The 70,390-nt window shown below is 48.7% G+C and overlaps 2 protein-coding genes and 1 pseudogene across 3 annotated transcripts; all 3 read left to right on the forward strand.

Moving 5' to 3' along the window:
* The first annotated feature begins 21,757 nt into the window (after positions 1–21,757).
* On the forward strand, positions 21,758–31,608 carry LOC123926208 (b(0,+)-type amino acid transporter 1-like). Of its 2 annotated transcripts, XM_045980052.1 has the most exons (7): positions 21,982–22,002; positions 22,632–22,727; positions 26,649–26,782; positions 26,959–27,088; positions 28,221–28,345; positions 30,193–30,280; positions 30,773–31,608. In XM_045980052.1, exons 1-7 carry the CDS (start codon positions 21,997–21,999, stop codon positions 31,004–31,006), a joined length of 813 nt encoding a protein of 270 aa, XP_045836008.1. In that variant the 5' UTR covers positions 21,982–21,996; the 3' UTR covers positions 31,007–31,608. The 2 variants fall into 2 exon arrangements, with proteins under 2 accessions (XP_045836007.1, XP_045836008.1); XM_045980051.1 differs by having other exon boundaries at positions 21,758–22,727.
* Positions 31,609–55,756: 24,148 nt separating this feature from the next.
* Positions 55,757–55,982, forward strand: LOC123926068 (annotated as a pseudogene).
* Positions 55,983–61,131: 5,149 nt separating this feature from the next.
* Positions 61,132–63,578, forward strand: RHOB (ras homolog family member B). Its single transcript, XM_045979927.1, has one exon. The coding sequence runs from the start codon at positions 61,514–61,516 to the stop codon at positions 62,102–62,104; it is 591 nt and encodes a 196-aa protein (XP_045835883.1). The 5' UTR covers positions 61,132–61,513; the 3' UTR covers positions 62,105–63,578.
* The last annotated feature ends 6,812 nt before the right edge of the window (positions 63,579–70,390 follow it).

The following is a 70,390-nucleotide window of genomic DNA, read 5'->3' on the forward strand; positions in this document are numbered from 1 at the left end:
GCTCCCATGTATCCTGAGGTTCCCACACCTGCCAGAAAGAGACATTCATTACTCGTCTGGTGAGGCTGCTGGGACCTCTGTAAGCAAGGTATCAGGCCAACAGTTCCAAGGGGCTTTACGGCTCCAGGTTTCATAAAGCCAACCTCAATTCCTTAAAGCTGTTTGGGCATATCTGATTCTGCACACGTCTCTCTCAAATATGACATTCCAGTCATAGCCTTAGTAAAATAACCCATGTTTCCAGTGGGTCCTGTTACAAGGAGAACAGAGTCTTATTGAACCTATGCAAATGACTAGGATTGTCTTGGAAGAAAGAATACTTACTGAGACCTTTTGAATTAGAGGGTTCAGGTAGAGAGAAAAGTTAAGTGCTTTAATTTGCTTACAAATGACATTTTCACATTTCTGCAAGTCATGATATCTTAAAAAATTTCCTTAATCTGGAAGAGTAAACATAGAGGACCAACAGTGTCTCAAACAAGGATCACAAACTATAATCGTCTTTTTAGTTCATTTAGTCTCATGTTACTAGTTCTTGCTCAGTTTGAAGGCGGCTTTGGTTAGCTAATCCTCAGCCATTTATTTAGTTTTAGGATTTTAAAGATGTCGAACACCTGTATTTGTCATTAGAGCTCTTTTTATGAACTTCCTTGAAGATGAATCTCATTTTGTAAGAGAATTAGAACAATTATAAATAGCAAACTAAGAATGGCCATGGTTAAAGAGTTGGTGAAAGTTTATGATACAGCTGGCAAGGAAATCAGGTTATTCCTGTGACACATAACACTTCAATAGCCAAAATAGCGAGTGGTGATGACCTTATATTAACACGCTAAAACTTTAGGAATTGCATTATTATCTCTAGAAAAGTTAATAGCATTTACCCAAATGTAACCTAAGGCTTGTCCTTTGCTTAACTACTTCCGGAATAACTTAGCATACCAAAGATAAAGACCTAATGAGTTAAAGAGAATTCATTTATAATTTAAATCTTAGGAAGTTTGTTAAAACCTTAGAAAGTTATAGCACATGCCTGAATAGTATTACAAATCATTACAAAAATTTTTAATTAACCAAGGTGACAATAAGAGATTTGAAAGGCAAATGTTTAATACTGCAAAGTTTTTAAGGATTTTTTAAAACCTTATTTTAAGTTTGACCGGGAGAGACACAGCCAAAGAGGGAACACGAGCAGTGGGAGAGGGAGAGGGAGAAGCAGGCCTCCGTTGTGCAGTGAGCCCAATGCCGGGCCTGATCCCAGGACTCTGGGATCGTGACCCGAGCCGAAGGCAGACGCTCCACCGACTGAGCCACCGAGGCGCCCCAATACTGAGAAGTTTTAACCAAGTAATGGAAGACTGGATAAAAGACCAAACATAGAAGCTGGTTTTCTGGGCAGACAAAAGAGAAACTAAACCTTTGTTTACCATTTTCTTATCCAGAGCTGATGAACAATTTAAGAGAACTTTTTTGAAGATTTATTTGACAGAGAGAGAGAGAGAATCACAAGTAGGCAGAGAGGCAGGCAAAGAGAGAGGGGAAGCAGGCTCCCTGCCGTGCAAAGAGCACAATGGGGGGCTTGATCCCAGGACCCAGAGATCGTGACCCAAGCCAAAGGCAGAGGCCCAACCCACTGAGCCACCCAGCACCCCAAGAAAACCTGTTTTTTTGAGCAGAGAGAATGTCAGTCTTACACCAGTGTACCTTTAAAATCTATTCATTTCAATCTTAGTCTGTCCTGACCACATCTAAAATTCCTTTTTGAAGATTTCCCTTCACAAACCTTCTACAACTTCCCTTTGCATTCAGATTCTGTCCCATGCCATCTTTCCAAACCACCATCTTATTTAGGACAAAATTACCTTCTTTTACCTTCAAAAATGCATTCCCATTCTTTGTATCTTTCTTACGTATCTCCTACTTTTCTGCATACAGACTTGCTGCCCTTATTCCCATCAGTCTTAATTACATTTTTGCATTTTTTAGAAGCCTTCAGGGAAGACTAAGTAGTAACCAATTGTAAACTGTTACACCAGCATTGGTTAGAGAGCAAATCTGTGGATCACTTAAGCACAAGGTATGTTTACCAACAGATTTAAATATCCTTAGTTTATTTGCAAGAAGTCCAAAGCACAAACCTGCATCCAGTCATCAATGACTTAGCACTGTATCCTGTTTGGAGAAGACCTAGATGTCCAATGAATTTAATCCCATTTATTATCCTGTAAGAGGTTTAAAGTTTCAGGTTACCAAAGACTTTGAAAGCTATTTTAACAATTACCCATGAAAACTTTGATGAGACAATTAACCATCATTTTAGTCATCATTTCACTAACAACTTGCAACAGAGGTAACACGAGTTTGACCTTTAGTAAACCTCGATAGAATAAAAACGTGGCTGATAACTTTTAAGACATGTCTATCTTAATTAAACCAACAAACTGAACTTGGTTTAAACACTGAACTATGTTCTACCTGGATCCTCCCCATGGTCAATTTTCACCTGAGACACTGGCGGGGAAATTTGGAGTGGGTGGTGTTAGGTGCAATGGGTTCTTCTTGCTCCCTGACAGTGAAGGGAGAAGGAGCCATGGTGCCCGAGGCCCGGAGGATGGTCTAGAAGGCAGTTATGTAAACTGCACCCAAGATGCTGCAGAAATGGAAGGGGAGGCAGGAGAGACAAAGCACTGCCAAAGGGCAGAGAAAGGGTTCCTGGTTCTAGAGCTCATCAGCTCCAAGAGAAGAGCAGATGCCATGTTTTCCCTCCAACAATGGGGGGGATAAGCAGTCCATGTCAGGCTAGAAAAGACAGGGAATTTCCCCAAAACAAAGGGAGTTTCAGCAGCTGCTTGAGAATAGTCCTTCAAGTCCCCGGCCCTCGGGAGACTACCGCAGTTGGCTCCAATTATAGCCATCCACCTGGGAAATGAGTGAGGGAGAAGCCCCCACATCTATTAGGAGGAACAGTGAGAGTCAGAGTCCTGTGTGCTAGAAATGGCCCGAGTTTCCTCCAGCAACCTGAGTTTGGTCAGAGGAGGCCTAAATAGAGAATTATCATCCAATGTACTAGCCAATATGTTCTGCAAGAGGCCATCGGGGTGTAGCGTAGAGCAACGAAGGCCTAGGTGCGAGCAATGAAGTTACCCGAGGTCCATCTGCTCTGTTCCTGCAGAAGAGATCTAACTTGATAGAGCCTACTGAGGCCGTGCAGTCTTACAGGAGGTCAGTACTCTCCTAGATTTTGTAATCCAAATTGTTTCCAATGGGTTAAAAGGCATCCCAAGGGAGAATCCCTGGGGACTGTAGCATCTTTAAGAACCCGCCTTAAATCCTTGGAAAATACTAGAAAAGTTTACAAGGGGGAAGTTACGGAATTTTGTAATTTAAGTAGTTCATAGAGGACACTGATGTAAAACAGTGAAGATAGAAATCCCATCACGGTCTAAGGGATATTCCAGCACATGTGGTCTTTACGGCCAATTTCCTGGGAAATGGTCCCCGGTTGGGCTTTAATTCAATCAGGTACTGGTTTCGGCCGGCTCCGAGTGGAGGTCCCATGGGCTGAAGTGGCTAGATCAGAGATGGGGAGGGGATCGCATTAGATCAATCAGGAGGAAACCTCACACCGGCGTCTAAGGATTGGCAGGCGCTCTGCTGACTTAGGTGTCTGTGTTGTGCCCGAGACAGATGACTTTGTGTAAGGACAGCAGTAAAAAGAGAGTGTCAAGGTTTTTGGCCTTATTACCATGCCGGCTAGGGTACTAACTTGCAGGCAAAATGCAGACTTTCTCCTCCGCACAGCATAGCCATGGGCTAGAGGACTGCAGCCTGACCAACTGATATGAAGGTGTTCCGATAAGATCATAGTCCCTGAAGAGCCCCAGAAATGAGAGTAAAGGAAGAGGAGAGAAAGTACTCACCGATGTTGTATCAAAGCTCAGAGTCCAGATGGAAAGACTCAAAGACCGCTGTTCGGGCACCACGTGATGTGGTTTGGAATACAGGTGAGGTTCTGTGGGGTGGAGTCCGTAGCTGACGACCAAGAAAGAATTCTTGAGATGTCTTTGGTGCAAAATGGTGGTTTACTAAAGCTCGGAAACAGGACCTGTTGGCAGAAAGAGTTTCTGCCCTGGGGTTGTGAAGGGCGGCTGATTATATACTGTGGGGTAGGGGAGGTAGGAAAAAGGGAGGTTTCAAAAGGATTTTCACATGTTAAAGACTCACAGGTTACCAGAGGCCTCCCCTCCCCATTGTCAAGTTAAGGTTGTTTTCCGTCCAGCAAGGCATTAACATGAAGGTGGTTGAGGACTTCCTGGAGGAACATTACACTCTACGGTGTCAAGTATCTGTCTACGGGCTGCAGATTATAAGGACATTTAATTGTACCTACATTTCCTTCTGGAAGCTCTTGCTAAGGCTTCTGTAAGTAATCTGAGGGAGGCTGGGGTCTTGCAGGGTTGTGGTCTCTACAAGTTAACTATTTCTTTTCCCCCTCGGGCAGCTGGGAGTGCCTGAGGAATGTCACATGTATCCCATGGAGGGAGGCTTTGTAGGCTGTCAGCTTCTGCTTTGTCCTCAACTTTCCTTCTGTTCCCTCATCATACCCATAGAGTTAATTTTTTAAAAAGATTTTATTTATTTATTTGACAGAGAGAGAGAGAGATCACAAGGCAGAGAGGCAGGCAGAGGCAGAGGGGGTGGGGGAAGCAGGCTTCCTGCTGAGCAGAGAGCCGATTGTGGGGCTAGATTCCAGGCCCTGAGATCCTGACCTGAGTCAAAGGCAGAGGCTTAACCCACCCGGCCACCCAGGTGCCCACCCTACCCTAGGAGTTAATTTATGGCGATGACTGAGTGCTGACGTGGAGAGGCCAATGCCATTGAAAGAAGAATGCTTTACTTAACATTTTCCAGGAGAAGGGCCCTGCCGTGCCACTTAGGGCCACAGGAGAAAGGACCAGTTTTGGTCAGGAGGTAGAAAAGAGTGAGGGAAAGGCACAGACCACAGCTTTTCTTGGGGTTTCCCTGGGAAAGGCAAGGCAGGGCAGGGTGAACAGTTTAGGATTGGCTATGTGGAGTAATCCTGGCAGGCTTTGGGCTATGGGGGTGGTGTCTTGTTTGTTGTCTGGTGTCTGGCTCTGGGGTGATTTAGATAAAGGCGCTGGTCACCTTGGTTATGAGGCCTGTTCCTAGTTAAGTTGTTTACTATCGTTAGGAATTAGCTCCTGGAGCAGCAGTCTCTTCCCCAAGTCTGGAAGGCCCTGAAATGCGAGAGCATCAACAATACAGAAGATCCAGTGAATATAGAGACCAGGACTTAAGGTGAACTGTGAGTTCCTGCTTGCCCTCGTGTTCTTCCTCTTAGGCATGTTCTCAGAACGCAGGGGTAGCCCCCTGATCTCTGAAGAGAGAGAGAAGGAGGAGCAGAGCTGTCCCAGCCAATCCCAAATCCTGAAACAGAGCCAAGCCAGGGGCAGAGCGTCTCAACACTAAGTATCTTTAGGTGTACAAGCAAGAACACTTGATCCTTGTTTTAAAACTCATCCTGAGTTTGAGATGATTTGTTACACAGCATTACTGTGGCAATCGCTTACTGATACAATTAATGCATTTTATACAAGGACACTTTCTAACCTGGTTATTAGTGTACTAGAATGTGATTTGTTTCTAAGTTGAACCCTCTTCATTCTAATAATTGTTGATTCTATATACACAGTCATATTGCCTGTGAATGATGACTGTTTTGTGTTTCTACTCTCAATTATCATTATTTTCATTTTTGTTTGGCTACAGTGGTTAGACTTCCAGCACAATGTTTAACAGAAGCAGTGATTGTAGTCATTCTTGTCACATTCCTGATTTTTGAAAGAATTCAGTTATTAAGTACGTTAGTTTTTAAGTACATTGTTTACTGTAGTTTTCAGTAGATTGACATGAAATTACAGCAGATCTCTTCTACTTTCACTTTTTTTCATGTTAGTGTTAAACTAGCAAATATTTTTTCTGCAGCTGTTGAGATGTTTTTCTCCATTCATTTGTTAATATGGTAAATAATTTATATTAGTAGTTTTTCTAAAAGTTAGGCATCTTTGCATTGGTGAGATAAACCAATTTTGCCATGATAAACTAAAAAAAATACATTGTTGGATTCCGTTTTTTAAGACTGTGTTCAGAAATTCTGCATCCATATTCATAAATGGGATTGACTTTTAACTTTTCTCTCTTGTCCTATTGTCTGGTAGTAGTAAGACTATCCTAACTTCATAAAATGATTTGGCCAGTGTTTCCATTTTTCTTTTGAGAAATTTGCACTATATTAGAGTATCTGTTCCTTGTCATTTGGCAGAATGTTCCCATAAAGCCACTTGGACCTGTTTTTTTTTTCCTTGTAAGATTTTTAACGTTTGAATTAATTTATTTAATGGTTATAATAGCATACAAGTTGTCTACTTTTCCCCTAAGTTTTAGATTTGCAGGAAAAGTAGTACATAGTGTTCTCTTACTCTTCTTTTTTGATTTATCTTTATTTGTATTTAATTGTTTAAAATAGATTCTAGTTCTACTCCTTCCCACTCCTTTCTTCTATCCCAGAGGTTACCACTTTCTCTTCTTTCTTCTGGCATTTAGACTTCTTTTTGAGTTTTATTTTGTTTTGTTTTTAAAGATTTATTTAGCTTGAGAGAGAGGGAGAGAAAGTGAATGTGGGCATGTGGGGATAGGGGCAGAGGAAGAGAATTCTGAGCAGACCCCCTCCCCAAACCCCCCACCAGCAGGAAGCCCCAGGCAGGGGCCTCAGGGTTCTGAGACCATGACCTTGAGATCATGACCTGAGCTGAAACCAAGAATCAGATACTTAACCAAGCTGTCACTCAGGCTTGCCCGCATTTAGACTTCTTCTTTCTACATGAGTACAATTCTATCTTTTGGCTCATTCATATTTTTTTACATTCTTTTATAATTTTTTTAATATGATCTCTCATGTAAAAACATCATTTCACTGACATAAGGTAAGGACACTTGTTTTTTCTTCATTGTGTATAGCTAAGTGTACCACTATCATGTACTGAATAGCCCTTTCATCCTCTGAAATCTGTGTCTGCATTTCCACCAAGCCCATGTCACTCCCAGCTGCTCCCAGCCAGTCACTGAATGTGGCAGGGACACCATCCCTGGGAGACTTGGGACTCCTTTGAAGGTGACTTTGGCCTGAGGAGTCCTCAACGTCCTCAGTCCACTTGCCTTCTAGCTTCCTTGGCTTTCTCCTCCACTTAAGGCCAGACTTGGCATGGGCTGACATATCTTCCAGCCTTTCGTGACTCCTTCCCCCCTTTTTTTCCCTGGGGTTCCCCGTAATACATTTCTTGCACATTTTGTCTTGGTGTATGCTCCTTCAAGCACCCACAGTAACATACATATAGTGAGACGTGTGCATGTGTTAGGACAAAAGTCACACAGATGCCAGAGAACCTCCAGACAGGTTTGGGGATCTTCCAAGGGGAAGACCCAAGAAAGCACATCACGTCCTACAGTTCCCCATGGTGCAGGACAGAACCTTGCCACCATGCAAGGCAGCACAGTCTAGCATAGAAAAGTGGAAATGTTGGTGTGGCCTCTTTAGACACTGTGCCTCCAGACATCCTCTCTGGCCTCTTGTGGCTCAGAGTGTCAACACATCCCCCATGCTCCTGCATCTATCCCCAAAGAAAATTGGTTGTTAAGGTGGTATAGACCTCAGCAATGGCCTTGGAGGACCAGTGCATCCCCAAGGTCGATGGACTCTTCAGTCACCAAAGTGGCTCCTTTGAAATGTCATGATTACATGTGCCTTATAATTCCTACTTAGCAGTACTACCCTCTGGATTGGTAACTAATTGTATCTGGCAGCAATCTTAGTTGCAAGCATCAGGGACTGATTTACACAGAAAAAGGAACATATTTGTACGATCATAAGTCGTAACAAAAATAGCTAACATTTATTAAACATTTACACTTTGCCAAGCATTCTTTGAAATTCTTTGTGTATGGAACTCACATAATCCTTTTCACAAACGTCAGAACAACAGAATAGTCCCTCTGAGATTGAGTCGGTGATGAACTGCACATTTGGGGTGGGAAGATGGCTCAGAGAAGTTAAGGAACTTCCTGCAGTCGCACAGCTCACGGCTGATAAAGCCAGGGTTTAAACCCCTGCGGGTGGGCCCCAGAGATTCTCTGCTGCCCATTCTGTGGAACTGGGGGTAGAAGCGTTGTGCGTGTTAGGGAGGGGGAAGGACTGAAAGACAAGGATTGAAGGATATTAAATCAGGAACAATATTCCAGATTAGAACTACAAACGATGTGGTCAAGACACTGGGAGAAGCCATGAGATTTGCCCTGCTTACAGCTCTGATGCTGACATTGGCCCCTGTCCCTAGAACGGCCACCACGGCCACCACTCACTCATTAAACAGGCTTTCTGCTTTTTCACATTGCAGTTTTGTGATTCAGAATGTAAATGCATCTGATCAGCAGAACCGAGTCCATGTGCCCCTACCAAGCTGGAAGGGAGTCTGAGGAATATTCTGGAGTTTCGATAGTGGGATAGAGACTTCTTCATAATGTGAGGGCCTCCTTGTGTGTAAAGAGGAATTCAAATGCTGGGGAGCCAAAACTCATGGCAATGTTATTAGATAGAGGGTTTACTTTTCTTGATCCCTTATCTGAAAGGGACTTTTTTTTTTTTAAGATTTTATTTATTTATTTGACAGAGAGATATCACAAGCAGGCAGAGAGGCAGGCAGAGAGAGAGAGAGGGGAAGCAGGCTCCCAGTTGAGCAGAGAGCCCGATGTGGGGCTCGATCCCAGGACCCTGAGAACATGACCTGAGCGGAAGGCAGAGGCTTAACCCACTGAGCCACCCAGGTGCCCCTGAAAGGGACTTTTTGCCTTGTTCTTACTCCATCATCATTTACCAGGTGTTTTGGAGGTGATCCAATTTCTCCCTCTGCCGGTTGGTGCATGATGAACCACGTCTTAAACTTTCAGGGAAGAACAGAGATCACTAAGAGATCTGGAACTCACTGGAGTGTAGTGACTGGATATAGTCCTTGGCTGCTTCCCTGTGGAGAAGAGGGTAAGTGTATCAGGTCACTTTTGCGTCATAACAAATTACCTTCACATGCAGTGGTGGGGCACAGTCATCACTGATTAGCCAGTGATTCTGTAGGTCAGCAACTTGGGCTGGATGCCGGGGAGAGTTCCTTGGTCTTGGTTGTACTCACTCAAGTTTCCTTGGCCTTCCTCCAGTTTGGGAGCTTTGTGGTCCATGGTGCCTCACATTTCTAGCTGCTGGCTGGGGTCAATGGGGCAAAGTGGTTGTGTGTCTCTCTCCATCCGGCTCATTTACAGGGAGTACGAGAGGGTAAGCTTCAGTATGCAAGCACCTCTACGCGCGCGAGCGCCCACACACACACACGAATATTACTCAGCCATAAAAAATGAAATTTTGCCATTTGCAATGACGTGGATAGAACTAGAGTGTATGATGCTAAGTGATATGTCAGTTAGAGAAAGACAATTATATGATTTCACTCATGTGGAATTTAGGAAACAAAACAGAAGAGCATAGGGGAAGGGAGGGAAAAATAAGATGAAAACAGAGAGGGAGGGAAACTATAAGAGACTCTTAACTATAGAGAACAAACTGAGGGTTTTTGGAGGGGAGGCAGGTGGGGGATGGGTTAAATGGGAGGGAGGATGGGCATTAAGGAGGGCACTTGAAGTAATGCGCACTGGGTATTGTATGCAACTGATGAATCACTGAATTCTACCTCTGAAACTAATAATACACTCTATGGTCATCAATTGAATTTACATAAAAAATACAACAAATAAAAAAATGAAAATGCAAGCACCTTTAAAGTCTCTGCTTGCTCACAGGAAGTGACACGAGGCCACACCCCACACTAGTCTAGGAGGGGACAGTGGTATGACAGCTTGAAAGTTAATTGTTAAATTTCCAGGAACTTTGCAAGCCACTTGTTAAACTGCACTTAGCTTGAAATTGGCCCCACCGTACGAATGATTTTCACATAGAAATTGGCAAATGTTATAAGCCGGGGCTTCGTTCCCTTCTTTTCAGAGAGGTAGTTTACCAGTAAGTCACTAGCACTGTCTGAGGACATGGCCACAAAGAGGAATGACAGCAGCTGGTTTTGAAGAAACTATCGTAGTGAATTTTTAAAAATTTGAGAGTCACAGTTTTTTTTTTTTTAAGATTTTATTTATTTATTTGACAGAGATCACAAGTAGGCAGAGAGAGGCAGGCAGGGAGAGGGGAAAGGAAGCAGGCTCCCCACTGAGCAGAGAGCCCAACGTCCTGGGATCCTGGGTCCAACGTCAGGGTCCTGGGATCGAGGACCCTGAGATCATGACCTGAGCCAAAGACAGAGGCTTTAACCCACTGAGCCACCCAGGCACCCCAAGAATCCCAGTTTTAAGCACAACCATTATTTGAATTGTGTATGTATCTACATACACACTCACGGGTGTGTTGTGTAGGTGTTGAGTGTAGATGGTTCACATTGGGGTGGTTTTTAAAGTCTTGTCTAGTAACAGACCCTGCTCGAATCAAGCTAAGCCATTGTCATGATATGGTGGTTTATCTAAAGGACAAATACATGAACCAAACCAATTTAGTCAGAATTATTCCCCAGGGTTTTTTCACACTGAAGTAAGGGGAGGAAAGTCCCTCTTTTTTCTCTAACAAATTGTGAAGAGCCAAGAGCTGCCAGTCATCATAATCACACTCTTGTGGGGGCAGCTAGTCTAAGAGGGAAAAGCTAACATACAGAAATTTGCATGAAAGAGACAGAGAGAGGGGCACCTGGGTAGCTCAGTTGGTGAAATAAACATCTGCCTTTGGCTCTGGTCATGCTCTCAGAGTCCTGGGATCAAGCCCCACATTGGGCTCTCTGCTCAGTGGGAAGTCTGCTTCTCCTTCTCCTCCCCGCTCATGCTTTCTCAGTTTCTCTCTCTTTCAAATAAGTAAATAAAATCTTAAAAAAAAAAAAAAAGAGTTGAGGGAGAGAGAGGGGAGAAGACAAATTCATCCCAGTCCCTCTTACTCTTTGGTTGTGTCTAATTGTCTAATTTTATATTATATTATTTACATCACTCTTCCTAAAGAAGATGGAATGAACAGTTTCTGTCACTTGCAACCAAATAGTTCTAAGACAGGGACAGAGATAGCTTGTTGAAGAGGCAGAGAAGCCAGGACCAAAAAAGGGTGACTATTGCTGTACAGGATCTGTGTCAGGGGATCGGGTTCCTCCCCAGATGGTGAAACAGACCATGGAGGACATTGGAAATACGATATGAAGAGCTCCTCCGAGATTTGTAATTCTCTCCAGCCCCCCACCCCCATGCCCTGTGCCACTTCAAGGTGGGGTTGCAGACTGTGGAAATGACTCCAGACAACTGAAGTAGAAACAGTCTTAATACAGGGAGTTAGGTGATCACAAAACTGTTGGAAGGCCAGGAGGGGCAGCCTGGAGGCTGAACGTCCAGGAATGGTTCCCCTATAACAGCACCACGCTGCTGGCTTGCCAAGGAAATCATTATCCCAGCTGTTGGCTTGAGGATAAACCACCCAGCTGGGATTCACATGAAATGACCGGATGCCCCATATTTTGTCTCTTTGAAACCACAAAGTTTGCACCAGCCACGGAGATTTCTGTTCTGTAACCACAGGAAAGCCGAACATCTCCTTGACTTTGCTTGCTCGCAGAAAGGTCGGCCCCCATAGAAGCAGGTAAGCACTTCCCAATCTCATGCTTTAAAATAAACAATGGCGACTATTTTCTTCTGTATCCTTCCAGAAAATTTCCAAGCATACACAAATATATATGCTCGTGTATGTGTGTGTGTGTGTGCACGCGGGTGCGAGTAAAACAAAGAGGGTCACACCAAATGTTGGTCTGGTTGCTACTTGATATAAACGACCTCTATTTGGATGCCTTTCCTAAGAATGAAAGAAAGCAACTGGGTTTCTTAAGCAAATCACTCTGGTCCCTAATTTTAACACAGAACCAGGATCCTTAGGAATAAATGTGAAATATTTAGGAGGAACACTAAGAATTAAATGAATAATGGAAGAGGCATTCAATTCTTTGAAAATCACTTCAAAATGAAGTGTTCTTTTGAAAGTTAAGTTTGGGTTTGTATATACACATCTTTTAAATTTCAAAACAAAATCTATGATTTATGAAGGTAAAAACATATATTCATAAATTTTTTAGAGGGCAGAATTTCAGAGGCACCTGGGTGGCTCAGTCGGTTAAACCTCTGCCTTTGGCTCAGGTCATGATCCCAGGGTCCTGGGGTGGAGCCCCGGGCCAGGTTCCCTGCTCAGCGGGGAGTCTGCTTCTTCCCACTCTGCTTGCTTGTGTACTCTCTCTCTCTCTGTGTCAAATAAGTAAATAAAATATTAAAAAAAATAGCAGGCAGAATTTTAGAATTTTGTTTAAATCCTATTTTAAAACTTACAGAGCAAAGATCAAATACACGTTCTTTTAAAAATGCAGTGTGGGGCGCCTGGGTGGCTCAGTGGGTTAAGCCTCTGCCTTCAGCTCAGGTCAGGATCTCAGGGTCCTGGGATGGAGTACCACACCGGGCTCTCTGCTCAGCAGGGAGCCTCTCCCCCGCTACTTGTGATCTCTGTCTGTCAAATAAATAAATAAAATCTTTAAAAAAATTAAAAAAAAAATGCAGTGTGAAGAGCAAAACTAAAAACAAATTTTTAAAAACTCCCCAAAGCTAGAAACTTAGAAAAAAAAATCTAAAAAATATGAAGAGGAAGAAAAACCTCTAAATCTAGGAGTCAATGGCACTCCTGGGCCTGCTTTCACAGGGAGGCTAATGAGGTTAATGTCCATGTCACCGAATCAGACTGTCGTTCAGTGATACAAAACAAAGAAAATTCTAGATGGTGAGACAGGAACCAGCAGAAAGTTAGCACTTGGCAGGGGACCAGCCTTGTCCTCATTGTCCTGGGCCCTCCCTCAGGTCCTGGGGGCTGTGAGAGGGACACAGGAGCCTGGGGGACCCTGAGTTCCTACGGTCACAGGGCGACCCTGCTCCAGGGCCCAGATCCACCTGAGATTCATGGATCCCTGCGCTGCTCGTGACTGTTTGTTGTCACCGCCAAGGAGTGGCCCCAGGAGTGCCGCCTCAGAGCGGTGGAGGTGGGGGAGATTCCAGCCTGTCTCTTGGGTGGCTGGTTGGTGCTGAAGTCTGGGTCCCTGGCCTCAAGCTCCAACAGACAGGAGGCCCTGAGGCCGGCTGCTCCGGGAATATGGCGCGGCCTGACAGGAGGCCGGGGGAGGGAAAGGCTGCGGGGCCTCCGGCTCAGGTAAGGGGGCCCGAGCCAGGCACCCTGGTCTGAGATCAACCGCAGCTTTGGGGAGGAGAGTGGGGCTTGGGAGATGCATGGGGCTCCTGGTGCTGAAAGGGTGTGAGGATGAGGGTGGCTCTGCAGGGGTGGGGTGGTGGGAGGATGGGGGTGGGGGGGCAGCAGCAGGTGTGAGGGGCGCGGATGGGTCTGAGTCTCAGAGCAGGGCAAGACGGGCCTGGTCTTCCGGCCTGTGGGTCAGGGAAAGGAGATGCTGGCCGTGACCCTCAGGGTTTGTCCGGGCCAGGTGTTGCAGCTTGCATTCCCAGCCCCAAGTCTCTGAGGCAGAGACTCATTCCGGAGATTGACTAGGCGGCTGGTTCTCATAGAATCAATGCAGGAGGCATAGAAGATGGAAGGATCAGGAAGATGGGAACGTTGAGCCACAATGCAGCCTCAGTGGAGAGCTCCGCTGGCCCTACACGGAGGACATAGTTGGGCCAACATAAGGAATGGGGTTGGGCTTTGTGCCCCCACACGGATGCATCTTTGGATGAGGACCTCCCTGGGAGAGGAGTGACCCTACATGGGGCGGGAGGTGCTCACTGCAGCTGGAGACTGACAGCACCCGCACTCCTGGCAGCTGGGGCGATAATGCCGTCACTCCCGAGGGGGATCTGGATGGCCTTACCGGGTCCATCACAGTTAGGAGATGTGCTAGGCTTCAGGAAGAGCGGGTCTGGGGAAGGTGATGAGCCTTGGACACATTGTGTTTTGGGGTTTAAGGGATAGTATCAGAGCTTGGGGTGTCCAGTGGACTGCTGGTGTGCCCCGTCTGAAGCTTCGGAGGAAGGTCAAGGACAGAAATACAGATTCAGTGAAGCCATAAAAATGGAGTAGAGATCTGAAGAATCTTTGGGGCCGCTGGAGTCAGGGAAGGATGAAACCTGAGCTCACTGTCTGGCAGCCAGTCCTCAGAGGGGCTTCCAAGAGGAGACATCTGGATAAGATCTGCAAAAACCAGAGAGTTCAGGAATTTCCAACTCCGTGTGCGTTCTGGGAGTCGAGAGCCCTGCTCCCACTCCCCCAGGGAGCTCCCTGCGCTGATGTGCAAACACGGTGGGAGCAGTGACTGTGTGGGGAACCGCCGTGGGACAGGATGCTCACCCGGGGTCACTCTCCCCTCAGCTCACCCCCTCTCCCATGCTCTCCCTCCTCCATCTCCCTCTACCTGTCCTCTGCTTTGAGGCTTTTCTCTCTTCCTCTCTCCTCCTCTGTGGGGTTCTCTCCTTCCCTCCCCCCGGGACCACTAGAGGGCGGCAGCTCACAGTCCAGGCAAGGCGTCCGCACTCCCAGTCTTTGCTGGTGCTCTGCAAGCTGGAGATGGTGGGCGGAGGGAGCACCCTGATGACACCGCGGGCTGGGGGGGGGGGGGGGGCGCTTCTGGGTCAGGCTTGTACTCACAGGGCTGTCATGTGGGAAGCGCCACGTTCAGCAGGGAGGGCAGGAATTGCTTCTTCCTTGCCCTGCTTTGCTGAAGCATAGAGACACGGTGCTAACTACTGCTTTGGACGGACGGGGACCTCCAGGCCCGGTGGATGGCCGGGACCTACTGGAGATCTCTGAAATGACAATCACATCCGCCTCCTCTGTCATGGGGCTGTGGGTCCACAGAGCCTTCAGAAACTGTGACTACACCTTAGTCCTACTGTTTGTGTCCCAGGGTGCTCTTGAAAGGATTTTTCCTGAAAATAACAGGCTCTGATACTGTCCAGGGTGTCGGAAGCCCAGTGCTGGTCCCTGGGCCCCTGCGTTCTTCCTCACCCGGAAGCCTCACCTGGGGTCTCATTGCCTGGGTGTGTGAGTCCCACGGATTCCTGCAAGGATCCTTGAGACCACAGATCCAAGAGACTGTGTCTGAGCACCGGGCCCCAGCCTGCGTTTCTGAAAGCATGGGTAGGCCAAGAAAAGCTGTTCTTCTGCTTAAGGAGAAGAAAAATGGGATGACGTGGGAGGGAACCCCCACAGTAGTAGGCTGGGGACCAGAGCACTTGCCCAGAGTCGGGCCCCAGCTCAACCCCTGCCTCCTCCCATCAACCCCTCCTACAGATGGTCCACAGGCCAGCTGCGGAGCAGGCCATGCTCTGAAGTGGAAGATGTGGGATGGCTTTAGCATTTTTCTTACCTGTTTTCTTATGCGCCTTCCGGGAAGGTCCAGAGCACGACCCGGAGCCAGGCTAAAGTGTTATGTTAAGTTGGGGCTGGAATGGACGAACAGGGGCCTGGGCAGGCAGAGGCGTGAGGACCGATGGGTTCCCTCAACCTGGTCAACCTACGGGCTCTGTGTAGCTGTGGTCAGGTATGGAAGAGAAGAGAGGTGGGGCCATCTGGAGGCTGAGAGGAGCAGAGATCAGGACCCTTGACAGTCAGGAAGGAAGAGAGGTCTGTGCTTGTGTGCAAGAACCTAGCAAGAAGCCTTGTTCAAGCTTCCACTGGGTATGGACACTTCTGGAGCTCATGGAAGGGCAGACCAGGTCGGCCATGCTGCACAGAGTGGGGACAACACAGGTGAGCCTCTGAGGAGATCCCAGTGTTGAATCCATGATCAGAATAACCAGCTGAGCCTCTTCTAGACTTTTCCAGGCAGCATCCTTGGGGGTTCTGCCTGGGGGCTCATTCTACTGTCTCCTTACTCTGAATTTCCCATGGTCTGTGTAGTGCTAAAAGTTCTTTCCGAGGCACATCCCACCATGCCCAGAGGACCCTCATTGTAAAATCCCAGCCAGACCGTGGGAGCCAATCACTCGGTCCTCACACTGATCTCTGGATTCAGAGCTTGGTGGGAGTTTGTTCATTCACACCTTCTCTTCTTCATGCTTCTACTCATCTGTTGGCTTGTGTCTAATCTATTTGCTTACTCATTCATTTCTTTACTCTCTCATCCCTCCAGAAAACATTTCCTGATCACTCTTGCTCCCTTCAGCTGTAAAATATGAAGATGCAAAGGGGACCTGTTTCTAACTTCCAGGAGCTCACGTGGGAGAGGTGAGCAAGCAAATAATCAGAAAACAAAACAGAAGTTGACAAATACCCTAGAGGGTACAGAGGCAACTGAAGCTCAGAAGAGAGAGAAATTTCTGGAAGGGCCACTGACATGGCTCTCATCTTGATCTGCTCTCCTGGGAGCGAGGTTCCCTATGGTGTGTGGAGGCTGCGGTCATCGCTCAGCATGGCTGGAGTCTCTAGCTGACCCTGTTAGGGCCCTGATTTGCCCTTCTGTGTCCTCAGCAGTAAGCAGGGTGGTCTCTAGGGCCTGCGCCTTCAGTGTCTCAGTGGGGGATACATTTGTACCTCTTTCAGGATAGGTTAATATTTAGCTAGTTTCAGGTAAAACGTTTGCATTTATAAACAGCTTCTGTGTCTCCACAGCATGCGATTTTCTGGGCACTCTGTGAACATTCTGTAGCGAAGGAAGCCAAGGCCAGCAGATGGGGCTCTCCAGAAGCTAAGAATCACTGGGTGTGGCCTTGAGGGGCGTATCTTCACTTCACTCCCAGAGGAGCCGACGATTAGCAGGAAGATTGGCTACAGAGCAGTGTAAGCACCCCCCAGGGGCCTTGGGGATCCTGGGAAAGGAGAACCACCGGGAAAGACTGGCCTTCTTGCTCCCTTGGTGTGTGTGGGGACAGAGTCAGAGTCCCCTTACAGGCCACAGAACGAAGGCTTTGAGACCGACCCCCCACCTGCACTCCATTCTTCCCAAGCCCTGCAGCAAATTGTTTTTTTACGTAAAAAATCAAGATGAAATTAACATAACATAAAATTTGCCATTTTAACCATTTGAAAGGTACAATTCAGTGGTTTTTAATATGTATCCATAATATTGGACAATCATTGGTACTACATAATTCCAGGATATTTTCATCCCTGGAAAGAAACTCCATTCCCTTGAAGCGGCCCCTCGAAACCACTAAACCACTTTCTGTCCCTCGGATCGACCTGTTCCGGACAGTTTATTGAAATACAGTCACAGAATAACATGTGACCTTCTGGGTCTGGCTTCTGTCACTTGGCATGATGCTTTTAAGGCTCATCCATGTACTAGCATATATCAATGCTTCATTCTTTTTATGGTCGAATGATAATTGTACGGATATACCACATTTTATTTAGCCACTCAGCAATTGGTGGAGATGGGGTTGCTTCCACCTTTTGGCTATGAAGAATAAGGCTCCTGTACAAATCTGTCTTTAGTTCTTATGGGTTTGTATCTGAAAATGGAATTATTGGGTTATATGGTACGTTTATGTTTAAATCATGACCTGAGCCGAAGGCAGAGGCTTTAAGCCACTGAGCCACCCAGGCGCCCTACTGTTTTATATTTCTAATAGCAATGTGTGAGGGTTCACATTTCTCCACATCCTCATTAAAATGTCACATTTTCTGTTTTTCAACTATAGCCTTCATTGGGGACATGAAGAGGTATTCCATTGTGGTTTTGATTTGCATTTCCCTAATGACTAATGATAGTGAACATCTTTTCATGTGCTTGGTGGCCATTTGACTGTCTTCTTTGGGGAAATGTCTTTTAAGTCATTTGCCCATTTTTAAATTGGGTTGTTTCTTTGTGTGGATTTGAATTACTGTGTAGGCTCCTTTCATTTCAGCCGGAAGGACTCCCTCTAGCAGTTCTTAGAGGGCAGGTCCGCTAGAAATGAACCATCTCAGCTTTTGGTTTTCTGGGAATTTCTTCCTTCCTTTCTTTTTTTTTTCTTTTAAAGATTTTACTTATTTATTTGACAGAGAGAGAGATCACAAGTGGGCAGAGAGGCAGGCAGAGAGAGAGGGGGGAAGCAGGCTCCCCGCTGAGCAGAGAAGCCCGATGCGGGGCTCTATCCCAGGACCCTGAGATCATGACCTGAGCTAAAGGCAGAGGCTTTAACCCACTGAGCCACCCAGGCTCCCCTCTTCCTTTCTTTTTTTATCTTGGGGGAGAGTTTTATTAGAAATAGGATCCTTGGCCGAACTTTTGCTCCAGGACTTTGAATTTGCCATCTCACTGCCTTCTGGCCTCCATGGTTTCTGATGAGAAATTAGCTGTTAACCTTGTCCAGGGGTACTTGTAGCAGATGATTTGCTTCTTTCTTGCTGCTTTAAAGATTCTCTCATGGTCTGACTTTTTTTTTTTTTTTAAGATTTTTTATTTATTTGACAGAGAGAGACATAGAGAGAGAGGGAACACAAGCAGGGGGAGTGGGAGAGGAAGAAGCAGGCTTCCCGCTGAGCAGGGAGCCCGACACAGGGCTTGATCCCAGGACCCTGGGATCATGACCTGAGCTGAAGGCAAACGCTCAACGACTGAGCCATCCAGGCGCCCCTCACGGTCTGACTTTTGATAGTTTGATTATGAGGTGTCTGTGTATTTCTTTATTCTATTTGGAGTTGAACTTCTTGGGTATGTAAATTGATGTTGACTCATCAAATATGGAAAGTTTTCAGCCATTATTTCTTTGAATAGAAGTTAGCATAACTTCATCTCCATAGGATAATGGGACATGAAGGTGTTTGGTCTATTCTCATGAATGCTTTTGTGGGAGAATCATCAGCCCCATATTCCTGATGGGAAATGGAACTAATAAAGATTTCATCAAATGCACAGTGATGTAAAACCCAGTTCTCTGGCTCTTGGGTGCAGGATTTCTTCCTAAGACATCCATTGACTGAACCTCAGATGGGTCCATCAGCTACCCCATCACGGATGATGGCAGCAGAGGGATGACATGTAGGTTCAGCTCTGCTTCAGAGGTCCCTTCCTCGCAGGCAGGTCTGACCCTGGAGCTGAAGACCACACATGTCAGATTCTGGAAGGGCAGCAGGAGTTGCTCCTTGAAGCCCATAGAACTTCAGAGTTTCTAGTTCCTTCCATTCAGAAAGCCCTGAGGCTTCTACTCATCGTCCTGTTCCCTCTCTTCCTGGCTGGTTCTAGCTCCTTAGCCTGGCATGTAGGGTCCTCCTCTTTAGACACACTGTTTGACAAGATGAGTCATTCAAAACAATCTTTATGTTCTCCTAATGTTCTTCAGGTCACAGGTGCCTTCATTTCATTTCTTCACATCTTTATAGTAAAGAATTTAATCTTGCCCCAAGAGAGGCCTGTCCCTTGCCTTCAGCTTCTGGGAGGTAATCTCTAAGCCTTTGGAATGTCTTGCTTGATCGCCCTGTCTTTATTTGCCTGGGGACCTTGGGCAAGCCAGCTAGTAGAAATGTGATTTTTGGATAGGGGATTTGGGTCATGAAATACCAGCTTGATCTCCTGAGGGGCTGGAAACTGAAGTCAGCCACATGAACAGTCCACCAGTAAACAGTGGACACTAAGGCTCGGGTGAGCTTCCCTGGTTGACAGTATGATGGGCTCATCGTCACACATCAACGCCTGGAGAATGAGGCTGTTCTGACTCCACAGGGAGAAGAAAACTAGAAGCTCTATGTTTGGAATTCTCTTGGATTCTGCCCTATGTCTTTCCTCCCTTGGCTGACACTAATCTGGATCCTTTAAGTGTAATAAAACATAACTTGAGTATGAAAGCTTTTTGTGAGTTCTGTGAAGCTTCATAGCAAATGATTGAACAGAAGGATAGTATTGGGAACCTCCAAATTTACCTTTGGTATCAGAGGTTAGTGCGGTCTTGTGGACTGTCCTCTGACTCTGCAGCTGGCACCCACTAGCAACAGCTCTGGAGAAGAGGGCTGACATTTGAGGGTGTTATTTACTACTTTGCTATGGCCAGGAAGGAAGCGGATTTTCCTTCCTGAGCTTCCAGGGCTCTATTCTATCTTATCTTCTTCCCTCCAATTCTTCTAGGTCCTTTTCTTCTTAATTACTTCTCTGCCTTTTTTTCTACCTTCCTGCTGGGTAGGAATCTTGGAGGACCTTCTTCTGAATCTTGGAGGGCTCCCTCTTCACGATTTTCTGAAGATGTCTCTACCTTTTCAGAGGACCTATGCCGAGTAGGCGTCCATGCAGCAAGGGAAGGATGGACACACCAGGAACCAGTGACAGCAAAACTCCTGCATCTGTCAAGAGCTTTATTTTTATTTTTTTTTAATTTATTTATTTGGCAGACAGAGATCACAAGTAGGCAGAGAGGCAGGCAGAGAGAGAGAGAGGAGGCAGCAGGCTCCCTGCAGAGCAGAGAGCCCAATGCGGGGCTCGATCCCAGGGCCCTGGGACCATGACCTGAGCCGAAGGCAGAGGCTTTAACCCACTGAGCCACCCAGGCGCCCCTGTCAGGAGCTTTATTAACTGCACACGCACATGAGATTGAAGTAGCCCACGTGGCTGCCTTGACCTAGATCTGCCTGTTTGGGAAACTGCAGTGAGCTTTCTGCTCACTGTGGGTATCAGCATCTTTATTCCAAATGCTAGTGAGTTTCACTGACCTTTCAATAACAACCCTGGTAAAGGTTCTATAATCCAAGATTGAAATATATATTTAAATATGTATACATATATAATATTCATATGTATACATATACAATGTTCATATATATATATACATATATAATGTTCATATGTATATCTGAGACTAGGGAACTAATGAAACTCTTAGGCACATAGTAATGGCTAACATTTAAGGCAAGCCTACCTGGGGATGCCTGGATGGCTCAGTTGGTTAAGCATCTGCCTTTGGCTCAGGTCATGATCCCAGGGTCCTGGGACTGAGTCCCACATCGGGCTCCCTGCTCAGTGGGGAGCCTAACGCTCCCCTGGCTTGTGTGTGTGCTCTCTCTCTCTGACAAATAAATAAATAAAATCTTAAAACACTATGCTATCCCTTTAAAAAAACGGGCAATCTTACTCCATTTCATCTACTATTCTAGCTACTTTGGATGGACTATGCTATTTAATCCTTAGAATTACCCTATGTGGTGGGTACTCTTATTAATGGACAGATGAGTAAGGTGAAGTTCAGAGACCTCGTCTGAATTCACACAACTGTGAGGGACTAGAGCTAGGATTTGAATGCAGGATCCCATTCCTGACCCTGTACCTTACTTTTAACCACCTGCTCCCTTCCTGCTAGTTGTATAAGTTCTGTTCTATACTATTTGAATTCTTTTCTTTTATCATCTTGGTTCTTTAAACCAGGGATCATGCAATTCTAATTGGAATCCTGATAAAATAGGGATTTTATTGCTTGACTGATAAAGCTACTGCAGAGATTTTTTTTTTTTTTTTTTTTTTTTTAGGTTCCTGATGTTCAGTCGCTCACCATTCTTACTGTTGGCACGGAGCGCCGATCCAACTGTTAGCCTACACACAGTGTTGTGGGGTTGGGCAGCAGGGATTTCTGCTAAATCCCTCTTTCTTTTCCTTGATCTTTCCGGGGTTCCATTGGCAAAAAGCTCCTGCAGACCGCCTCTACTGGACTGGTAGATCCGTGAAGGCTCAGTCCTTTCTAAATGCCATACCCTGGCTGTCTGGTCTCCGGTTCTGACGTCCTCAGGCGCTGTAATCATTAACTCCTGCAGGAAGCTCACAAGGCAGATGATCTGTCCGAGCATCTGCTTCTTCTCAGCTAGACATAGCAACTAGTGAGGTCCTGAGATGGAGAGAAGGCAGGAAAGAGATGGCGGTGAGGGGGTGGCAGGACGGGAGCCAAGTGGCAGGGGGCTAAGGCTGAGGAGGGAGATTGGCTTGTGGAGTGCTGTGTGCCTGACTGCCGGCTGTATGGTCGGTTCTGGTATCTTCATGTCACCACAGGGGGTCTTGGTCTACATAGGCAGCCCCGGGGCCAGTCTTGTGGTCTGGGCAGTCTGTGGTCTCCTGGCCATGATGGGCGCCCTGTGCTATGCTGAGCTGGGTGCTCTGGTTCCCAAATCCGGGGGGGAGTATGCCTACATCCTGCAAATCTTTGGCTCCTTGCCAGCCTTCCTGGTGATCTACACGTTTGTGCTGTTGGTCAGACCAGCCGCCATCGCTGCCATCTCTCTGAGCTTTGCTGAGTATGCAGTGGCTCCGTTCTACCCCGGCTGCTCCTCGCTGCCACAGGCTGTGCTCAAGGGTGTGGCAGTCATCTGCGTCCTGTCGCTGATGCTGGTCAACTGCGGGAGCTCGCGGCTGGCCACCATGCTGACGAATGTGTGCACGGTCGCCAAAGTGTTCTCGTTGTTGGTCATCGTGGGGGGTGGGGCTGTGGTGCTGGGCCAGGGCCGTGGCTACACGGAAGCCTTTCTGTCTGCCTTCCACAATACCACGCAGCAGCCCGGGCGCATCGGGATGGCCTTCTACCAGGGACTGTGGTCCTTTGATGGCTGGAATAATGTCAACTATGTGACGGAGGAGCTCAAGAATCCAAAGGTGAGTCCATGATACTTCTTCAGGGCGTGAGATCTCCAGACATCAGCAGTTCCAAGTGTTGTTATTTGAGCTGACAAGACCATGAGACCTCAGCTGAAAGTGGGGGCTCCCTTTCTGCAGTCCTGAATGCCAGCCCACCGTCTACCTTAATTTGTGTGTGGAATTATATGAGTAATAACTTCCCAAGTGAGCACGGAACTTTACAGGATCACGCCTGAGGTCTCATTTGCGCTGTGAGGTAGATACTCTTCCCCCATTTTTCACGTGGGAAAACTGAGGTTTAGAAAGGGGGAAGTGATTCTGAGGTCATGTGACTAGCGAGAGGCCAGGCTTGGTGACTCAGCTTGTTATCTGTCTTGATAGTTGGAACATGCGGACTCTTGAGTTATTATGGAAATTAACTCTTCGCTGTAAATATTTTTGCTTAGGTTGCTACTTGTTTTCTTTTCTTTTTTTTTTCTTTCCTGCAGGAATCATTAATTCTCAGAGGATGAGAACTGAGGCTTTCCCTCTACCTCCATGAGGCTGGCTAAGGGGTCTTTACACGTCTCAGCTCGATAAAAGCTCCCTGGAGGCGGGGGTTGGGAGAATTTGGGAGGAGAGAAGGAGCTTGGAGACTGAAGTCCAAGGGCAGAGAGAGACTGGGGTGAGGGCAGGAGTTCTGGGACCCAGTCTTTATTCTTGCACGTAAATCCTTGTGCTTCAGTCCCTGGCCTGGGAAACAAGATCCTCACAGCTGCCCCATCTACCTCACGGGGCTTCACGGTGTCAGATGGCATAACAACTTGTGCACGGAGACAGCAGCTGTAATTTGAGGGGACTGGCTAGTGTGTGCTCAGGTTGGCTCTGGGTGGGGTGGGAGCTGTAGGGAGCTTATGGGGAGTAGACTACTCTCTCTGAACCCAGGCCTTGAGCTCAGAGCTGGTTGAGGGAAAGAGCAAGAGGCCCAAAGATGAGGGAGACAAGCTCCCATGCCATAGAGCGTGGATTAGCCACGTTTTTCCTGTAAAAGATCAGAGAGTTCATATTTTAGGTTTTGCAGGCCACTAGGTCTCTGTCAAGATTACACAAGTCCCTTGTAGCATGAAAACAGCCATTGTTTTCAAATGACAAACAGTCATTGTAAACAAATGAGTGTGGTGATGGCCTCCAGAAAGTTTATTTACAAAAGCAAGCAGCGGGCTGGATTTGGTCCACAGGCTGTAGCTTGCCGACCTCGGGTGTGTGTATGGAGCATTTTTGACAAATGTGGGTTTCAAAGAAAAAACAAAACCATGGCTCTGAATGCTGGGCATTTGAAAGGCTGGTTTTCATTCTGCCCTCTGAAGCACATGTTAAGTGTATCTTCATGTCACACTTTTTTTTTTTTTTCCAAAAAAACTGCAGAACCTGTACCAAACTTGGGCCAGTCTTATGAATCTGAGCAAAGAGTTAAGGTGTTCAGGAATGAAGCCAGGAAATCTCACTGTTCTTGTGGTGCACCTTGGGGCCTTGCTGTCATAGCGCCTCAGCTGGCAGGTGCGCTGTCCAAGATGAGTCAAGTTCAAAAAGCACATGAGGTCCACTTCCCTAGGACTTAGCATGTGGCTGGGCATGCATGGTGGGTCCTTGCCTGCTGAGGGTCCCCCACCATGAGGCTTGTTGTGGGGGGCAACCCAGGACTCTGCTCCCCTAGCCCATCTTTGCCACAAGTGGCATCTTCTGGACCAGGCAGAACATACTTTCAGGACTGAAAAGATGAGGAATTTGCTGTCATGCCTACGTGGTGGTTGGGGCAACTTCCTTTGCTTCCAGATCCCCAGTTTTGAGAGCTAGAGGGGGTGTGATAGGACCCATTTTATGTGCGACTCCATTCCCGTCCTCACGTCACTTGCACATATCTGTCACGTGACCTGCTAGGTCAGCTGACCAGCCTTCCTGGTTGCCTGGGGCTGAAGCATTCCCAGGAATGTTGGACTTCTGGGGCTAAAAGCAGGAAAGTCTCAGGCAAATTAGGGTGAATTGGTCACCCTACCTGGCCCCTACCCTTAGAGGACAGGACAGGACGGGACAGAGGCTTGGATAGCTGTTTGCTGTTTGCTGCTGCAGCTCAGAAAAAAGAGAAAAAAGAGATCCCCAGGAGGCAGAGCAGTCAAGCAGGCCTCCTATACGTGGCGGGTTAGAGTTGAACCTTGAAGGGCTGAGGTTTGTGGCAAAATAACCATGCAGAAACAGTGTGAACAGGAACCCATATGAGGGCACATTTGCGTCTCAAGGACATTTGAAGGAGGCATGAAGACAGGCCCTGAGATCACTACTCTGTCCCAGTGCCCCCTGCATTTCCTCCCATGCTTCCCTCCAGAGTTTTCTGTGGGGAGATCTTGGCCTTGAAGAAAGCTCTGGAAGTTGTTTTTTATATCACGTTGAAGAACAGAAGTTATGCTAACCAGGAGAGAGTCTTAAATGTGGGGAAGGTCTTACCTTACAGTGGGCAAGGAGGTCTGTGTGGGACAGTGGTATAGCCCTCTCCAGGACGGCGCTATGCCAAGTCTGGAGGAGACCTCCCTGCCTCTTGGTACAGCATGATCACTTCTCTGTTTCATTTCATGTTACATTGTAAGTGTCAGTAACAGCAATGTCAGGTTCTGGCGTCCCGTTTGGTATGGAGGGGAGAGGCCCTGGGCTCATCACTGCTTGCCTGCCCCTCACAAGGTAAGCCAGAGGACACCTAGAGAAAGCTTTTCCTTCCTTGAAGTGCACTCCTACTTTGGAGTCTAAAGATGTCTATCCAGGATGGCCCACGCCTGGGGAAAGTTCAGTAGGTCTGTGGGTCCCAAGGGAGGGAGACCCCTTCCTTCCATTTGCTCTTGGCTCCAGAATGACGGCCGGGGCTGGGGTGTGAAGAGGGAGGGAGTACACTGATGTACCCAGTTTTCATGGATTCCTCCATTTTTACTGGATGCCTGCTCAGGCCCTTTCTTTTATTATTTTTGAAAAATTTATTTATTTTAGAGAGACAGTGAGTGAGCTAGAGTGAGCATGAGCAGGAGGGGCAGAGGCAGAGGCAGACAGAGTCTCCAGCAGACTCTGTGCTGAGCGTGGAACCTGATGCAGGGCTCGATCTCGCGACCCTGAGACCATGGCCTGAACTGAAACCAAGAGTCAGACACTTAACCGACTGAGCCACCCAGCCCCTCAGTACCTTTACTGGGAGACCATGGGTCAGATTGGCCCTTAGCTCACAGTACAGCCTGCAGTGAGCTCCCACGGCCCCTCTGTCCAGGCCCTTCTTTCTGTTCCGCTTCGATGACCCTCACACCTAGCAGAGGCAGAGCAGTAGGGAGTCCCACTTTACAGATCCCCAATGGCCCCCAATTTCCAGGTGAGGAGATGGAGGGGCAGAGTGGAACCCTTGGGAGTAATGGCCTGTAGTCTGGGCCTGCGTTCTGGAGACTCAGAGATTGGGCAGGGTTGGCTTCGTCATCTTGGAATATTCCAGCTGGAAAGATCAATGAACAGCCAAGAAGGAAGATCTTGAACTTCCTTGTCCCTTCTCTGTGCCTCTGCTCTCACAGTTGCCCCTGCTGGGAATGCCTCCCACCCCCACCAGCCGGAATCTCTCCCTTTCTTCAAGGAGAGCCCAGCACACAGCCCTGCTCATTCTGGAAGTTTTGGTGATAGTGCCTCTCCCCGCCCCTCTCCTGTCAGCCCCTCTGTACCTCCACTGCTCTGACGGGTTAGTGCCCCTCAGGGCCTCCCAGGACACCTGTTCTTTGTGTGTCCACACTGTGGGGCTGTGAGCACATGGACGAGGGGCACCCCCAGGGCCCGGCATATTCCCTGTGGCCAGGATAGGCTCAGCACTGCACGGACGAGAGTGTTCTAGGGTCTGAGAAGGACCTTCCCCGCTAACATGAGGCCTCTTCTCCCGGATCTTTGCAGCAAAACCTGGTGTGGGCTCTGCTGATCGCCATCCCTCTGGTCACCAGCCTCTACCTCCTGGTCAACATCAGTTACCTGCTAGTGTTGTCATCCAGTGAGATCCTCTCCTCTAATGCTGTGGCCGTGAGCTGGGGGTGAGTGAGTCAAGTGATGCGTTCCTTGGCCGCCGGGCAGACAATCCAGACTGGGGAGGGATAGTGCCCCCCGTGCATTTCAGCTTGGCTCTAGATGTTTTGCTAGCTCTGTTTCCTGGTGGTTGGCCTCCAGTTTGCTGCTGGAGTTCCTTCCCTTGATTCCTCTGTTGTCCTAGGAACCAGGTTCTGGGAGCCTGGGCCTGGCTGGTGCCCTTGGCTGTCACACTCTCCACATTTGGCTCCGTCAATGGGATATTCTTCGGTGGAAGCCGTGTGTGCTATGTGGCTGCAAGAGAGGGCCACATGGTGAGAGATGGGGTCCCGGCCGGGCGAGGTGGGGGGGCTGCCGGGGGGCACTGGAAGGACTGCAGAGGCTCAGCTTTCTCCTGCCTGAACTTAGCTCTGAGCCTAAGCCAGGCCTTCCCCTGTAAGACAGAGCCCTGTTCTTTCTAAGAACGGGATTAAAGCATCCCACGCCTCTCCATTTAAACTCCAATCCTTCGACTTCCAGGTTTGGGGAGATCACCATACAGGGTCACTGTGGAGCTTGCAGGTGGTGGGGATGTTTGCACACTCCGGGGGTATGGGGGCAGTGGGTGAAGCCTCAGGAGCAGAGCCAATGTGGATGCCCAGGGCCCTTCCCCCAGGGACTGTCCCTCTGGTAGCCTTTGCAGCCAGGATGCTGAGTAACAGGCAGCTCCCAGGCGTCCGGGGCTGACAACAGCAAACATTCCAGTCGTTTCATCAGTCCCTGGGTCCCCCGTGGCTCTGCTTCAGGCTGGGGTTTGTGTTCAGATTTCTTCTTTCGGGATCTGAGTCTGTTCTTGTCTCAGGGACCCAGGCCAAAGTATGTTTTTGCCTGGAGCAGGTGGCAGGGGTTGAAGAGACCAAGCCAAACCACACAAACGTATTTTGAGCCTCTGCTGCGTTACTCCTGCTCACAGTTCATTGGCCAAGCGCAGCGCCAATGGATGGAGAACCAGACAGTATACGTCCCATAGGGGTGAGAGGGGGAGACGGACCATTTGCTGAGTCATAATACAGTCTACCACAATAACCCACAGTCCGGTAACTGCCCTACCCTTTCCTCCCCCTTTGACTGTCTTCCCACCCTTGGTCCCTCTTCCTGTGTTGGGGATGAGCAATAGAAAGTTGCACGACCTGGCCAGGCACCTGCTTCAGCTCTCTACACTCTCTCCCAGCTGGGTCTTCGCTGGCCTGGAGGGATAGGTCCCCCCTCTCTGCATCCTGGGCCTGGTTTCACCCCAGGTGAGCCACAGAGATCTACACCCAGAAGCAGCGGAGACTGGGGACTATTAGGTTGTGCCCACTGGTGTCCAGAATGAATTTGGCCGGGGAAGAGGACAGGAAGCTTCCCAGGGCGCATAGCTGCTGTGGCTCCCCTGGGGGGCTGCCTGACACCTGGCTTCGCTCCCAGCCCCAACTTCTCTCCATGGTTCATGTGCATCGCCTCACACCAACTCCGGCCCTGATGTTTACCACCGCAGTGGCTCTGGTCCTGGTCATCCCAGGAAACTTCAGCACCATCGTGAACTTCATGAGGCAAGTGAGACTGACCTCCCGTGTGGGTATCTCAGGGCGCCTTGGTGTGCATGCTCACATACACTCATACACACATTTAAAAGCCCTCTGTGTGTGCACACTCACTGCACACGTGTGTGTAGATAGACATAACACGCTTCTGGAAGCCCCTACGTGTAACTGTCACATATATGCGTGTATGTATACACACATACTTGCACGCACGCTTCTGGAAGCCTGAGCTCAGCCATTTCAGCCATTCCCTCCCCATTGCATTTCCAGATTTTTTTTTTTTTTAAGATTTTATTTACTTATTTGAGAGAGAGACAGTGAGAGAGAGAGAGCACGAGAAGGGAGAAGATCAGAGGGAGAAGCAGACTCCCCATGGAGCTGGGAGCCCAATGCGGGACTCGATCCTGGGACTCTGGGATCATGACCTGAGCCGAAGGCAGTTGTTTTACCTACTGAGCCACTGAGGCGCCCTGTATTTCCAAATTTAAATGTGGCTCCCTCCTGTCTTGCCCTGTTTCCCAAAATTCAATGAGACAAGTGTTTCACCAAGAGGCAGATGAGCAAAAGGCTTGTGCTGTCTTTGTTATTTTTTTATTCTTCCTTGTTCCTTTCCTCCGTCGCCGAGATCATGTTGAGGCCATCGTCAGGCTTTACTCCCCACTACCTGCAGCTCTTGGCTGCGGCATGATTTTTCCCTTTGTCGTCTGATCTGTGCTCCGGACTCTGACCCAGCCTATCTCTAGTGAACTCAAGGCAGACACACAGCCATGCTGGGTAGGTATAGTCAGTGATTGGATCAAAGTGGGGAGATGTTCTGACCCCCTTTATTACCTTCTCTGGGGCAGAAATGACGGGCAGTTGTGCCGTCTAGCTGTCCGGCCGTAACTTTATGACCTCATCTGCAGCAGGGTTGGTGGGTGTGTCCTCACACCCACAGGCGGGCGCCGCGTCTGGGTGCAGAGGGAGTTCTCTGAGGAATTTTTTACGCATCGTGCGCTCTCTCCTTTGTTGTCATAAGTATAATTAATCTCCTGGAACAGGATCTGCAGTGCTTGATGTGACTTTCTTCAGAACATTGAGTAACAGACCTGGTTTTTCTTTTTATCTTCTTCCCATGAGAAAGGCTAAATTCATGATATGCCAAGAATAAATCAAACCCCTGGTGAGCCCAGGGTTTCTTTAGACTGAGATTTGGGGGATGTGACTGAGAATGTTCCAGCACAGAGTGAGAATGTTAGGATGACCCATCCCAAAGAGGACACAATGTCTCCCCGACTTGACTGCCTCCAGTGACAGCCTGGTCTGGACCCTGTCTCCAAGGGCAGGTGAGGTTTTCATTTGACCTTCATCAGCCACTCAGCTACCCACACTGGCAAAGACAGAGGCCAGGGGCTGGTCTCGGTGCTCCATGGCCTACCCTGTCACCAACTCTAAGGTAGGAGGATCTGCTTTGAGTGTGTGGTCCCTGAGGAGAGCACAGGCTCCTTGAGATGACACCAAAATCTTTCTTTTGGACACACATAGGCACTTCCCTCCCTTTGAAAACTGTCCTCTTCTGTCCAGCCGGGGCAGTCGAGAAAGGCCCGAGCTGAAGCCAGGTGGGGGCCTGGGCGTGTGTACTTGTCACTTGGTGACTGAAGATGAAAGAGGAGGGAATACCCCCCAGTGCATTCTTGTCCTTGGTGCCCCCGCCTTGCCTTCTTTCCTTAGCCTGCATGGATAAGGGGCCGGGGGTGGCTGGAAGGCCTCTGATGAGCTGGCACTTGTGCCCCGGGTTTGCACCGACAAGGCCAGCCCCTCTTGCAGGCCCAACCAGGGCAGGGCTTGGTAACGAGTGGCTTCTGTTTGCCTTTCAGCTTTCTTGGCTGGATCACCTATGGAACCACCATCAGCTGTCTCTTGTACTTGCGGATAAAGAACAAGAATCTTCCTCGACCTTACAAGGTAGACTTTGGAATAAACATTGGGCTTTTTTTCAACCCTAGTCTGTGCATGAGGCAGATCGTTGGTCCACAGCCTCATCCGGGGTGGGCACTGTCATATTTGGTAGAAGATGTCTGTATTTCCTGGGGCGGGGGGGTGAGGGACAGCTGGGTCCTAGGGCCTTGATTCTGCTTGCTGGGGACTCATTTCTCCTCTGGAGGACCCTGAGGGAGAAGGATGAGAGACACACACCCAGGGGAGGCTCACACCACAGTAGGACTCACAAAGCACAGAGAAGATCAAGCTGGGTCCCAAAGCCTCGGCTCCTTGGACGGGCCCATCACCCAGCAGATGGCTTTTCTGGCTAGGCAAGGTATGATGGCAGGGACGGGAAGAGGGGAGCTGGTGGCAGGTGGAAGCAACAGGCAGGCAGGCAGGTGGGAGGGACAGAGCCCAGGGGCCACACACCGTGTCCCGTGCCTCTCCATCATCCAGTCTCTGTGTTTCTGGCAGGTCCCCACCATCATCCCTGTCATCATGCTCCTTGCTTCTTTCTACCTGGTGCTGGCACCCATCATCGAGAACCCCCAGATTGAGTTCCTATACATCTTCCTGTTCCTGCTCAGTGGCATCCCGGTCTATTTCCTGCTTGTCTACTTCCGATGCCAGCCCAAGTGGTCGCAGATGGCCACCCTGTATCTCCAGCTGCTCCTGGAAGTTGCTCCAACCATTAAAAATATGGACTAAAGGACTGGACAGGTGCGCACTGCCCTCCTTGCTGCAGACACGCCTATCCCCACGCAGGTGGTCTTGCCAGCTTTTCTGTAGGTTGCGCATAATTCCAATGAGTGAATGGAAGGCTAAATACAGCTACTGTGAAGCTTTTGGGGGGTATCCAACAAGGACAGCATCCCCCTTTCTCTAAGAACTGTGCCTCCAGCGCAGACGGCTCTCACAGTCACGTTGGTATTACGTGGCTGCCTGCTTGGGGGTAGCTACTTGACATTCCCGGTGGGCAGCATGAAATACATTCCCTTCTCTGGGGATCTTGGAGTTAGAATTCTGATGGTTGCCTCATCTGAGGAACGGTAAATTCTGGAGGCTATGTGGGACCGTCTTCTCTTATGTGGGCAGAGTAGAGAAAGCCCCCATGGAGAGAGGGATGAAGATACACAGTGAAATGGTGTTGGGAAATTCCTTGGTCCCTAAGAGCTGGGGGTATGACCTGAGCAGGCAGCAGCCTGGGTCCCTTGCTGCTTTTCAGTTCTGGTCTCTGTCCTTCTGGGGCCCAACTGCCATCTGACTGTCCTTCCTGCCTTTTAATTGTCTGGGACAACATGATACCTTATAATAAAGGTATTTATAGGAAATTTATAATAAATTTCCAGTTTTGGCTCAGGTGGGTGTGAGTGAGTTCTTATTTCTTGCAAATGGAAAAGATCTGGGTCTGACAGACCTTCTTCAGGAAGACATGAGACTTTAGTTCCTATTTAAAGCCTCCAACTGGCTTGAACAGAGAAGGAAGCAAGAGACAATTCCCTGAGAGGGAGGGATTTTGTTGGCTTTGGGTGAAAGGGAGGACAGTTGAATTTCTAAAAGAAAGGATGGAAAGTTAGAACAGACCTCAGAAGGCTAATGCGGTTATAGGACTAAAGAGAGGCAAGCGGGCAGAGATATCTGGCTGCCCAGGGGAAAATGTGGGACAGGAAGGATGACGACAGTGCCTAGAAAGACTGGGGGTGCAGCTTCTGAGTCCATCGGTGGGGGGGGACAGTTAAAAAGAGGAGGGGCAGGGACACTGCTCAGCACCTCTCCTCCCGCAGCTGCACTGGGACACCTGTGTGGCTTTCCTTTTATCGCCCAGATATGGAAAAGCCTCCCACAAGATCTTTCTGTTAAGTTTTCTTCTCACATCAACCAGTTCTCCATTTTTGCAACACCAACTGGGTGTCCAGTGATTCCGTTCAATTCCGACACTATCTTGAGTTAATGCAGACCTCCCAAAGCTAAAGGGCTCAGGCACCAGGGGCAGACATCAGTCTCAACTCTTGGCACCCTGGATACCCGTGCTTCTGCCCAACTTGGTTAAGCCCCTGCCTTCACAGTCGATCACTTGCTAGAATGACTCAGGACTCTGGAAAACACTTGATTTACTATTATAAGCTCATTACAAAGGATACAACTCAGGAGGAGCCTGGTGTTAGAGATGCATAGGGAACTTCCATGCTATGCTCTCTTTGGATATGTCGTCCTCCTGGCACCCTGATACGTACACCAACCTGGAAACTCTCTGAAATCTGTCATTTGGAGGTTTTTATGGATGTTCCATTTATGTAGGTGGATCAATGATTGGCCATCGTGATTGAATTCAATTTCCAGTCCCCGGGCCCTCCCCAGAGGTTGGAGAGTTCCAACCCGCTCATCTGTCTTGGACTTTCCGGAAACCAGTCCCCATCCAGAAGCTATCTGGGGCTCCCATCCACCAGTCATCTTGTTAGCATACAAAAGTCACTCATCACTTGGAGAATCCAATGCTTTGGGAGCTGTGGGCAGGGAACTGGGGACAAAGACCTAATATTTATTTTTTGTTATACCATCCTTCTGAACTGTGAACTCTTTGTCAGTGCTGTTCCTGAGGACAGGTTGCTTGTGAAATTCTAGGAGAGCCTTCATATCCCTTACCCCAGCAGCACAGCCTACTTTAGAGGAAAGAAAATTAGAAGAGGCTGGGTCTATCCAGTTCCTTGTCAAGGGAAACCACGGATCAGGCTGAAAGTTCCCAGAAAAAGCTCTGAATTAGTTCTTTCCTCTTCAGTTTCCCACCAAGCTGTGCCTTTGTCTCTCCTGAGCCTCACTGGGCCATGTACCCTAGTGTTTGGTTGCGTTTCATGCTCCATGCTGGGCTGTGGGTCTGGTGAGGGTGGGCTGTTTTTAGACATGTTTGTACATCCCTCATTTCCTATCATGCTCCTGGGCTCCCTGCTGACCAATGATGTTTGGTGAATCAAAATAATGAAATATTTGTTGAACAATGAGGGGATGTATGAGATTTATATTTTTTAGGATTTGGGAGCCTGGTTTGCTTCCCGATAGTGCCTGCTCTGCCCTGGGCTCCCAGGCCCTGCCCTGAGAATGTTCTCTAAGGAGGAGAGACATTGCCCAAATCTTGAGCAGTCACATCCAGCTGGCAGTGGGTGCAAGCCTAGAGGTGGAAAGCAGAAAAAGGAGCTGAAGTGCCACAGCCTTGGCCTTGGGTCATGTACTCCAGTTAGGCTGTGTCTCTGTGACTCAATCTTCTCATCCTTTCCATAACTGGCTTCCTTTTGGCTCACAGTCCTTTTGTGATGGTGCAAAGGGTCCTCCAGGTCATGCTCTTGGAAGGCAGCTTCTTGTTCCTTGCAGTTTCCCAGGACATATTCCCTGATCTCCTGTTCTGTCCCAGACCCCTTAGTAGGCCCCAGAGTAGCAGTGGGGAGTGATCCTAGGTGGAAATCTGAGATTTCTTCTTTTTTTTTTTTTTTTAAGATTTTATTTATTTATTTGACAGACAGAGATCACAAGTAGACAGAGAGGCAGGCAGAGAGAGAGAGGAGGAAGCAGGCTCCTTGCTGAGCAGAGATCCTGATGTGGGGCTGGATCCCAGGACTCTGGGATCATGACCTGAGCCGAAGGCAGAGGCTTTAACCCACTGAGCCACCCAGGTGCCTGAAATCTGAGATTTCTTAAGAAATTAGTATATTGGACTTCCTTGCTCTGAGTCAAGAGCATGATTTCTATTGTTGCTTATCTTCTATAATCAGAGATGACATAGTGTCATGATGCTGGCCTTCGGATTGGAGAAAAAAATGTTCTGAGTCTTGGGACCAGGGTCAAAGTCCTCTTTATTCCTTCCAGAGAAGCAATAAGTTCCAGGAAAGGTGTGGGCCAGGTGTTGGCTAGGTTCCTGGGAGCAGGGCAGTGTTCTTTAACCCTAGGTCCACCTAACAGTATTTAGATGTTTCTGTTTAGGGCAGAGCCTGGCTACAGCCAGTCATAAGCACTCAATTCTTTGGACTTCCTTTTGACCATTTACACGGTCTTCTGCTGAATACTTAGAAAGGGGGAAACTGAGTCTCATAAATTAATCCATGCAAATGAATGTCATGGTTAAAATTTCAAACACTACAAAAGGTACAAAGGGAAAGTCAACATTTCTCACTCCACACTCCCCATTTCCAGTGCGATCAGCTTCCTTGCTTACTTCTGGAAAGCTTGTGCACACGTATGTAAACCATGGTAGGGTCCACTGCTGCTTCGCTCATTAGAGTAATCACAACCTAGTCAGTTCTTCCTGTTGAGGAGAAACAGTTCTCTTTCCTTATATCTGTCCGCAGACCAGGGGTCTGAGTCCTTTACTGTGGTGGTCATACATACATACTGTTCACTATCCTTTAGCTCTTCTTCTGACCACATGGTAGGATTACAGTTCCCTATCCCCTTGGTGTTAGATGTGACCATAGAAGACTTGTTTTGGTTAATAAACTGTGAGTTGAAATGATGTACATTTCTGTTAGGGTGAGACTTCAAGAGCCAGTGCACAATTTCCTGCATTTTCCATTTCCCTCTGCTTTAGCACCTGGTAGCGTCCTCATGGCTGTTCTATGAGCCTGGGTCCTGACATAACAATGATACGAAAGAGGGCTAGTCCCCAGCCAACCCTACGTTGGCATGTAGTGTGAGCAAAAATTAACTTTTCTTGTTTAAACCATTGAGATTGGGGAATGTTTGTTACTGCAGCAGAATCTAGCCCATCCTGACTGTTCATCCCTCCTCCGTGTCTTACAAGTACCCAGGACTGCTGACCAATTGAGCCAGGCCTCAGCTTGAGAGTTGCCAAGGAAAGCGCAGGTGATGTGAGCTCATTCTTTCGCTGGTCTCTCCGCTGTCTCTCCTCCTCCCTCTCACATCATTCCTGTTATTCCTCACCTGCCTTCCCTGTCCTTCTCCTCCAGGCCACCCCTCTCCTCTCCCCGCCCCCAACACATTTTCTTCCTTTACTTTCCACAGTCCCGCAGTCTTATTTTGCCTCGAGGGGGAGAAAAACTGGTTCTGCAAATAGGCCTCAAAGAAATTTTGCTAGTGAGAGATTTTGAATATTTGTTCCTGCTCAGGTATGGACTGAAGAAAGAAAACTGTCCAGCCCAGCCCTTGGGTAGCAGTAAGAAAGACAGAAGGAGGTAAACACACATACAAAAGCCAGCAGATTATTACTTTAAGACATCGCTCTGATGCACACAGATAAACATTTACACCATCCTCTTTAAAACAGCGATGGGCTATACGCTAGATTTTTCTAAAAATTCATTAACCATTAATGTGGGAGAGCTTTTTTATATAAGCCATTTTTTATTAGCACATTTCTTTTTTAATGGATGCTTAGTATTATTGGCTTATCGTTCATGGATATTCTGTTGATTCTACTTTGTCATAGTACAAGCAAAGCTAGAGGGGTCACCTTGCTGTATAAAAAAGTGATGATCCAAAAATAGGCACCCTCTTTCTTCTCGAATCATCGGTTTCCTCGTGTTCTAGTTATCCTCCTGAATTAGTGTTTGCCACTATCTTTTTCTACAAACGAAATCTATATTTTAGGTGTAGGAAGATACATTTAAACCACAAAGTTATTGCGACATAGACCATGAACTTTGTTGACTACAGTGTGTCTATGGGACATAGATGCTCTTAAATTATCGCTATTGATTTGTTTCATTTATGTAAACTTGGGATTGAAACTTTTTGTAAAATGAAGAACCTCAAAACTTTCTTTAAAATATCTCTGACACTGACTTGCAGAGTGTATCATGGAATCAGGACTGTTGGGAGTGAGTATAAAGCATTTGGGAACCCTGAAAATAGATAAATAAAACTAAAGAAAAGTATTTTGCAAGCCATCTCTGACTATGTCCCTTTAGGAAACATCTTTTTTGGAATGAAGTTTAGATTTGTATATCTATGCTTTTCATTTTAGACCCAGAAACGCTGTACAATTTCTAAGGTGAAAAATTATATGATGTTCTATATATAAAAGAAAGGTCAGAATTTTATTGCTTTAGTCCAAAGGCCTCTTCAAGCCCTTCAGAAAAAAAGACCCGAAACAAAGCTCTCTTTAAAACATAAGGCAAAAGTAGAACAGCAAAGACGGGTTTCTGAATGTAAGAGCAGATGGTCTCTTCAGAGCGTCTCGGGCTCCCGGCGGTCAGATCAGTCCATTGGCGGCGCCTGGTGATCCGGTCAGAGATGAAAAGGCAGAGGAGCAGGTGGGGAGATAGGAGCTCAGTAGAAAGGTCACTGGTCACTGGACCTTCCCAGTATGTCCTGGACACTCCCTCGGGTCCTGGGGGCTGTGAGAGGGACACAGGAGCCTGGGGGACCCCGAGTTCCTGCGGTCACACGGCGACCCTGCTCCAGGGGCCCAGCTCCTCCTGGGATTCATGGATCCCTGCGCTGCTCGTGACTGCTGTCACCGCCAGGGAGCAACCCCGGGAGTGCCGCCTCAGAGCAGGGGGATTCCAGCCCACTCTTGGGTGGCGGGTTGGTGCTGAAGGTTGGGTCCCTGGCCTCAAGCTCCAACAGGCAGCAGGCCCTGAGGCCGGCTGCTCCGGGAATATGGCGCAGCCTGACGGGAGGCCCGGGAGGGAAAGGCTGCGGGGCCTCCGGCTCAGGTCAGGGGGCCCGAGCCAGGCATTCGGACATGAGATCAACCGCAGCTTTGGGGAGGAGATTGGGGCTCGGGAGATGCATGGGGCTCCTGGTGCTGAAAGGGTGTGAGGATGAGGGCGGCTGTGCAGGGGTGGGGTGGGGTGGGGTGGTGGGAGGATGGGGGTTTGGGGGCAGCAGTAGGTGTGAGGGGCGCGGATGGGTCTGAGTCTCGCAGCAGGGCAAGACGGACCTGGTCATCGGGGCTGTGGGTCAGGGAAAGGGGATGTTGGCCGTGACCTTCAGGGTTTGAGCCTGGGTAACTTGGTGAATATGCTATGATTCTTGGCAACAGGGAAGATGGGACAGATTTGGAGGAAAGGGAGGCTCTAATTGTGCTCAGTTTAGAATGCCATGAAATGTTCCCTTGGAGATAGTTGGGTGAGTTTGCGTATCTGGAGCTCAAAGGCCTCGGCTAGAGAGGAGAGGTGGAAATCCAAGCCACAGGAGAGAATAAGAAGTTTGAAGACAGAAGTCTTTGATGCCACAAATAAGCTATTGACGGACCTTCTAGAAACCTCCTAGAAATCTACCAGGCCTGTTTTATTTAATTTTTTTAAAAAGATGTTTTTATTTATTTATTTGACAGAGAGTGAGAGAGGGAAGACAAGCAGGGGCAGCAGGGGAGGGAGAAGCAGGCCCCTCACTGAGTGGGAACCCTGGCATCATGACCCGAGCCAAGGGCAGACGCTTAACGACTGAGCCCAGGCGCCCCACGCCAGGCCTGTTCTAATAGCGCCGCTCTACCTCTCCCGTATGTACGTGCGGGTCCCAATACTCACGGCTCCTGCTCAAGAATCTCAAAGGAGCTCCTAGAGAATTTCCGCTGAGTAATAGGGGTGGGGACTTGGCCCATGCCACCGCCAAGTTACTCAGAGGATAGCAGCTCCCCTGTTGTCTGGGGGGTGTGGTTGCCACCCCGTCCCCCAACCTGCCATGTTCAGAGTCCTGGCCCTGGGTCTGGCCTTGATGAGCTCTGAACAAACCAGTGCTTAGAAGGCAGAGGGGGTGTTGGAGTGCGTGGGAGTTTTGGTTCCCTGCCTTGCACCACAGCTCCCTTGGCCCAGGCCCTCCTGGTTGCTCCACCTCCCAGGGCCTGGGGTCTTGTTTCTGAACTGCCCCAGGGCTGGCTCTTGTCCCCACCCGCTCCTCTCTGGTACCAAGTCCTAGGCATGAGGGCCATTTGCACACCGGACTTTTGGATGCTTCCTGCCCACTGGTTTGCTTGGTTGCTTCCTGCCCTGAGGCTGCAGAGCACTGGAGGCCTCACCTGATGCTTCCGGGCTGTCTGTCTGGCTCTTGCTGGGGAGAAGCTGGCAGGACAGCGAACAGACAAGGAGCACGTCCCTTCTGTCCTCTTGCCTGCCGGTCCGCTTCTAGAGGCCCCTGTTGGCAGGCCCTGCTGGGAACCAGCTGACAAGGGGGACAGGGACTTTGCAGGGCTCTAGCCCCAGCGGCACGAAGCGGGGAAGCGAGCGTCCGGACCTGAGACACACTAGCTTGAGGACTACCTAGCTCCATGCCCTGCTGCCTTTCCTTGCTTGAAAAGCTCTTGCCCATCCCTGGGTCTCAGCTCAGGTGTGGTTTTCTCAAGCCAGCTTCCTCTGGACCCAGTGTCCCCCTGGTTTCTCATAGAGCCATGTGTACTTGTAACCAGCACAAGACAGCTTGCAGGAAAGCCCTCTCTTTGATTGTCGGCCACCCTCACTTGGCTGCAAGCTTCTGGAGGAGAGAGACTTTGTCTGGTAACCACTTGTAAACTTCCCAGGAAGTCTTTGTTGAACTGTAGTTCGTGAGGTTGTAAGTGTTTCCTGGGAGAAAGCTAGGGAGTAAGTGGGGGGTGTTGGTTTTATTCCCAGTTCCCCCTCTGATCGGTTCCCCTCAAACAGTTGGCGCTGCCATTTTTTCCTCCGACAATAATGATTAATGTTTATTGAGCACCTGGCAGGTACCAGGCGCTCTTCTTCACGTTCCCCATGAATCAACTCATTTAATCTTCACAAACATTAAACTGAGGCACAGAGACGTTAAACAGCTTGTCTAAGGTCACACAGCTAGAAAGAACCAGAACCAGAATTTAAGTTACAGTCTGAGTTCCAGAGCCTGGGGTCTTAGCCACTCTTTACAATAATATAGCCCAAGGATGATGGCATTTAAGAAAATGTGGCCACCATAAGCTGATGACAATGATGACAATCATACTCTCTCTTTTTAAAAGATTTTATTTATTTATTTGAGCGAGAGAGAGAAAGCACAAATGGCGGGGAGGGGCAGAGAGAGGGAGAAGCAGACTCCTTGCTGAGCAGGGAGCCTGACATGGGGCTCAATCTCAGGACCTGAGCCAAAGGCAGACACTTAACTGACTGGGCCACGCAGGTGCCCCAACAATATCATCCTTCATATACTTTATCATACTTTTGTTTTAAAAGATTTTATTTATTTATTTGACAGACAGAGATCACAAGTAGGCAGAGGGGCAGGCAGAGAGAGAGGAGGAAGCAGGCTCCCCGCTGAGCAGACAGCCCAATGTGGGGCTCGATCCCAGGATTCTGGGATCATGACCTGAGCCGAAGGCAGAGGCTTTAACCCACTGAGACACCCAGGTGCCCCACTCTATCATACTCTTGATAAAACATTACTTCCATAGTAAATCGAGTTCTATCACATTGCTGCTCTCTAGGAAATAAGATCTCCCTTCTTTTGGTGAACTGAGCCTCCCAGCTCTGTAAAGATATAGTTCTAGAAGAGGCTGTGGAACATCGTATTGATACCCACCCCGTGGATGGGGGACCCAGGTGGGACCAGTGCAAACTCTCTCTGGGATTTCTCAGGTTGGTATAAAAGAGGGAGGTGCCTCTTGGGAGGTGAAGCTGGGAGATGCTCCAGGCTTGGGGAGAAGCTGGTCTCCCAGAGGAAGAAGCCGGTTCACAGAGAGACACCGGCGTGGGGAAAAGGACAGTGCCTCCATTCTCGGCCCTGGGTCTTGAGGCTCTGAGCTGGTAAATCCCTCTGTGACGTCATCTAGTTTGTCTGGTTTCTCACACTTGTGAACAGAAGGTCCCTAATAGCAGCTTATAGTGTCTAACACCCTTTCACAGAGAGTTGATTCTTACTAGCCTGAGGAGGCAGCAGGGTAAGAATCAGATCCCCATTTTTAGAAGGAAACTGAGGTTGGGAGCAGCTAAGTGAATGCCAAGCGGTAAGTGAACGGTAGAGCTGGCAAAGCGGCGGGGTGGGGGTGGTCTGTCCACTTTTCCACCCTGTGCTCCCAGGGAGCCCTATGGAGGGGGCTTGGCCCCACCTCTCAGTGGCTTTGACCTGGCCTTTGCCTCCTCCTCCTCCCTTTCCTAGTTGCTTGATGTGGGGCCTATGGGGCTGGGAGCCTGTTTCCGCAGGGCAGGGGATGACGGACTGCACTGGAGCTCACAGGGCCATGTGGGACAGAGGTGACTGGGTACGGCGGGCACAGGGGCAGAGCGGCCTGCATGCGGCTGCACGGGGGCCCAGCTGCCCGCTGCCCCCAGAGCTGGGCCGTCCACCTGCACAGTGCCTCACCCCCTCCCGGGCACCTTGAGGGCCTGCAGGAAAGCTCTTCCTCTTGCCAAACCGGATCTGGGGTTCACTCTCTGGTCTGGGCCCCAGCACCGGCAGGAAGTGGGTGTGGGGGCCTCCTCTGGCCCGGGGGCTGGAAAACCAGAGGCACCTCTGGTCTGGAGCTTGGCAATCCAGTCTGGGATTGCCAAATGCCAGGCCCAACCACTACTCTGAATCTTAGTTTAGAATCTTCTTAGCCCTGGCGAGAAGAGATGGGAGCCTGTGACGGGAGGGAACTTCCTGTTTACTGCGGGTGTCAGGGATGGTCTGAGAGGGACAGCCTTCTGTGGTTAATGTGGGCCCTGACCTTTCCCCCCTTCCCCTCGGGCTCCTCCTCACCCCCTTCCTGGTTCAGGGCTTCGGGCCTGTGCTCCCTGCAGCTGGGCAGGTAAGTGATGCCCAGGTTCGCTCCTTTGCTCCTCTCTCTGGCCTGAGGAGAGCAGCCGTGGCCTGCCCGACACCTGTTCACATCCCCATGCTTCGGGGGCACCCCATTTCCCAAAGAAAGAAACTCGGGTTGCCAGTTAGCAAAAAATAAAATAAAAAAGAGGATGCCGAATAAACTTTGATTTTCAGATGAACGAGTACTTTTTCGTGTCTGTATGTGCTGTATTTTATCTGTGAACTCTAGAAGCTCCGGCCCAGGCAGGGAGGTGGCCTGCGTGGGTCCTGTGACTGGCAGGACGGGGTTCCGGCCACTCAGCCAAAGTCTCCCTTCATCGCGCGGCCTGCGAGCCGGTGGAGCGTGGCCACCCCGTGGCTCCTGCCCTCCAGCTGGCGGGGAGCCCCTGCTCCCCTCTAGGTTTGAGGACACTGGTAGCGGTGGGGATATGGAAGCCTGCCGCAGCAGGAGGGAGCAGCAGGGGCCCGCGGAACCGGCTCTGTGCCGGTGGGCTTCCAGTGTCTGCCTGACAGGGCCGTGGGGTGCCAGACGCTCGGTCAAACATGATCCTGGGTGTGGCTGTGAGGGTGTTTCTGGATGAGATCAGCCATTGAGTCAGTGGCCCTGGAGCAGAGCAGAATGCGCTCCCTCGAGGGGGCAGGCTTCGTTCAGTCAGCTGAAGACCTGAAGAGAGTAAGAAGGTGGACCCCTCCCACCCGTAGGAGAGAACTCTGGCCGCCCCAGAGCTTTCTAGCTGGGTTGTTGGTTTTTCCTGCTTTGGACGAAAGCTGAAACGTTGGCTCGTCCTGGGGGTCCAGTCTGCTGGCCTTCAGCCTGGCATGACGTTCCGGCTCTCCTGGCTTGCTGACTACAGACCTCGGAACTTCTCAGCATATATATTTCTTATTATTATTCATATATATGCGACACAGGGAGGGATCTCCTATTTGGTATATATCTATATTCGTTAACAGATCTGTATCTCCTATCCGTTCTTCTCTGGAAAACTCTGACTAACACAGCGTCACTTTGGACCTTGTGAGAAATGTGCATTTCCTTGGTCTCTAATGGGACCAAGTGGATCATGAACTCCTGGTGTGGGGACTCATCAGCCTGAATTTTCAAGCAAACATTCCAGGAAGCTCAGATGCTCATTGAGGGTTGAGAAGTGCTGCTCTGGAGACAAACGCTGGGGGTTGAAGAGAGTTGCTCCAAGTCCTTGACTGAGCTCTTTTACCCGCTCCTGGGTTACTCGGGGATTTCACTGGGCATTCTGTTTGATCTGATTATCCTCTATGTGGATCCTGGACGTTGGGGCTTCTAAATATCCTGGACTAGGGTGTGTGGTTTTTTTGGGGGGGTGGGAATGCAGAGGGAGAGACCATCCACTTCTGTGTGCTAAGGACTGACTTCGGTTTAATAGGTTCCATTTTGAGGCTATATTTCCCTCCAGTAATTCAGGTTGGGACTGGCCAGCAAGAATCCGAGGCAGCTCTAATCCAAACCTGAAGGTTTGAGCACCAGGAAGTCCTAGTTCAAGTCCGGAGCCGTGAGAACCAGGAGTGCTGATGTCTTTGGGCAGGAGAAGATGGATGTCTTAGTTCCAGGAAAGAGCAAAGTTGCCTCTCCTTCACCCTTGGGTTCCATTCAAACCCTCAGCAGGTTGGATATGCCTCGGATTCTTGCTGGCTCTATCTCACATTGTGGAGTATTTTTGCACAACTTTCTTGACTGCCCTGTGACTCAGTTTCCTCATCTGTAAGACAAGGCGGTTCAGTCTTGCTCCCTTGGGTGGAATTAAGTATGTGTTCAGCAAGGTTCTGAGCACTGAGCACCTGGGGGGTGGCCGCAGAAGTAACTGTTCACTCCATCCTGCAGGCCCCTTCCATCAGGGCTCACCTGTCCCTGGAGGGGGCGAGTGGGAAAGGCTGGCTGGGCTGTGCAGGCTACCACCCTGCACACCGGGCAGCACAGAAGGGCCCTGCCCTGGCTGAAGCCTCAAGCACCTCTGCCAAGTGGGCCGTGTGGTCCGGGAGACCCTCGGTGGTGAAGGTGTCCATGCTGGGAAAAGAGGCCATGTGGAGTTTGCAGCCGGTCTCAGTTGGGAGATTCACAGTGCTGATCTTCGGGACTCTGGAGCAAGGCCATGGCCTCTGGGGTAAAGAACTAAACGCCTTTTTTTATTTTTAAGAAGATTTTATTTATTTATTTGATAGAGAGAGATCACAAGTGGGCAGAGAGGCAGGCAGAGAGAGAGAGGGGAAGCAGGTTCCCCGCTGAGCAGAGAGCCCGATGCGGGGCTCGATCCCAGGACCCTGAGATCATGACCTGCTGAAGGCAGAGGCTCAGCCCACTGAACCAACCACCCAGGTGCCCCAAGAACTAAATGCCTTTTGAGAAACAATTTCAGGCATGCTTCTGGGACCTAGAAGAGATGGAACACCTGAGCACAGGACACCAAGGACCCACCATGAACTGAGTCCTGTCAGAGCCACCACACAGGCGCAGCAACAAGCCAGGGGGTTGAGAGGAAGGCAGGGGGAGGGGGAGGTTGGACGGAAGAGGTGCAGGCAGAGTGGGAGCAGGACCGGAGAGCCCAGCAAGCAGCGAGCCCAGAATCTCCATGGCCGTCCATTGGCGCCATCCCTCAGCTCCTGCCCTCTGCTGTGGGGAGGCTCCCAAGTGACACTCAGCCCTCGGAGGGCAGAGGAAGAGGCAGGCCTGTGCTCACTGTATGGTTAGTTCCCTTGGTAACTTGGGTGTAAGCCGGAAATGGATGGCTGCCACGCCACAACCTCTAACCAACCAGATCGTTTAAAGCATAAAGGAGACAGCTTTTCATTCCGTCATTTTCTCATTTGCACGTGAATTTCATCCATTCATTCTGTCTCCTGTGGTTTGGCCCCGATCCCTCTGCTTCTTCCAGTAGGACTGGACACATTTATTTTTCTTCTTTTCTAGTGCGTCTCCAGCACTTCCGTTTACATGAGGCCTCTCCCACCCGCACTGAAAAATGCTTTCGTCTCTTTGATCTTGTAAGAAAACAAAACTTAAACTGTCTCAGAAGAATAAAGAAAAAAACAAGAAAAAAGAAAAAAACATAACTCCTCTCGTCCCTGTATCTGTTGCCTGTCTCTCTTCCCTTCCTTACAGACAGACTTCTTAAAAGAATGGACACCTGCTCTCTCTGTTTCTCACCTCCCTGTTCCCCCTCAGCCCCTCCCGTCCAGCCAAGACTCCGTTGCTGGCCCTCTTTCTAAATGGCCCTTAGGTCTGTCTCTGCTGCCATAACCCGAGCCAGGCCGCCCTCACCTCCTGCAGGAGCGCTGGGATAGACTCCTAACTTCCTTTCAAGTAATCATTTTTGTTCGTTGGCCCCATCCCCATAGAACAACCAGCATGATTTTTTAAGAGCACACATATCAGGATGTCACATGCTCTGTTGGTCGGCGAGGGCTGCCATAACAAAATACCCCACATTGGGTGACTTAAACCCAAACATTTTTTTTTCTCATAGTCCTGGATCAAGGGGTTGGCAGTTTAGTTTCTGGTGAGGATTTTCTCTTTGGCCCACCGATGGTCCCCTTCTTGCTGTGTGTCCTCAGATGGCCTCTCCTCTGTGCATGTGCTCTATTTGTGTCTCTCCCTCCTTATAGGAACGCCCATTCTCTATGAGCTGTATGACCCTATTTAACCTTAATGACCTTCTTAGGCCCTGTCCCCAAATACAGTCACACTGTGGGGTTCAAGCTTCTGCATATGAAGTTGCCAACAAAACAGTTCAGTCCAAGACTCACCAAAGTCCTCGACATGGTCTACAAGGTCCTGCCTGGTCTGGCTTTTGCCTGTTCTCCAGTCCTATCTGTTGAACTTTCCCACTTCCTCTGTGTATTTCTCAGTTCCTCAAACACGCAGGCTTCTTTCCTCTCTGGGACCTCAGTACCTGCTGTTTCTTCTGCTTGCAATATCCTTTTTCCACTCTCCCCCATCCTTTGCCTGTGTGATGCCTCCTTATTCCTCAAACACTAGTTCACATGTCTTCCTCAAGGAGTATCCATGACCCCTGACATGGTTATGATGAGGGCCCCCACTTACATTTTTCTCTCTGCATGTCTTACTCCCCCTGTGGGGCTTAAATCTCTGCATAAATCATTGTTTAATGCCTTTTTTTTTCTCTTCCCTAGAAAAACAGCTCTGAGATAATAGGGACCATGCTTGTCCTGTTGACTGCTGTCTCCCTAACAGCTAGCTAGTGTACTGTACGTGCTAGGTGCTTCAAAAATAGTTATTTAAAGAACTAATTCACAGAAGTGAAAGGTAGATTCCTTATTGGACTTTCAGGTGAAGAGAAGAATCAGCAACATCAAAAATTTTAAAACTCCATTCCTCTGTGACCCTCTTTCTAGCCAGGAAAGTCAGGCTGATGAGAATTATATCAGACTGACCTATTTCGGAAATTGCACAGAAGACTCTAGCTAAGATCTCAGTGGTGAATGTGAAACGTTCATCTCTGCCCACATTGTTCAGTCGTGGGAGATTGTTTTCAAAGATGGCTGAAGCAATTTGTCCTATGCTCCCTTTCCGTGTCCTGGGACTTTGCTGTTCCTTCTAAGAAGAGGGGTGTCGACTTCTCTTCTTCTTAAATCTGGACTGGCCTCATGACTGGCTTTGGCCAACAGAACTGGGCAGAAGTGACGCTATGTGAGTTGTAGGCCTTGCCTGCAAGAGTCCTTACAGTGTCCTCTTTGACTGTCTTGGAATGTGCCCCAAAACCACTGTGGAAGGAAGCTGGGTTAGCCTGTTGAAGGGGGAGGCCAAGTGGAAGAGAATCAAGAGAACCCAGCTGACAGCCAGCACCAATTTCCAGACATGTGAGTAGGACCCTGTAGAGCCTTCCTGTTCAGCGGCTCCTCCAGCTGAAACTGACTGCCTGAAAGAGCCCAGGAGAGACCAGCAGAGGAACCCACGTAATTGGGAGAATATCAGATCTTCTCTAGGTGGCTTGTTACACAGAAATGGCTGAGTGGAACCTCAGTCCTCCTGATTTCTGCATATTAATCCCATTTCCTTCTCCCTAAACAGTCATGCCCTCCCTCCTGACTCTCTCACTGTCACACTCAGTCTGAATCATCAGAACATTCCAGAATGTTATTTCCAATTATAAATCCAAAGGGAAAACAGACAAGGTAAATGATTCATCATAGTGTCTATATGTGTGCCTTTCACCGAGTCTGGATGTAAGGGTGTCGTCAGGAACCCTATTCTGGGAAAGATGGCCATGTTCACTCACCTAGGATATGAGGCTCCCCAGGGTTTCCTAGGAAGCTGGAGGCAGAGTCATTGTGCACATTTCATATGCCCTTGGCTGCAATTTCTAAACTTGAAGTGTCAACCCAAGATTCATGTCCTATGAAAAGCTCCTTCCTGTGACAAAGGCCTATTTCCTAGAAACTCTTCTCATTGTACATAGAGGCCTATCCAGTTAGTTAGCATTTTTTGTGTTAAAAAAAAAACTCAGCTGAGTAAATTTAAAGATCTAATTGGTTTTAGTCAACAGTTCATGAATCAGGCAGCCTCTCCTCTAGCAACTCGAAGAAATCTCTTGAAGGACTGTACAGAAATGATTGGGTTTTGTAGGCAGAACGCAGCATAAAAAGGAAGTTTCTTTTTTTTTTAATTTTTAAAGATTTATTTTTTTTTTTTTTTTGACAGAGAGAGAATGCGAGCAAACACAAGCAGGAGGAGCAGCAGAGGGAGAGGGAGAAGCAGGCTCCCCACTGAGCAGGGAGCCCAATGCAGGGCTTGGACCCTGAGGTCATGACCTGAAGCCACAGGCAGACACTTAATCGACTGAGCCACCCAGGTGCCCTGGAAAAGGAGGTTTCTAGCAAAGAGTGGATTGTTTCAGGCAAAGTCACCTCCCTGTGGAGGTGGAAGGGGTCTACTGAGCAGATGACCTCACTAGTGCTCACCAGGTAATTCCAGATCAATGTAAAGGTTACATTCCTGGGAGAGGTGGAAACTACATTTAGGTTAGGTGCTAAGTCTCGGTTTGCTGACATGAGGCTTAGCACAAGTAACTCCATTTAGAGCTGTTGTGTCTCTCTCTCTCTTTTTAAAGATTTTATGTATTTATTTGTCGAAGGAGGGGGGAGAGAACACAGGCAGGGGGAGCAGCAGGCAGAAGGAGAAGCAGGCTCCCCGCTGAGCAGAGAGCCTGATGTGGGACTTGATCCCAAGACCCTGGGATCATCTGAGCCGAAGGTGGATGCTTACCACCTGAGCCACCCAGGTACCCCTGTTTTCTCTTTTTTAAAACATTTATATCAGAAAGAACTTGGAAATAACCCAAATGCCAACAGCATGAGAATGCATAAATACTTACAAAGTGGAATACCATATAGGTAAAGTGAATGAACAAGAACTACAAGTATTAACGTAGCCAAATCTCAGAAAACATATCACTGAATGAAAGCGGCGAGCTGCAGAAGTTCTGTAAAGCACGACACTAGCAGCGTAAAAATTTAAAACATGCAAAACACCACCATGTACCTTTAGGACACATTCGTGCGCACTGAGTGAATCCACATATGCACGGGGATATCGAACAACATATTTGAAAGAGGGAGGCCAGGGAGCAGGACTGGGGAGGGATACACAATGGTTTCATCTGTACGAAAGTGATTTGAAATGCATATGAGGAGTTCACAATTAGGCAGAGCTGGTAGCAGATATTATTCTTTATATGCTTCTTATGCTCAAACCATGATATGATAAAAAAAAAAAATAGAAAAGTTTCCTCTTCCCTCTTCTCACTGGTTGGGTCCATCTTTTCTACGGTCCAGTCTCTTTGACACTGGCTTCCTGGCAGCCCTCGGCCACCACGTGGGCTAAAGTCATCCAACCTAAAGAGGCCCTTGGTGTGCTTAGTTTTATTTTATGAAGTAGAGCTCTAAGTCAGGGAGAGTTTCAGAGAGAAAGGAAAGAGAACTTCCTCCAGGGAGTGCTGTTTTCCCAGTGTGGGCTCAAGAAATGATTAGGGATGGGTGCCTGGGTGGCTCAGTGGGTTAAAGCCTCTGCCTTCGGCTCGGGTCATGATCCCGGGGTCCTGGGATCGAGCCTCGCATGGGGCTCTCTGCTCAGCGGGGAGCCTGCTTCCTCCTCTCTCTCTGCCTGCCTCTCTGCCTACTTGTGATCTCTGTCTGCCAAATAAATAAATAAAATCTTAAAAAAAAGGAAAGAAATGATTAGGGAGGGAGTGGGTGATTTTGGCAGGACTTCCTGTACCCACTGTGCCCTGGGAGGCCTGCCAGCCTCTCATTCGCCATGGCAGCCTCTGGCTGTAAAGTGCAAGGTCAAAGCTCGATAAAGACATCAGGCAGTGTCTGCCTGGCTGGAGAAACTCCTCCAGAGGTTGGCTTCTGGAAGTGCAAGGGAGGGGTGGGTCGTGGAGGGAAAGGAAGGTGAGAGGTCAGTTCGGGAAACATACTTCAAGGAAGGGAGTGAACAAAATAGTATTTCACAACCCAGGAGTTCTGGAGTCACTTCTGAGTGTGATCTGGGCTCCTAGAAAACACTTGACCTGGACGAGCCTAGAAAGAGCAGAGTCTTTGGGTTCCTCTGAACCACTGTGGTAGGAGCTGGCCGTCCAGGAACGTGGACTGCTCAGTGCAATTTGGTTTTGACCTTGACTGGCAGTGCAACCCAGGCAAGTTATTTAATTCTCTCATCTCTGTTTCTTTATCTCTAAGTGGTGGGGATAATAATAGCGTAATACAAATAAAAACGGCTGGCTCAGTTCTAGGTCCGTTCTGTGTTGCTTCTAGAAGACACATAACTCCAGCTCAAAATATTTGAGAAGAAATATAAACATGTATATTAATCTCCCAAAGAAGTACCCAAGGGGAGTTATAGCATTAAACACATAATACACATTCCCTAAACATCCTCTTAACACAGCAGATTCCCCAGAGTCCTGTCCTTAAGGCTGCCTCCCCCCCAGATTCTTCTCTCTTACCCCCACTTCTCTCTTGACCACTTTTCTGGCCTTTTGACAAGTTTTTTTTTTTTTTTTTTCCCTTGGAGACGCTCCAGAGCCTTCAAAAATGTAAGTCAAATCAGACTTTCAGCTCGTTTTGATTCTCCTCCCCAGTAATGATCATAGGAAAGAGCCTGTTGTCCAGCAGGGAAACCCAGAATCCTCTAGAACGGGGCAAAGCGGGGTGAATAGGCTGCCAATATTAATACCGTTGTTTGTCCCTGTCACACTTTGCTAAGGCTTACTGAGATGATTAGAGGAAATAATGCACGTCAAGAATTTAACGGTAGCTAACACTAAGTCCCGAAAATGTTAGTTATATTACCTATGGTTAATAATCATCACTGGCATTATTATTTCTAGGGGCTTATTTACTTTGTTTAAATTTCAAGGACATCAGCCAAAAGTTGAAAAGGAAGTTCTAAATTCAACTGTGGTCCAGAGATTGCAGCGCGGGGCGCCTGGCTGGCTCAAATGGTTAAGCGGCTGCCTTCAGCTAAGGTCATGATCCCAGGGTCCTTGATTGAGCCCTGCATTGGGCTCCCTGCTGGGTGGTCAAGTCTGCTTCTTCCTCTCCCTCTGCCCCTCCCCCTCATTCATGCTCTCTCTCTCAAAATAAATAAGTAAAATCTTAAAAAAAAAAAAAAGGAGAGATGGCTGCACATTCCACATTTGAGATGCGCCACCCTCTGCCCTCTCCTAACAGTAACAGGGGACGTTGTTGAAGTTGATTCCCACACATGGGAGGAACAGTTGGGCCACCCTCTCATGATTCTGGAACCCCAATGAAGGGCCTTGCCTTTCCCCGGGTCTCCCCGAAGCTGCTGGCCAGGATGCCAGAATGTTCCACGTTCTCCTGGCTCTGTGCGGACTCTGCTGGGCGCTCGGAAGCCACTTCCCCAGGGATACCTTGGTGGCAATGCCCCTGCAGGGGTCTCCATCCTGTAGCCACCTGACTGGCCTGCCCTGTGATACCGGCAGGTCTGAAGGGGCTGGGTGAGACCCTCCCTGGTGTCATGACCTGACCTCAGGAGTGTCCCTTAAGAAGGACACAGGCAAAACACCCTGTGTATTGATGCGGGCTCCCAGGCAGGCAGCCAGGGTCTGCAGAAAGGGATCTTAGGGACCAGAAGGGCCTGGAGATGAGCAGACTTGGAGAGGGAGTCCTTTTCCACCAACTGAAGGGCTGTCCTAGGACATGGGAGCAGACGCCTTCTGCGGCACCTCAGACATGTCCTCCAGGAGCTCTGGGGTGGGTCTTGTCCCATCAGGGAGGTGTGAGGGAAGAACGGCCACTCCCCTGCCTGGCGGCGCGTGTGTTGATGGTGGGGTTGGGGGAGGCAGGACAAGCAGAAGCTGGATGAGCCCTCTGGAAGGACAGCTAACAGTTTCCGGGGACATGGCACGATCTAAATACTCTACATGCAGTAACTCATTTAACTCACAGTATCGTAGTGAGGGAGGCACTGTGAATGCCCGGTTCACGGAGGACGATGATGCCCAGGACCACACAGACCGTTAGCGGTGGGCCCAGGGAAAGCCGCTGGCCAGCTGCTCAGCACATACTCCCTTGAACCTCCGTGGCCGAGTTTCCTCCAGCGCAGTCGGTGGGGTATACAGGGCAGTACTTCTCAGACTCTGCTGTTCATACTTTGTGGAGCTCCAGGTTCTGATTCTCTAGAGGCCTGGGCTGCACTGCGGCCTGAGATTCTTGGTCTCTAACAAGAAATGCAAGAATTGCAGGCATTCATGGCACCTCAAGCCCTGTGTGGATTGTGGTGGGAGCAGAGAGACCAGGGCAGGGGCATGGGGGCTCAGGGTTCCGGAGAGCTGACTCTTCCTCCAGGATGGCCACAGATCTAGCCCTCTCCTGCCTCTGCTCCGGAGAACCGGTGTGGGAGCAGACACAGACTGAGACTCGGACACAGACAGACAGACACACACACACACACATCCTCACCCTCTCTGAGACTCTCACTGACTGGGAGGGGAGGTAACAGCCTGGAAGTGGGGACACGCCTTCCGCAGCTCCTGCTGTTCTTGCTATCCTTGCTCTGCCTGGTTGATCAAAGAGACCTGTGAGTTGGAGGCCTAGTTCCCTACCTGTCCCTTCTTTGGGCCCTCCCCCGCATGCTGCTGGCATGGCCTTATGAAACAAAACAGTATGTCATCCTTCCCTCTCTCCCTCATGCACACCTAGACTCTTTGGTGGAATAATTTATTTACACCTAAAAAAGTCAATGACTCCCTTTTGCCTACAACGTAAACTACTTATCTTCTGTACAGAAAGGAGTTAACACAGCAGACCTACTGCTTATTCTTACAAAGACTTGCTCAGGGCACCTGGGTGGCTCAGTCGGTTAAGCGTCTGCCTTCAGCTCAGGTCATGATCTCAGGGTCCTGGGATCGAGTCCCTTGTCGGCTCTCTACTCTCTGCTCGGTGGGAGTCTGCTTCTCCCTCTCACTCTCCTTTTGTACTCTCTCTCTCAAATAAAATAAAATCTTAAAAAAAAAAAAAAAAGAGGGCGCCTGGGTGGCTCAGTGGGTTAAAGCCTCTGCCTTCGGCTCAGGTCATGATCCCAGGGTTCTGGGATCGAGCCCCGCGTCGGGCTCTCTGCTCTGCGGACAGCCTGCTTCCTCCTCTCTCTCTCTGCCTGCCTCTCTGCCTGCCTCTGATCTCTGTCTGTAAAATAAATAAATTTTTAAAAAATCTTAAAAAAAAAATTAAAAAAAAAAAAGAAAGAAAAGAAAAGGCCTGCTCAGCTGGTTGCCCTTGACAGGCATTTGGGAACTGAGACTTTAGGAGGTCCCCACCATTAATCGAGAAGAGCAACTCACTCTAAACTGTTTGTGCAAACACTATACCCGTGCTAAATACCCCGTTTCTTCCGGGAGTCTGGGATTTGGGCACATGCTGGACAGAAAATACTTAGCACAGTTCTTCAGAGAAACAGAACTGATGGGCTATACATACATAGAGTGCATGATTCATTTTAAGAAATTGGCTCACGCAGTTGTGGAGGCTGGCAACTCTGAAGTCTGTAGGGCAGACTGGCAGCCTGGAAATTCAGAGCGGAGCCCAAATTCTGCTGGGGATCAGGCTGGAAACATAGGCCGGGTATCCATGCTGCAGTCTCTACAAATCTCTCTTCTTCAGGCCGCCTCAGGCTTGTGCGTAAGGTCTGACACTGGTTGGATGAGACCCACGCACACTGTGCAGAGTAATCACATTACTTACAATCTACGGGTTTACATGCTAATCACATCTGAAAAATACTTTCATGGCAATGTCTCGATTGGTGTTTGACCAAACAACTGGGCACCATAGCTTTGCCAGGCTGGCATAAAAAATCACACATCATGGCTGCTGGTAAAAATCCCGGGAGCTGATGCTCTCCCAAGCTTCCTTGGTTGGCAAGGCTTTACATGTGTTGTTACAGCTCACTGCTGGGGGAAGTGAGTGTGTCCTGCGTGACTCTGTGGGAGAGGACACAGCGTCCTCAAGAAGGACGATTTCTCTGGCACCTGGGTTTCCCCAGACTTCGCCCCATGTGCCTTTCCTTTTGCTCATCTTGCTTGGCATCCTGTTGTTCTAATAAACCACAGCTGTGAGCACAACTGTGCTGAGCCCTGCAAGCCCTCTTAGTACATCACTGAACCTCGGGCTGGTTTGGGAATTCCTGTCATCTGCAGATGCTCCGAGCTGAGCCTGGCCAGTCTCCTCAGCTCCGGCAAGTGCTTCTCTCTACCGTATGCCCCGTGTGCCGGCCATGTTGATCTGCCTAGTACCTGAATACTCTAGAATGCCCTACTTTTCCTCCCTTGGCCTGGCTAACTTCTCTGCAATCATTGAGACTCAGCTTGTTTTGGTCATCCATGGGGGGGATGGGAATGAACCATCCCGACAGAGAGTGGCTTATAACAGTAACGGTTTATGATTTCTCAGGATTCTGTGGGTGGACTCAAGCCGGTCTTCTACTCCTCATGGCGTTGATTGAGGTGTTAGGAAGGAAGGTTCAAATGGCTCCACCCACAGAGCTGGCCGTTGGTGCTGACCGCCAGCTGGAGTTGGGCTGAGGCGAGGTCGGGAGCGCAGGGTCTCTTCCATGTGGGCTTGTGCACCTGGTAGGCGGAGATTGCTTAAAGCCTGGTGGCCGGATTCCGAGAGGAAGGTGTGAGTGCTCATCCAACAGCACTTGCATTCTTGCTGATGTGCCATCGGTCTAACCCAGTCACAGCCCGATCTCAGACTCATCACGGGAGGGGTGTCTGTTGTGGAGCCACATTCCACCCACCTGTGTGGCTGGGGTGGCCCAGGGAGGGCGGGTGAAACACAGCCATCACCCCCACGACTGTGCGGGTCTGAGCAGCGGCTCCTGATACAGTCTCCTGCTAGAAATAGCCCCAGGCACGTCTTCGTTGGAGCCACAGTGGAGCGTGGAGATCCATTGTGAATCCAGCTCCGCCCTATTGCAAAATTCTGACATCATAAGATAACACAAGAAGTGACTCATCTCTGTATAAATACTTCGATTAGGTCATTTGCTTTCCAGACTGAAAACAGGGAAGAGAAAAAAAAACTTGGTGTGGTTGCCCCCTGAACTGACATAGGGGGTAACATTCCCTCTCCACCCCCTCCACCCCCCTGCTGAATGCTAACCCCCTTCCAGCTGTGAGAATGTTCTATGTAAGACCACATTTCCCTAGAGTCCACGCTCCAGAATATTTCATCTTTTGAACCTTACTTTAAGCAAGTCAAAGAAATAAGGTCTTGGATAATAAAAATAAAAACTTTTTCTTTATAAATTTTTTTACTTTATGAGAGGATTAACGGTATTATTTTTCTATAGGTGAGCCCCTTTGATTCGTTAGAAATGAAATTTATCTAGTCAGGGTTTACAAACTGGTTCTGCTGGCCAGATCTAGCCTGCTCTGCTTGCCCTTTTTGGGCAACGCCATGGTTTTCTTTTCAATTATGGACTTTGAGAACTTAGATACAGCATGTTCTCCAGGTCCCCCCAGTTTCCACCACTACCCCATGTTACACGCAGTTATGTGACCTGCGGGACCCCTGGTGACACCCAAGCTTCCAGCCTTGGAGTTCTGTGTTTTATGGGGAAACTGAGACCCAGAAGGGAGGGTCTACCCAAGGCTGGGCATCTAGGAGCTGGGAGGCCTTGCAAGCAGGTCTCCAGACTCCCGGGGTGAGGCTCCCCTCCCTTTGGCTTACTTCATCTCCACACCACTTTCCCGGAGCATCCGCTCAAGTAACAAAGGTGTGTGCAATCAGAGCACTTGCCAGAAAGCTGGCAAGCATCTGCTGGGGTGGTTTTGTCCTGACAGCGGCCGATAATGGCGTGTTCTTGTGACCTTTCTCCTTCCTTTCTGCCCTCCGGTCCTCAGGCCGAGGCCGACCTCACACGGCTGCTGCCATCAGGCCAATCTCCCACACAGAAGGAGGAAGGTTTTTCTACTTCAGCCCGTTGCTGCTTCTCCTTTTTCATCAAATGGCTCTGACTGGAAGCTTTATGCACATAACGGCTACACAGTCAGTGCTTTCGATGGTGCCAGTGGGCATCTCTTCCTTCTGGAAAAATCCTACTTGTTAGTCAAGGCTCTGATCAAACGTCACCTCTCATTTACATATTAGAGCAACCCGTGTGTGTGTGTGTGTGTGTGTGTGTGTGTGTGTGTGTGTGTGTCTTTACATGTGGGTTCTATGCCCTTCCTATCTTTTGTGCCCATATTTCCCCTCCACTACTCCCCTCCCCAATCCACGTTTGCTGAATTAAATTGAGAGGACTGAGGTTTAACATGAGAGTTCCAGAGAACAACCAACAGCCCCTACTTAATACCAAAATTGGAAAAGGACTAGATTTTGATTCTCTTTTTTGGAAAGGAAAATATGTCACCATGCAGAAAGGCCAAACAGCCTCTACTGTTCAAAAACATACCTCCCGGTGTTGGGATGTGAGTTGGACATATTAGGGAGGGGGCTGCTGCTTTAGTGGGGGGTAGATGAAGGGCATGGGGGGGTGTCTGGGCTGGCGAGTAGTGAGGGAAGGGGGGTTGGAAGGCTTCAGATTGTCCCAACCAGTGTTCAGTTGAGTGTCTGGGCTCTCTGACACAAAACCCAGCAGTGAGTTTGGCACAAATAAAGGGAAATTATACCCATAGGAAGATTGACAGTCTTCAGGGGGTTCATACAAAGTGACTTCCTGAGGTGATGAGTGAGGGAGTACTCAGGGATCCACATGGACTTATAGATATATTATTATTTTTTAAAGATTTTATTTGTCAGAGAGAGAGAGGGAGAGAGTGCGAGCAAGCACAGGCAGACAGAGTGGCAGCAGTGGCAGAGGGAGAAGCAGGCTCCCCGCTGAGCAAGGAGCCCGATGTGGGACTCAATCCCAGGATGCTGGGATCATGACCTGAGCCGAAGGCAGCCACTCAACCAACTGAGCCACCCAGGCATCCCTAGATATATTATTTTATTTATTTCACACAGAGACAGAGTACAAGCAGGGGGAGTGGCAGGCAGAGGGAGAGGGAGAAGCAGGCTCCCGGCTGAGCAGGGAGCCCAATGCAGGATTCAATCCCAGGACCCTGGAATCACGACCTGAGCTGAAGGCAAATGCTGAGCCAGACAGGCACCTCCCTGCGTGTGATTTAAAATTTTCCAGCTGAGAGGAATGCCACAAATTACATTTGGAGGCACCTTTGAGCTCGCTGAGTAGACACCATAAGCAAAGCTTACCCTCTTGAGTTGAAAGAATTTATGGACAAGAAATTATCATTGAAATTAAATGGCGGCAGACGTGGCCAAGGAATATTATGGGGGTTCGATCCGTTTATGAATCTCGTGATAGATGAATGTGTGGAGATGGCAGCTGTGGGCAACAGAACAATATTGGAATATGGTGGTAATACGAGGAAAGAGTGTGATCACGTTAGAAGCCTTGGAACGCGTATAAACAACGGGTATGTTCATCAGAAGAAATCAACTGCTTTTACATATCCCCTCTCCATAGTACCTGTTTTACTGCAATATAAAAATCAGGTCGTGTGCATTTTCATATTGAACTTCTTTGTTAAATAAACTTTTATAATAGTAAAAAAATTTTTTTTCTAGTTATCACATTAAAAACCATAAAGAGGTAAATTAATCTGAATTATATACCCAAGTATATCCAACACATTAAATCTACTATCTTTAAAAATATATTCACTATATTTTTTATTATCATTTCAATATATAATTAATATACAAATTATTAATGGACTATTTTACATGTTTTTTACATGTTTACAACTTAACTCGGGTGCTAAATATTCATTGAAATTACTCTATCTCTATTTAGACTCCATAAAATTTCCAATCGGAAAAAGTAGATTCACATACCTAAGTTGTTTCAAACATATGTAAAAATTTCCTACCAACAGAATTAAATATCAGTTTTTACTTTTTTTTTTCCATTTTATTTATTTTTTCAGCGTAACAGTATTCATTCTTTTTGCACAACACCCAGTGCTCCATGCAAAACGTGCCCTCCCCATTACCCACCACCTGTTCCCCCAACCTCCCACCCCAGTTTTTACTTTTTTTAAATTTCTTTGTGGTCTATATCCGTACTCATGCAATTCTTTTTCCCCCCATCATTATTGAGATACAATTGATGTAAAACATTGGGTAAGTTCTAAGTGGACAGGTTTAAAGTGTTGATATGATATACTTATGTATTGCAGAATGACCACAGCCACCATGTTAGCTAAGCCCTTGATGATGTCACGTAATTGCCGCCACTTTTTTGTGGTGAGAACATTTATGACCTACTCTTCGACCAACTTGCAAGTATTAATACGGTATTATTAACTACAGTCCCCATGCTGCCCAGAAGATCTCTAGAACTTATTTATCTTGTAACTGGAGGTTCATACTCTTAGATCAATATCTCTCTGTTTCCTCCACCCTGAATATCAGCTTTTCTATTTCAATTTCAATTAATTAAAATCAGATAACATTAAAAACTTAGCTCTTCAGTGGCACGAGTAGCATTCCAAGTTCTCAACAGCCACGTGCAGCTCACGGCTACTGGGACGGAACAAAGAACCATTTTAGAGTGATTAGGAGCAGCCCCACTGCCCACTGCCTACTTCCCTTGACCTGGCCCTGGGCTGGACAGACAGGTGTCCATTTGATCTGAGCTCAGTGCCCACATTCTGAAGTTTAACAGTTTAGCTGTGGTCATTCTCTCGTGAGCCCAGCCTTCCCTGTCTTAGGCCTGGGTCCCACTGGACCATCATCCCAGGGTGGGAGAGGGATGTTTCACCTGCTGTTGGCTCATAGCTGGAGACCTCAGAAAGTAGCCTGAAGGCTCAGCTGTGTAACTCATGGCTGAATGGGCCCAAACGGACCAAAGCAGACCCCCTTGGTTTTCCCAGTGCAATTGCATGAGTGGTTTTCCAAGAGCCTTTCCCTCTCAAAACTCATTGCACTCAGATAGAAGGTTGACAATAGTCCTAGACACTTCAAGCTGCTCTTTAAAGTGGAAAAAAATTTTAAAATCAAATGCTGTCAGGAATGTCTATGGCGTTGCTGATTCCCAGTAAAGGCTTATTGGTAAATAAGTCATTATTACTTCTAATTATACCAGAATATCCATTAACTCCTTTCTGAATTGAAGAAAAAAGAAGATTTTTGTAGTTATAGTTGTTTTACATTCCTGTATATTATATTTAGGGTAAGAGAAGTCTATTATTATGTAAATTAGTGAGATTCAATAGCTTTTAATCTCTTTCTTCAAATCTCTTTTAGAAGTTACTATTTAGGGGCGCCTGTGTGGCTCATAAATTAGGCTTTGGCCCCAGGGTCTCAGCTCAGATCTTAATCTCAGGGTCATGAGTTCAAGCACTGGTTTGGGCTCCACAGTGTGGAGCCTGCTTGAAAAGAAAAAAAAGAAGTTACTATTTAAGAAAGAATAATTTCTTAAGTGTATATGAAAATAGTTGTATGTATGAATAAATATCTATGTGACTATATATATAAATATGTATGTGAAGAATTCCTAAAGAATCTATTTGTAAAACTAGAGTTTGACATCCCGTGAAAAATTCTTAAAATAAAAATAGTCATAAAATGCATGCTTTTTAACTAGATAAGACTTTTTATAATCATATCTTCATTATATATACACATAGTATATGTGTGTGTATATATAAATGTAAATATATATATATATATATATTTTTTTTTTTTCCTTTTTTCAAAGGGGAGAAAACAAACAAACCCTGTTAAGACTGCCACAAGGTGGCACTAAAATCTAATGAACATTCCAGTCTCTGGTCTTGTCTGAGAGCCGCTGGGGGGTGATTTACAGGATCTGTAGGAAACACTGGACAAAACAAAACACCCTAAGTAAACGAAACTGAAGATTGGAGATAGATTAATATCTTCCTTTTGTCAGAGGGATCACATCCCTCTCTCACTGGTGTAAGTGTCTGTCACACAGTGAGTCCATATGTTAATAAAGCTAATTTGTAACATGATTTCTTCTCCGGGACCAATCCCTGCCCTTGCCCTTCAGGGGGCGTGTCCTGCGCAGGGAGAGGAGACGCAGGGAGGAGCCTGTCGGGCACATCACCTAGTTTGGAAAAGTTTATCCTGTGAGTGGTGCAGTCTTCAAAGTAGTCCGTTTCCACAGAATTTGTCAATGTATCCCAGACATAAAAATGAACAGCATGAAGAGAACTTGCTGCAGAACACGGATTTTTCTATTTGTTTACTTTGGCATATTTACCAACCGAGTATTTTTAGAAATATTGCGATATTGAAGTTCAGGCTTGGAACACTCGTATATTATGTCTGGGGGTCAGGAAATGAGTGAATTGAATCCCTCTTCCTGATTCTTTGTGTTTCAGTTTCTCAAAAAATACATGGCACAAAGTTTCGTTTGATATTTTCTTACTATTTGAAGCTTAAGGACACAGCCAAGTTTCCCAAGCTATATTAAGATAAAGGAAAGCTGTGTTTTAACAATGCGGCTATAAAAGGTTTTGACTAAAACAAAAAATTTAGATAAGATTTTTCTAATAGACTAAGTGAAGAAGAGGAAAAAAGAAGAAGGAGGAGGAGGAGGAGGAGAAGAAGAAGAAGAAGAAGAAGGAGAAAGAAGGAGAAGGAGAAGGAGAAGGGGAAAAAAGAAAAGAGAAAAAAAGAAAAAAGAAAAGTTTCTGGATAGGAACCCTAAACCAATGATCAAAAAAACCCTTCTTTTCTCCTGTGGGATCCCACTGTGGAAAAATTATTTACTTGTTGACAATTTAGTTCCTTAGTTCAGAAAAACAAAACCAGTGGAGCTTATCCAGTATGAGGGAAGGGTGTTGGGGCGTTTCACTATGTTCCCTTTTGGACAGGCTCCAGGGATTATGACACTATTGTCTTATTTGACTTGTTATGTCTGTGATGTTCATGTAGAGACCCAGACCTCAACATAGGAATCCCACGTGAAAACACCACAGCTTAGTTACAGCCGGCTGTATGGGCTTGGTTGGATGGCTGTTAGTGCAGAGCCTGGAGTCTGAGGTAGGAGACCCCAGAAAGTTCCGAGTTCCTGAGCATTTAGGTGAATTCTCCACAGTCATTTTACTGATTCTTTCATAGGGTCAGGCATCGTGCTAGGGCTTCAAGATGCTGAGGTAAGAGAATCCTGGTGCTCCACGAGCTTCCAGTCTTAGATAGGGAGGCAGAAATATGAGGCCATAACCTCATGATGATGTGGGAGTCTCTCCTTTGCTAAAAAACCAGTAAGCATCCTTCTGCCTCTATAATGGATATGGCCCAGTCTGTGTCCTTGGTACTTCAGCCCTCCATGATTGGCCTCAACCTGAGTTTCAACTATCAAGTGCAGTCACACTAAGTGAGTCCCTCATTTTAGAGTTTGTCTTATTCTTTCCCACCTCTCTGTTTTCCTCAAGCTCTTCCTTCTTCCAGCCAAGCCCTCCCTCTGTCCCCCTCCTCCCTCTTCTAGCCTGTGAAATCCTTTGCCTGAGATCCTCCTAGATCAGACTCTGGGATAGATCAGTCAAGTCCTGCTGTGTAGGAGAAGAGCTAGCACCCCACCAGACACTAATTTGTTGTGTCCTCGCTTGCAAGCTCCCCCTGTCCCCCTTTCTGTCCCCTGCCTTAGGCCTCATCCTCTTCTTGCCCAGTGGGGTGAGAGGTTGTTGGGTTTTATTGTACAATTTACTTCAGGCAGTTCACAGCCTGACTACCAGGATCTGAATTCATCATTCAATCCCGGGCTGAAGCTGCGGGTTTTCTGCCTTGTGACTTCCTCCCAGTGCACTTGAAGTCCAGCAAACAGCCCCAACCTTCCTTTTTCACTCTCCCTCCTGCCCCTAATCTTCCCCTAGAGATGTAGGGGGTGTGAGTGGAGGGTGGGGAGGAAGAGGGGAGGCGAGAGGACTTGGAAGAGCTGGAGACTAGGCCCAGGCCCACCAGCTCACAGTCAGCTCTTGGCCTCAGGGGTCCAAATCTAGAGGTGTCCCAGGAAGAGCCCCGGGTGGGGGGAGTTGGGAGGGGCGGACCAGATCAGGGAAGGGCAGTTTCTGAAAGAAAAGAACAGAACCTTCCCTGGAAACAAACGTGTGTGTCTGCCTGTGTGCATGTGTTTATTTAAAAACAAAACCGCTTAAAGGAGCCGCTCCCTCCCCCACAGGTCGGCCACCGCCGGGAGTTTGCACCGAAGCGGGACAATTGGAGTGGGAGGGAGTCGCCAACGCCCCCACAAAGTGCTGCCTTCTCTCGGAACCGCTCTCCCAGGCCCTGCAGGCTCCAGGCCGCCAGCTCAGGGCCTTGGCCTGGCGCGCAGAAGACGCGGCAAAGGGAGGGAAAGCTGGTGCGGCCAGAACCCCGCAGCGCCAGCCGAAGCGCAGACTCCCCAGTCGCCGCCTCTCCCAGCCCCGCGGCCGGAGCCGTCAATCAAGCTCGGCCGGCCCCGCCCCTGGGCTGCAGCGGATGGCCAATCAGAGCCAAGCTCCGCAGCGATGAGCTCAGTCGGCTCGCTTCCCATTGGGCGGCTATATTAAGAAAGTGGCCGAACTCTTTAAATAGCGGGCGCTAGGGCCGCAGCCCGCATCTGCCACCGCAGTCTGGCTGTAGGCGAGCATTCTCCTGTGCCCCAGCGAGACCCACAGAAGCCGGGGAGGGGACCAGGCCGGCTCCGCGGTTCCAGCCGCCGCTTGCGCACAAAGGCGCGGACCCCGGGCCCGGGGCGAGAAGAGCGGCCACCGCCCGGGAGCAGCGCGGAGACGCACGGCGCGCCCTATGCCCCCGCGCCCCCGCAGCGGCAGCCGGAGCGCCCCGAGAGAACGCGCCGCCGCGGGTCCCGGGTGCAGCTAGCGACCCTCGCCTCCAGCGCGCAGCCCGAGGTGAGCAGTGAGCGTCGAGCGGGACGGCAGCGAGGCGTTCGCGGGCCCCCTCCTGCTGCCCGGGCCCGGCCCGCTCATGGCGGCCATCCGCAAGAAGCTGGTGGTGGTGGGCGACGGCGCGTGCGGCAAGACGTGCCTGCTGATCGTGTTCAGTAAGGACGAGTTCCCCGAGGTGTACGTGCCCACCGTCTTCGAGAACTATGTGGCCGACATCGAGGTGGACGGCAAGCAGGTGGAGCTGGCGCTGTGGGACACGGCGGGCCAGGAGGACTACGACCGCTTGCGGCCGCTCTCCTACCCAGACACCGACGTGATCCTCATGTGCTTCTCAGTGGACAGCCCCGATTCGCTGGAGAACATCCCCGAGAAGTGGGTGCCCGAGGTGAAGCACTTCTGCCCCAACGTGCCCATCATCCTGGTGGCCAACAAGAAAGACCTGCGCAGCGACGAGCACGTCCGCACTGAGCTGGCCCGCATGAAGCAGGAACCCGTGCGCACGGATGACGGCCGCGCCATGGCCGTGCGCATCCAAGCCTACGACTACCTCGAGTGCTCGGCCAAGACCAAGGAGGGCGTGCGCGAGGTCTTCGAGACGGCCACGCGCGCCGCGCTTCAGAAGCGCTACGGCTCCCAGAACGGCTGCATCAACTGCTGCAAGGTGCTATGAGGGCCGCGGCCGCCCTGCCTGCCCCCGCCGGCGCGGCTCCCCCTCTCGGGCCCGACCCCCCCTCCCCCACCTCGAGCCCGAAGAAGGGGAGACCCGCGCCCCCCAAGGACCCCACCGGACTGCCTGACGTCTGCTTTTCGGCCCGGCAGCTGTGACCCGGCTCCGGCCCTGGCGCCGGGAATCGGCGTGGGAGGCACCGGGCGCCCCCTTTCTAGTGTCTGTGCGTCCGGCTGTGTTGCACAGGCCCGGGCGCCTGCCGAGTGCCAAGGGTCCCCTGAGCACCCTTTTCTGAAGAGCCAAGCCTCTTCAGAGCGTGTGGCTGTGTGTTTGTTCGAGTCCCCCGCCCCACCTTCACCCACCCCCGCCTCTGGTCCCCGGAGAACAGCTTGGCGCCGGGGTGCAGCCGCGCCCCATCGGATGTTCGCCCGGAACCCAGCGAGCGCCGGCTATCCCTTGTCTGTAACATAGACCGCGGGAACTGCGGGAGGGGAGGGCTGGGGAGGATGGGGTGTTATATAAATATAGATATAATTTTATTTTCGAAGGTAGGATGGTGTTATTTAATGGTGGTGGTGGGTGGAGTGACAGGGCTCCAGAAGAGCTCCGGCCCACCCTGGGTCGGGCGCCTATCCAAGCATGAACAGGACTTGGCCATCTTTCCAGCCACTGGGGAAGACATTTGGAACTGCCGCGGGGTGAGAGGACACAGCTTCCAGACTCTCGTCTCCCGCGGGCCAGCCCCAGGCGAGACTCCGTGGGCAGGAGGAGGGAGAGAGTGCTCTGGGTCGTTTTTTTTTTGCCATAAGCGAACATTGTGCCTGTCATACAAGTGGAAATTGTTCAGTCCGAGAAACTGATGTTATTTGATTTATTTAAAAACTAAAACTTGTTGGGTTTTTTTTTTTGGAAATAATTCTTTGCACAATTGTTTTATTGTTTGACACTTAATGCACTTGTCATTTGCATAAGACAGTAGCATTCTGACCACCCTTGTACGTGGTAACCTCATCTACTTCTGATGTTTTGGTTTTTTTTTTAAGATGATGACTTTTTAAAAAGAAAAAGAAACCACTAATTTTTGTTTTGTTTTCTTGAAAAAGTGGCAACACTGTTTTGGGATTTTATTTGTGCATGGATGCACACTATTTTGATAAAGGGCAGTAACAAGTATTGGGACCTATTTAACCCCCCCCGCCTTTTTTTTCCTCTTCACAAGGCAGTCTCGAAAAGCTATGTGAAATTTTCTCTGCATCTTTGTACAGAGAATGAACCTGCCCCTAGTCTCTCCTTTCTTACCCTTCCTTCCCCACCCAGTGGTACTTCTACTAAATTGTTGTCTTGTTTTTTTATTTTTTAAATAAACTGACAAATGACAAAGTGGTGAGCTTATGATGTTTACATAAAAGTTCTATAAGCTGTGTATACAGTTTTTTATGTAAAATATTAAAAGACTATGATGATGACGTTTATAAAATGGCTCCTGTGATTTAATAGCGTGTAAAAATTTATCCTCTTGAATTTGGGGCAAGGGGAGACTCCTGCTAGACAAGATACTTTCTTGCCACTACTCCATTTTCCTGATAGCATTTGTGGTAAATGAGACTGAAATCATTTTGGGGGATGTGTGGGGTTTGGATGGGCATGGGAGACTAGTTACTCCTCTCCCCATCGCAGAAGATGAGTGGTGTACCCAGGCACTCAGTGCCCAAACTTTTGACCTAATGTGTACTGTCTGTATGTCCTTAAGACACTGCGTCTAAGTCTATGGGGCCTTTGCTTCCTACTCCTTGAAACTTAGAAGGTTGTCATTTGTGTATTTTAAATTTAGGTAACCTTTTTTTGTTAATTACAGGTGTGGGGCTAAGCTCTGTCCAGCAGGCCGGTTACTGGCTTCCCTTTACAACCTCAGAGGGTTCCACAGTACTCCATAAGATTGTGGGTTGTTACTTTTGGGTGGGAGCTCTGGGGTAGAAGCTGGGGAGAGTCGAAATCATGACCCGATCCTTTGATCATCCAGTTTTCATCTGTGTGTCTACACGGAAGCTCGAATGCTGTATTCCAAAAGTTCAGAAACTGGGCACATCATGGACAGAAGCCTGGATGTTTGGGGTGGCTGTTCCTTAAAGTTGGGGCAGCCACATTTTGAGATTTAAGCAGGACGAGCTCCAATTTCAGACACTTAGCCAGCTGCAGGAGGTCTCAGAACCAGTGGGGGCAGGAGGCCAGGCAGAGTTTTACTTGGAGACCACATTGAAATCCTGCTCCAGGCGGCAGGGCTCAGACCTGCCAGCTCTCAGCAGCTGCTAGGGAAAGTGGCTAATAGTGCCCCCCTCTCTGGAGGACCTAAGATGTGTGGGTTTTGTTTCTTTTTCTTTTTTTTGCAATCATCACTTTCTGGCTTCCTAGCACTCAGCTGCTGCTTCTCCCTATCTCCCCTACACCCCACAGAGACAGAGAAGTTTCCTTTTGAAGTCATTTGCTATAAAGCTTGTGGCTTTAATTCCTGGTCTTTTCCCAGACTCCCAAGGACCTTTTTTTTTTTTAAGATTTTATTTATTTATTTGACAGGCAGAGAGGTAGGCAGAGAGAGGAGGAAGCAGGCTCCTTGCCGAACAGAGAGCCCAACAATGGGGCTCGATCTCAGGACCCCGGGATCATGGGATCACGACCCGAGGGGAGGTGAAGGTAGAGGCTTTAACCCACTGAGCCACCCGGGCGCCCCTCCCAAGGGCTTTTGTTGTGCGAGGCAAACCTGGTTGCTGGTGACCTTTCACCCACTCCAACCTGCCTAGATTGGGGCCTCCAGAGCAGCCAGGAGAAGACTTTCTCTTCTCCGTTTTAAGGACAAAACTTCCCATTGAAAAACAAAATGTTGACTCGCAGGTTTTGTAAGGAGCAAATCCTTCTGTACCAGGGAGTGCAGGACTCTGTGGAGAAGAGCTCAGGCCTGGGCTCGCTGCCCAGGACTCAGCTTTGTAACCAGCCAAGAGCCTGGAGACCCGGCCCTTTGAAAGGGCCTTTTCTGGGTTTCCTGCCTGCTCAAATCTGCCTGGTACCTATAGCTTCTGTGTTTTGTTTTTTTTTTTCCTTGTATTTTGGGGAGACAGCCACCCAGATGACGCATGGCGGCTTGAGTTATGCTTGTTTTAAAATGCATGGCATTTACGAAATCCTGCCGGAACACACTCTTCTTGCTGCGTTGGGATCCAACTGGAAAATACAAAGACGAATTGCTGTGGGCTGGAAAATCAATTAGGAAAAAGAGGTAAAACATCTGGTGTTACTCTTAGGATATGAAAATTCATTTTGCACATTTAAAATAAATTTGCTGAGTTCATCTAATTGCCTGTTGAGCTGTTTTGTAGAGAATAGTGGGGTGTTTCACTGATCCTGGGCATTTGGTAGCAAGGGGTATTGGCTCGGGTTCTCGTTTAATCTTAATTTTACATTGATCTGGATTGTATTTCTAAGTTCTTTTTCACTCGTGTGTTCTTCTTTTTCAGTGTCCTTAGGAATAGTGGTTTTCAAACTTAAGCATGCATCAGAATGACATGGAAGGCTGGTTAAAACACAGACGGCTGGGCCTAGCCTGCAGAGTTTCTGATCCAGTAGGTCTGAGGTGGGGTCCAAAAACCTGAATTTCTAGCAAGGTCCTAAGTGACCCTGCTGGACTGGGGGCCACGCTTTGAGAACCACCGGATCAGAAGAAGCGAGAGTCCTTGCTCATGCACAGGGAGGGAAGCCATCTAGTAGGAAAGTAGCTGAAATTCCTCAGACTGAGGGGGATCTCTCCCTGCAGTCCCGACTTCCTTACCGCAGGGGGTACAGCACTTGCTAAGAGCCTCCCTTCTAAGATGAACTACACAGAACGCCCTTATCTTTTCTATATTCTTGTGCAAAGGGGGGTTTTGAGCCCTTCTAGAGATTTATTCCTGCCACTCCTGACTTCAGAATGCAACAGCTCTCTGTAATTCATTCAACATTGGCTCCTACTTTGTCCAGCACTGCTGAGATGAGAGACACAAAAGCAAGCAGGGCAAGGTCTTTGGCCTGGTGGGCCCGGCAGTTCCGGGAATGCATTCTCTAGTGCTTTGAATGCAGCATGCTCAGACGGAGGCATGAGGCCCAGGGTGCAACAGAAGACTGGGAAGTTGGGGAGGGCTTCATGGAGGAGGGGACATTTTAAACTGAGTCTAAAAGCAGGGCCTAGTGATGTGTAGGTAGGAGATACAGCTTCTTTGTATTACTGTGGGGCCTGGCCTCTGCAGAAAAAAGTTCTCTTGGGTGAGAACTACCTTCTACTTTTAGGCCCTCTGGCATATATTTGTTCAGTGAAGAAAAATGGTGTTACCCAGCCAAGACAAACACAGCCGCTCCCCTGCCCTCCCTGTCCACACACAGGCCAGGAGAGAAGTTGGGTGATGATGGTTTCATTGTTTTCTCTGTGCCTTCCAGGGATGCGGGGTGGATACAAGGGGGAGCTTTGTGCTAACTGTGCTCCTGGGAAACACACAGCCTGGGCTCCAGGAGGCTGAAATACCACAAAGGGAGTTTGTACTCTAGCCTGTTGGGGGACAGTCCCTTACCACTTTACTTGGTCCATCTTCTGGCTGGAGGGAGAACCTGGGCAATTTGGTGCTCTCAGCAGCCCCTTTTCTGGCCTGAGTGGTAAGAGTCTGGAGGACCCAGGTCATTCCTTCCTGCCCATTCTTTTACTCATCAATATTTCCTGTTGACTAAAAGACTCAGTCTGTGCTTAGCGTTATACCAAGAGCTTGGGACCCAGTAGACAATAGACGGGCATCTTCCATCCCCTCCTAGAGCTTTCCATCTAGCAGGATGTCTGAACAAGTAATAATAATGATGATAATGAGAGCTAGTATTCACTGGCTTTGCATCAGGTCCTATTCTAAGCCCTTCATATGTACCATTTAATTTAATCTCTGTATTAGTTATCTGTTGTTGCATAACAGATTATCTCAAAACTTGGTTGCTCAGAACATTTATTACCTCTCATTTCTGTGAGTCAGGAATCCACAGCTTAGCTGTGGCTAAGAGTCTGGAAAAATTGTAAGCAACATGTTGGCTGGGACTCAATTTATCTCCAGGATCCCCTGGGGAAGGATCTGTTCTCCAGCTCCCTCACTTGGCTGCTGGCAGGATTCCGTTCTCACGGGCTGAAGCCACGTTCAGCTCCTTGCCATGTAGGCCTCTCCATAGGGCAGTCACAACATGGAAGCTTGCTCTTTCAGAGCCGATGAGAGAGGAAGGAAGAGTGTGGGCAAGACAGCAGTGCAAATCCTCTATAATCTAATCTTAGAAGTAACATCCCATTACTTTGGCTGTATTCTCTTTATTAGAAGAAAGTAACTGGGTCCAGTGCTCAGTCAGTGGGAGGGCATTACCCAAGGGCGGGCACCCCAGAAGGCGGGATTATTGGGAGCCATTTTGTTTTTTGCTCTTTTGCGGTGAGCCATTTTAGAAGCAGTATATCATAATCTCTATGACCACACTCGGGGCGGTGCTGTTATCATCACTTCCTGGTGGGATAACTGAGCCGTAAAATGTTAGACAACTAGCTCATGGTCATAGAACTCATACGGATTTGAACCCAGGCTGTCTGGCTCTGGGATGACAACTATGTATATGGTGGGATACTGATTTTAGAAAAAAATCCCCCTGACTGCAGTGTGGAGGATGGACTGAAGCCAGGGGCAGGAAGTTCAGTGAGGAAGACTTCTTCCTAGTCCTGGTCCAGTTCTGAACCAAGGCACCAACATGGGGAAGAGAGGGCAGGTCGGAAAGGCATCCAGGAGGTAGAAGATATAGGAATATGAATGGGGGGGCACCATGCTGCCCCCCAGGATTCTGGCTTGGGTGACATTGAGGATGCTGATGCCATTATTTAAGGCAAGAATAAGCAAGGATGGGCTGATCTGGAGTCAGGGCTCCGGAAGTCCGTGTTGAGTATGGTTTTATATGCACCAACTCTGGGGTACCTTTGGATGAACACCATCTTTCTGGTTCTCACCTTCCTTCTCAGACCACAATCTATGTACTTTCTGTACAGTTAGACTAGTGTGTGCTGTTCAGGTCTTGGGGAAAGGCTGCAATCTATATGGATGAGGAAAGTCTCCCCTAAAGGGAGGAGACATTCATCAGATCAACCTTCCTTGGAAAAAGAAAGTACTGGGAGATAGGTCTTAGAAAGTTGCATTTAGGCAACAGGGAAAGGGAGCTCCTTTGCCTTCTGAAGAACTGCTTTAGGTGATTTTAAGATTTTGCTGGGTGGTGATGTGCTGTGGGTTGGGGAGGAGACTTCTGCTCTAGGTGGGTGGCCAGGTTAGGTGGGGACCCCACAAGGGCCATCCAGGACAGTGAGCTTCAGGAGAAGCCATATCCAACAGCTGATTGTTAAGTTACACCTGGTGAGTTAAAATTCTCTTCTGTTCTTTTTTTTTTTTTAAAGATATTTATTACGTCTCGTTCCCCCCCCAAAAAAAAGATATTTATTTGAAAGAGAGAGGATGCATGAGTGGGGGAGGGGCAGAAGGCCAGGGAGAGAGAGAATCTCAAGCAGACTCTGTGCTGAGCATGGAGCCTGACATGGGGCTCGATCTCATGACCCTGAAATCCGGACCTGAGCTGAAACCAAGAGTCGGATGCTCAACCAACTCAGCCACCCAAGCTCCTCAAATTCCCTTCTGTTCTTTTGGAACCTTCAGTAAAGTCTCGCTAAATGTTCTAGCCAGGATTTCGCTCTGCTGCGAATAATGTCATCCAAGTCTGGACAGGTGGGAAAGAGAAGCAGCACTTCTGAGAGCCCTAGCATGGTGGTTTCACCTGGAATTGGAACAGGCATCCCCAGGATAAAAAGCATTCTGGGATAAGATTCGTGGTCATGATGGTCGACTGTCCTTCTCTGCAGGGAGAGTTGTTTCCTCATTGCCAGCCACAAGTCAGGATGCCCATGTGGGACCACCTGGCACATGGTTGGACGGACTTACGGGCCAGCTGAGCAAAGAGAGAGCCGTCAGGGCCCAGCAGCGGTGGAAGTCTTGGAGAAGGGAGAAGACGCCCCGGGAAGAGTATGTGGAGGGAGAGGAGACTGGAAGCCAGATCATACGCTCCATGATGAGCCTAGAGGCCAAGTCTGCTGTGTTATTGCTGTGTCCCTAATGCCCAGGATGGTGCTTGGAAAGAACGGCAGGATGAATGAATGAATGAAAGAATAATTAGAAAAGACAGAAATTTAGGGACAACCAACTTCCTTTAAAAAAAAATAGATTTATTTATCTATTTTGGGGGCAGGAGCAGAGAATCTCAAGCAGACTCCCTGCTGAGCACAGAGCCCAATGTGGGGCTCGACCATGACCCTGAGATCATGACCTGAACCGAAATCAAGAGCTGGATGCTTAAGTGACTGAATCACCTCAGCGTGTCCTATCAGGTCATGGTCTGTAGGGAGCACCAACTTCTAAGAGACCTGAGGAAATGACAGAGATTTCGAACAGCTGCTGTGGGGAGCAAGGGGAAGGGTTATTACAGAACAGCTAGGCCGCATAGAGGTTCCAGTGGTCCAGTGGCCTGGGAAGAAGGAAGCAGGGAAACTGCCATTTTGACATGAATTATGTGTGATGCAGCAGTGACGAGTAAGGAGCTATTTTTCTCAGAGAGGCTGAGTCCGGGGAGGTTCAGAAAGTGCTCCCATAAGGCAGGGCTTTGGGCCCTGACAATCCCAACGGAGAGGAGGACTTCTCAGGCCCCCACAGAAGCTTGGCCCAACAAGCTGCCTGGGGAAGTACTCCCAGGGATCCTGGGATGAGCAGGCAGGAGCAGGAGCACGTTTCCAAGGCTGTAGGCCGTCCTCCCCAGGACCGCTGGCATGGCTGGGTGTGTGCAACCACAGGGACTGTGGGCTGAGCTTTGAGTGCTGGAGGAAGCTGGGTGGTTTTGGATCCCAGTTTGGGAGCTTGGTATGAATGGCCCATGTTTTCTGTTTTAGAAATTGTGAGCTGAAAGTACAATTCGAAGGGCTATGGAACCAGACCTTGGGCTTTTACGACTCTAGGACCTCTGTCCCTTGGCTGTCATTGAGAACTATTTTTCTTCTCTTTTGAATCCCGAAAAGGGAAGAAACAAATGTTACCAGAAGCAAGTTTCTCATCACTTGGTTAATGATTGATTTCATTTCATTCCAGAACTTTCTTGACCTTTGGGTAAACAATTGAAACCTTCTGGGGGCACCTAAAAGGAATGCAGGAATGCATTTGCTTTTTAATGGCA

Source organism: Meles meles, chromosome 15 (genome assembly GCF_922984935.1).
Source record: "Meles meles chromosome 15, mMelMel3.1 paternal haplotype, whole genome shotgun sequence".
Taxonomy (NCBI): domain Eukaryota; kingdom Metazoa; phylum Chordata; class Mammalia; order Carnivora; family Mustelidae; genus Meles; species Meles meles.

What these genes read in the sequence shown, in the direction of transcription:
- LOC123926208 (XM_045980051.1), top strand. Translation starts at nt 21,975, where the DNA reads ATGGAGAGAAGGCAGGAAAGAGATGGCGGTGAGGGGGTGGCAGGACGG. An exon ending in CTGCAAGAGAGGGCCACATG is followed by an intron (nt 27,089 to 28,220) that starts GTGAGAGATGGG and finishes CTTCGCTCCCAG; the next exon opens with CCCCAACTTCTCTCCATGGT. An exon ending in ACCATCGTGAACTTCATGAG is followed by an intron (nt 28,346 to 30,192) that starts GCAAGTGAGACT and finishes TTTGCCTTTCAG; the next exon opens with CTTTCTTGGCTGGATCACCT.
- RHOB (XM_045979927.1), top strand. Translation starts at nt 61,514, where the DNA reads ATGGCGGCCATCCGCAAGAAGCTGGTGGTGGTGGGCGACGGCGCGTGC.